This window comes from Electrona antarctica, assembly GCF_951216825.1.
Source record: "Electrona antarctica genome assembly, chromosome: 6".
NCBI classification, from domain to species: Eukaryota; Metazoa; Chordata; class Actinopteri; order Myctophiformes; family Myctophidae; genus Electrona; species Electrona antarctica.
Window position 1 is genome coordinate 40,875,826 of NC_136811.1, and position 72,089 is coordinate 40,947,914.

Sequence of the window (72,089 nt, forward strand, 5' to 3'; positions counted from 1 at the left end):
CAGCCATTAGAGACAGACAGAAAGGCCTCTATCTTTGCGCTTTCCACACCTCCTTTGCTCTCTCGGCTGTGTCGGCTCAGCCGCCGACTCCACCACCCGACCCGCCACCAAAAATAATTGCGTTAATGGGTGAGACAGGCGTTTGGTGTGTGTGGGTGGGTGGGGGGGGGTGCTGGGGCACTTAAGTGTGGGGGTGTGTGAGGGATTGTCACACAGATACTTTCACCCCCCGTAATATCGTCAGTAAAACAGCCACTCCGTGGAGTCTTAAATACAGCTCTATGAAGAGATGGAAATTAAAACAATGGGAAGTCCCAGAAGTGGTAATGCCAGGGAAGCATGACTATAGATATCACATGATTAAATTAGTCTACCGTATCTGTTTATTCGGTATTTTAGCTATTCAAACCAAACCGAAACGTTCTGAACAAATATCAACTGTAGTTTAAATCACTTTTAGAAAATCAGTTTCAAATATAGTATTTGTCAAAGGCAGCAGCAGTCACACAGAGTGTGATCAACACCATCTGCCGGGTGCTATCAACAATGGAGGCCCCGCTATAAGGTGCAAAAGGTATAGGCTACACAAGATGAAATTATGGCAGAGAAAATAACACACACACACACACACACACACACACACACACACACACACACACACACACACACACACACACACACACACACACACACACACACACACACACACACACACACACACACACACACACACACACACACACACACACACACACCACACCAGTGTTTCGCCCAGGTGGACAGGGTTTTGAGGTTGAGGTTAGGTGTTATAATATTGTGAGATTATAGGGTTAGGTTTAGGCATAGCTTTTGTGACGTTTTTGTTTTGGTGGTAGGGTTTAGCCGTAACCTTGGCGACATACCAATGAAAGAGGGTCCCTATCTTCCAGATGATGGGGTAACATCACGGTAACGTCATTGTTCTGACCTCCCGTTAGTCCGACTGATTACTAACACTATCGCAAACCTTACCCTATAACCTCAGTCTTAACCGGCCACGTAGGTCGCAAACCAATCCTAACGTCTGTCTTAATGGGCCACAGCTTAGTCTTAACCGGCCACGTAGGTCGCAAACCAATCCTAACGTCTGTCTTAACGGGCCACAGCTTAGTCTTAACCGGCCACGTAGGTCGCAAACCAATCCTAACGTCTGTCTTAACAGGCCACAGCTTAGTCTTAACCGACCACGTAGGTCGCCGACTCTAACCTCAGTCTTAACCCTTCACGTAGGTCGGACTAACGGGAGGTCTGACTTATGACCAGTCCCCGATAAGGGTTTAGCAGCAAGTAGCAAGCTTGTGAAGGCAGGTGCCGAGAGGTGCGCCTCCACAAGCCTCAAGGCCTTGTGCGTTGACAACATGGCGTCCAAGTTGCATACCAATATATGGAATCTAAGTAATCTATTTTTTAATTGTATATAGCAATTGAATATTGATACGAAATGTAATATTGGTTTAGAAATGTCAACATTGAACATAGCAGGGCTAGTGTAGCCTAGCTTAGCTTGACAAGAGGACCCAATGTGAGCTGACGAGAATGCACACTGTATGTGATGCAGTGCGTAAGGGGTGTGTGAAACACCCAGTGTTTTGGACAAGCAACAAGTGGCAGAATGTTATTTAGTATGCCTTCAGAAAACCCAACATGAATAAAACATGGTTGCTGTGAATGGTTCGGTAGAATTAACAGTTGAGGAGACAATGGAGCGGAAAACAGCAACCTTCAACAGTTCACGGAATGGCTGCGCTCCAGCAAAGGTGAGGCATGCAACATTGTGTTTTTAGTTACACACACACACACACACACACACACACACACACACACACACACACACACACACACACACACACACACACACACACACACACACACACACACACACACACACACACACACACACACACACACACACACACACACACACACACACACACACACACACACACACACACACACACACACACACACACACACGCCCCCCAGTGGTATCCACACACCGGTGGATACCAGCATGCATGTGATCTTTTTTTTCTCTGAGAAATGAATCAAAATGCACAACATTGAAAAGACTCATTCCCATTGAATTGAGAGAGTTCACAAACGCTATTTTCTCGTTTTCTTTGTGAATAAATAAGTCTGCCTCAGTTGAATCTATATATAGGCCTAGAGAGAGATTTTCACCTCGGGCATTCGTCATTGCCCGAGGTTGGATAATGAAGGCAACAATGAATTCTGGGCGATGATTTGTTGATCAAATACTCTTTGCCTCATTCACAAGGATATTGAGAAAGTACTAGTAGCATTTGATCACTTCAATTAAATATGCACTGTATACAGACTTCTGGTCAGTCCATCACATTGACTATATATATAGTCTTTAACTGAGGGGATGAAAAAAACGAGAGAGAGATACAGCAAGAAACGTATGGATGAGACAGACTGTTAAAGTCCACTAACAAGAGAATGAAACCTGGTGTGCCCTTGAGAGGCAGAGAGCACCAAAAAGTCAACAAAGGTAGAGGCCTGTAGACATTCACACAGTCCTAATCTGGATGGAATGAGCCATGAGAGCACAGAGGAACTAAAGAACAACCCACTAACAGGTCTCCCCTGACCCGTCTCTCCGAAGTCCCTCTCTCCCACCTCCACTTTCCCTCCCTCGTTTCCTCTCTTCCTCGCCGCATGCCTCACCCCATCTCTCTCGCTCTGTCACCACCTCCATCTGCTAAACAAAGTTGCCTGCCGCCGACTGGACCCTAGAGGCTGTTGTCAGCAGGAAGGTGGCTATAGCCGCCCGGCCCGGAAAGAGAGAGAGAGAGAGAGAAGTGAATGAGGGATAGAAAGAGGTGTATGTGAGTGAGGGTTGGTTGGGGGCGCACGCGTGGAGGGGGTGCAGTGTGGGACGAGGAGATTGAAGCGTTTCTAATTTAAATAAACCCTTCGGCAGACTGAAACTGGCAGTGAGTTTCCCTTCCGTTCACCAGGAAAGGAGAAGAGAGAGAGGAAAGAGAAGGAAGAGAGTGCAGGGGTGGGGGTGAGGGCAAAAAAAGAATGGAGCGATAGATAGATAAATAGATAGATGGATGGATGGATGGATTGTTATAGAGACATCTCCATTGTTGGTATATATATGGTTATCCGACTGGGAGAGTCAGAGGGCCAGAGGATGGGGAACAGCTAGGGGGAATGGGACTGAAATGGTTTAAGATGTAGAGGAGCTTGATGGAGGAGGAGAAGGAGGAGGAGGAGGAGGAGAGCTTGATGGAGGAGGAGAAGGGACCAAAATAATGGGGGGAGAAAAACACTGACAAGACGGGGGAGAGAATAGGAAAGAGTAAAAGTTAGGTAATGGAGAAGTGTGTGCGTGTGTGTGTGTGGGGGAGGGGGTTACTCACTTGGAAACCCTCATCCGTCTCTTGAACACGCGTGCTTGTGCGCACGCACGCACGCACACACACACACGCGCACACACACACGATAAAGAAAAGCAGAATTTCTGCAAAAAAGAAAGAAAGAAAGAAAGAAAGAAAAAAAGAAAGAAAGAAAGAAAGAAAGACAGAGAAAGTCAGACTTTGATGTTCTTTGGGTGGTGGGTCTGATCAGTCACATCTCATCAAAAACTTGGCCCAAGTTTTATTTTTTTTAATGACTCCCAGCTTCCAGTCACACTGCCATGGTCTCTTCTCCGTCACACTGTCTCCCCCTGTCTGTCCCTTTGGCTCGTCACACCGATGGCCTGCTAACTGCATGCCTTCCCTTCCTAATAGCGTGCCATGGAGCAAGGAGGTGCAAAGTGACATAAAAATAAATATTATTAAATTAAAAATTATAAATATTATAATTTCAATGAAATCAGTATAGTCTACAGATAGAAATAATATAGACAAACAGACAGGTAGGTGAATAAACAGTAGCACACCTGTATAGGAGTCCTGTAAAAGCTTTAAAAGGATAGGTTTAAAATAATAATAATAATAAATAACGTTAAAAAAGTGTGGATGTGGGTGGTGTGGTCCCAAATATGATGTAGGCCCATCTTTAAATAAAAGGACTGTCTACACTATAAGTGCGAATATATAGTAACCTACATATCAATTGAATAAGTCAACTGAGGGGCCAGGGCTTGACAAGCATGCAGACAAAAATGACAAAATGCGATTACACAGTCTCTGGATTAAAGGCGTGTGTGCGTAAAGGCGCGACACGCGCGTGTTTGTATATAGGCCCACAGGTAGGCAACGTTAAAGTCTATATAGGATGGAGAGAGGGAGAGAGAGAGAGAGAGAGAGAGAGAGAGAGCGTTTCAACCCCCCTCCTTCAAACATACACACCGAGAACTAGCTCCAGCGGCGCTGGAGTGGAGCGGCGACGCGGGGAGAACCATAAATCTTCATATAGCGGCTGTTTTGATTAATGCAGCCGAGTCGAGCTAGGGGGCTGGACCTATCCCATTACGGACTAATGGAAGATGGAGCGGCGCTGTCTCCACCACTAGGCCCCTGTCATTTGTTCCACTTTGCAGTCCATTTGGCCGAGAGACTACAAGCCACTCCATCAAAAATATTTTCAGAGTTAATTTCCGCCCGCTTAATTCGCCTTGATTCGGATTGCGTATCGAATGGCAGGATCGATTTTCGCCTGGCGTCTAAATTAAATAAAAGAGGGGGGTATACTTTAAGTCTGCGTTTTCTTTCTTTTCTCTTTTCCATTCCATTCTTCCACCTCTTTTCCAGCCATCCTTTACTGTGGCCCCCCTCATTCTTTTTTTCGATGCATCTCATTTCCTCCTTTCTCTCAGATTTTGATAGGCCCATGTTTGGAGAAGAGGAAGGGGGGGGGGGGGGGATCACAGAGCCAGGGTGTAGTTACAGATGAAGGAAGACCTATTGAAAGATAAGCTGCTAAGGTGGATGGATTTATGGATTTGTAATAAATTATAAACAGACACAAATATAGACATTTGAGTTGGACATGGTGGGAGTGCAAGAAAGAAACAAAGAAACAAAGAAAAAAAGAAAGAAAGAAAGAAAGAAAGAAAGAAAGAAAGAAAGAAAGAGGAAGAAAGCAGACCATATAAAAAACAACGATGTGCTTCCAATTCCAAACAATATGATCCTGTAGGCTAAAGAGAATGGATAGAAAAGAAAGATTGGAAAGTGAAGAAGAATTGAGCAAGCCTACATGAGAAAAGTGGGGTAAATTAGGGGCATCGGGGTATTGAAAGGGTGAAAAATAATAGGGGGAAAAGTACCAAAAAGAAATGAAAAGAGGCACACAGAAAAAAATGTGCAGTGACAAATTGGTCGAGTGTGTCGCGAATTCCCTTTTAGATTTAAAGCCGCGTGTAGCCTATCGTCATATCTTTCCAGTGTAATTTATTTTCTCATTTCTCTCGGCCCCTCAGTCCCTCTCTCTCCATCTCTCTTTCTCTCTCTCTCTCTGTGAATTTATCTGTTAGCCCCCGCTCAGTCACGTGCGATAGAGGAGGGGAAAAAAAGTCAATAAAAGTCTCCAGCGACAACTGTTTCCCCCGTCGGCCTCTTGTCTCAGTGGCATTATCTTCCCTCACTGCTCTGCTTTTCTATTTGTTTATTCGCCAAAGTTGCTTTGCTCCTCCTCGTTTCCTTCTCTTTCAGTTGTATTTCCTGTTTCTGAGCCCCCCTCTCTCATATCATAGGTTTTACAGGCCCGAGCTTCTCCCCAGAGAGCCCTATTGATTTTATTCTCCCACTAACAGTGAGCCTATGCTTTGAAATTACAAAATCAGGAAGCTGTAAAATCCATCTACTTGTAGCTGCTCCAGAAATATTTCTATAGCCATCGGAAAGAAAGTTTTCGATATTAGTGCTGCTCTAAAGTTCACAAGTTCACACATAGACAGTTAGCAGTCTATGTGTGAAGCAGTTTTCGGTCTTGGCACATGAACACACTTATGGATTTCAATCCATGTTACATGTTACATCAAAGATTGAGTTTTTACTTTTGTGCCATGTCACAAAGTGGCCAATCCCTTTATAAAATGCTGTTGAAATTCATACATGAGTAACTGTATTGCGACAGACACGTCAAGTGCACAGTGTTAATAGACATGGATTGGGGATTAAAACAGTCATATTCCAATTACAGGGTGGTCTCCAACCTCCAGGCACTACCATGACAATTAAGATTTTATGACACATCACGGTGCAGACATGATTGGGCACTGGATGAAGCCTAATTTATACTTTGTGGCATGACAATGTTGCTTGCCTAAAATAACTGTTTGAAAGAAAGGAGGAAAGAAAGAAAGAAAGGACACATTGCATCGTTGTTGGTGAGCGACACTATCGTATGACACAGTATGAATTAGGCTTAAAGACTTGGCAGTAGTAGTCGTGAGTTTGGAGAGGTCCTCCTTCCATCTTACAGTACTCATTTGCACCAATACTTAATCGGGATTCTAAATCTATAACGACAATGCCACGTACTCTCATCCACTCTGCACAATATTGGTGGTGGTGGGGGGGGGGGGGGGGGGTGCATAAAATTGATAGAGCCCTGTACCTCGGGCACCCTTGAGGGGTATATACCACCGTGGCAAGCAGGAGTGATGACCAAGTCCACCCAGCAATATGACTTGTTCAGTCAGCCCCCACCAATACCAGTGTCTCTATTTCAGTCACCACATCTGTTATTGTCTGATTCTTAAGAAAAAAGTGGCTGAGCGCGGAGAATAATGAAACCAAAGGCCAACACACACACAGTCAACAAGCCCCTGGTAAGAAACACACTGTGTCAATATTAATCTCCCTGACAGAAAGTCGAAATATGGCATCTGTCACACATCATCTTCCCTCTCTCCTGTCTTTCTCTTGAGTGGAGATGGAGAGAGACAAAGAGGGAGAAGAGTGAAGAGAAGAGTAAAAAAAAAGGGAAGTTGTTGGAAATTGAGGATATGGTTGGGAAAGTGCAAAGGACTTGTATATACACAATATACGTATACCATAGGCACATCTGAAAGACTTTGTTCTATAATAAAGCCTGTATGCCAAGTGAATGTATTACTTTGTGGTAACTGATGAGGACTCGAAGTCATTCCAAAACATGTCAAAGTCAAGAAAAATGTAAGTACTGCATAAAGTACTTGTCACTTTCTTTTTTTAACAACTCATAGTATATAAAGGCAAGTGCTTGCATTGGTGTACACTACAGCATATACTGTGAGTGTACTGTGTGTGTGTGTGTGTGTGTGTGTGTGTGTGTGTGTTCAATGTGTGTTCTTATCTACATGGACAGACATACATTATGTGAATGAGAGCACAACAGCCCACAATATATGACAGCTCTTACAACATGAAGTAGTGATGAAGAAGAGGAACACAGGCCAGCTCCCCTTTGACCAAATCCTTCCTTAGGCCTTGGGACGATAAGACTAGATCAGTACTTGGACTCTGATATTCATGAAAAGCTACATCTTTTGTTGCAACGATGCTATAGGCTGACCTTCCCAACATCAGTGCCGACGTCCTGCCGGAATTGTATATTTTCAAGGTCAACAATCCATCCCAAGCGCAACAAGTCAAAGAGCGAGGTCCAGGCTTGCTGACTGTAAGGCAACTATCAACAGGATTGCGCTCATAAACAGTGATGCTCAAAGACGCCAGCAATCATGGCAGAACATCTATAATATGAGATAACAAAGGACAAAAGACGGTGATGAAAAATAAAAATGTCTTCCTATATATTTCATCAGCTTTCCCTGAATGCTGGGGCATTTTCTCGCGCCCCCTTATACCTATCCACCATCCTTTATTTATCCTTCAATCATCTCCGTCTCTCTCCACCTCCTCAGCCTGTTATCCCTTTCTCCCACCCATTTCACCCAGAACACTTTCCTCTCTTTCATCCTCTCCCCATCCGCTTCCTCTTTGTCCCACCTCTCCTCTTTCTCCTCCTCCCTCTGTCCTTCTGGACCTTTTCTGCTCTTCGTCTTCTCTATCTCTCTCTCTTTCTTTTTCTCTCCCTTTTACCCTCCCACCCTGCCTCTTTTTCCTCCCTCTATCTCTTGCCCTCCCTGGCGCTTCCCCCTCTTTCCCCTGTGATGAATGAGTCTGTCGGCTGGGTGCAGTTCATATTTACTGAGCAAGGGAGCGCACACTGTCACTCTCCCTCGCCCTCCACATCTCTATCCCTCTGCTAAACAGACAGAGAGAGCAAAAGGTTACACTGGGATGAGAGCGAGGGGAGGGTGGCCACGGTCAACAACAGATCCACAACAGCAGTTACCCACTGCCATACTAGTGTGGCTTGTAGGCAGCGGTACACCACTCTCATACACTACATGGACTGAAGCACAGCTTCAGCGCAATGGTATAGTACCAGTTAGAGGCATCAGCAGAGGCAAGGTACAGAGCTCATCGGAGCCGGCTGTCAATGCAGTGACGCTAATAGGGAATAAACAGGGTCTTATTCATCCCACTACTACATGCAGCTCGGCTCACCTTCCACCTGCGCTCACCGGCCTACTCTCTGCACTCAACACAATTTAATTGTTGCTTTCTCTTCGTCCTTCCTTTGAGCAAGCCATGCTTTTAGGCACGTTTGTGGACTTGCAAGAGAAAGAGAGGGGAGCCGTTGCCAGCTGTGTCTTACCAAAGGGTCCACAAAGTACCCGGTTTCATCTACGCCCACACGCGACTGTGTTACAGGGAGGAGGGGGAGTCAAACGGGGTGTTTTGACCTGTGCGTTGACCCCTTCATGAATGAGAGGAGTGGATGCGGGGCCCTGCCGGAGCCCAGAGGGATGGGCAGAGAGCCCCGCAGAGCCACCATCTCTTCCCACACACTGACCTCAGAGGCCAAGCCAAACGCCAAAACCACCGCAGTGTGACGACACCGGTGACACCACAGCGCCAACGCACTCGGTGTGTTCCTCTGCCAAATTGACAAAAATATAGACAGTAAATACGAGGAAAATTGGATAGCTCGAATTACTTCAACCCCCCACCCACCGCACACACAGACCCACACACACGACACAGGGCACAACTGGACTTTTATAAGATCCAATATAGGGGGTAATTCAATTTTTTTCCCAGACTATATCCTAAAAGACTACCAACTGCCTGTCAGCGACGGGGACAGATTGAAAATGCCTTCGCCATTTGGCAATGGGATGAGGAGAAGGCTAAATAAATGTTAGGTTTTATGTTTCGATTTGTTGATGATTTGCAGTACTCACAGACATCTTAGTCCAACAATATCTGCACCGATGAAACATAATGTTATATTGTAGACATGCATAGAGTGTAGTAGAGCCTTACAAATACATCTCATATGTGTACACATGTACACACACACTCTGCGCGCGCGCACGCACACGCACAGACGCACGCACACACACGCACACGCACACACACACACACACACACACACACACACACACACACACGCACACACACGAATAGGAGGAAAATAGAAGAACAGAAGAGGGGAGATACTGAGTGCAGGGAAGTAAAGCATCACACCATAATGATCTGAATATTATGGACAATTGGACACAGAAAGAGGGAAAATTGGACATGTTGAAAGTCTTTTGGGGAGCTGAGAAAGGTCTGAATGTGTCATAATGTGAATACAATGACCAATATCATAAACAGGTCTGTGTGGACGAGACATGCTGCTGTTGTAAATATCCTCTAGAGGTTCTAAAAGCTCCCTTCACCACAACAAATGATAGGGTCAGGGGGTGATATACAGGGATCATTATGAGCTGGAGAAACACTGGACATTTCTGATGGAAATGTATGATGTTCCAATAGGGTGAAAATAAAAGGCAGTCCTGTGATATCAGTCTCTACGGGTCACACACACAAGGTTCCTTATTCCGTATCAGAAGAATCAGAGTAACTATTTGACAACTAGCCTATAGTAGCTGCACAGGAGTTTGCCTCTGTGACATGGTGACACATTACATATACAAAACAGGTAAAGTTCTACTTCTTGAATTAAAGGTCATGCTTTCAACAGCTATTGGTTTCCCCCTGGTGCCTTGAGAGAGGAACTGCCACTGCTTCATTTACTGGCCTTTCAGGGCCAATTCAGCAGCCAACTCATCTGCATTATGGCTTATCTGAGCCTCAAACAGTGGCATATCCGGCTGTCACCCCAATAAACAATAGAAGAAATACAAAGACTCAACAATAATACCTTTATCTCTTAGGATGCTTTCGGTGCTGAAGTCGTGTGTGTGTATCACTGGACCCCCCCCCCAACAACACACACATGGGTCCTACATCATATTTGTCCATCTGCCTGCCAAGCCGATGGAACATTCCAAAAACGTCTGCCGCACAATCCATCTCAATTTTCTAAATCTATTAACTTTCTTTGTGTGGCCTGCCTCTCCAGAAGCCCCGATCTTTAAAAAACGTGGTTGTTCAACAATTATGATAACTGCAACAGAGGGGGGGAATTAGAAGATCCACCCCATTCATCTCTCTGCCCCTCCTTTGCAACAGACATGACGCGGCTAAATGAAAAATGGACACGCTTTAAGAAGTATTGATTCCCACTTTAAACAAAAGGTACACTCAATATTATTTGGCCCTAAATACATCTTTGTTATCTGTGCCCGAGTTGCTGTTACTGCGGTGTCCTCGTAATCGCGGACATAAAAATAATAGGCCAATTCCCTCTGAATTGACCCAGACAGGTCTGTTGTCCTAGTGATGCATACCTAGGGTGTAAATGAATGTGAGCAGGAGTTTCTTAAGACTACACCTTACGATCAGGGGGAAATATGCCCTTGTGGTGTGAAAGCACAAAGTAATATAACACAAGTGGTGAGAACTTGTTTGTTTTAGAAGGCAATCTGAAAATTGTGAAATGACATTTATCAACATAGGTGTCACTAAGGCAGGGACACTACAGGGCAGAAAAAAGCCGATGCGTTAGGCTTTGGTGCCATGAAGTCAGACAGGCATCTAGTAGTACAGATTGTGTTACAGCATTTATTTTAATTAAAACTCCTCAATAGTCTGATGCATTTCAATATGCAGTTTGTTATTACATAGGTACAAATGAGGTGGAGGAAACGGGTACATCAAGGAAAGTAACAAGGTTTTCAATGGAGAGATTAATAGTAGCTGTAAGAGCCATTATGACCTAATGTTTTGCTGATTGACAGTGTCACTGCAGCTTGGTCAGTGTCTGGGCCAGCCCAGGTATTTAACCAGGCTGCTAATCAGGCACAGGTGTTGCCAGTGGCAGACGGCAGAGGCTAACAGTTTTCTACTGTGTTCAGGAGGGCTGGTCCCCTGTGTTTGTTACTGTTTCTTTCTTATTATTTTATCTGTATGTTGTATAGGAAAATGACTGCAGAGAATAAAGTAAAGTTAAACTCAACGGACATGTTTTGGAGATCAGTTTGTACTGGCACACGTAAGAACTTCCACCTGGCCGCCGGCAACCAGTAGTGCCATTAAGTATAGGACTTTAGGCACTACAGTAGCCATGGTTTAACATTTTTTAAACGTTATCTATTAAAAGCAATAAACATGCTTACTTTCCCATACTGATTATAGGCCTACTAATAATACTAACACATATTTTGATTCTCTCCATTTTAAACTTTGGTTTTAGTTTAAAATGGAGAGAATCAAAATACGTATAGTAACTTAAAGGACCTATAACATAAAATTCTACTTCTTCAATTTCTTTTGTTTTTGGGGCTCCCATATGTTTTTTCTATCCCCACAAATAACCAATTTTGAACAATCAGGCTTTCATATCATATGGGTGCATTAATGGAAATTGCTCTCAGGAACAGCTCAACTGATTTTGTCCTCATCGTGATGTCATCCTACTTTGTATAATTCCTCCTCTTCTTCAGTCTTCAGTTCCAAATTTGCATTTCCACTTTGTTTACAATGTCCACCATTGTTGATTTTCCAAGCTGGCATGGAATGGAAACAAGCCTGGTTTTATCTAGCATCAGTATTATAATGACTCAAATATTAAATAATCTGCATATCAGCACCCCACCACCTCAGGACATTGTGGTACTGCAGCTAAAACTGCTTTCAAAGTCCAGAAAGAAATGACAAGGGCTGGTTATATCAGAGTGGTGATTGAGGCTCAAACCATTAGAAATATGTTTGAGGGACATATAGACAATATGATATTAAATATTAAATGCATGTTATTTGCGCTTTAAGCATAATAAAAAAGACCTATAGAAAAAAGTTCAACCAAATCACCTTGCTGTACATTTTAAATCATGCCTTATCATTAAAACTTAAGTCTGACAGTTGAGTACACACAACTTACACAATTACAATTCTGAGTGAAACTGTAAACCACACACTTTACTGATGCTGACTGAGGTTTATATGGTATATTATGGTAATTTATACTTGTGTCTTCACCGTCTTTCCAACAAAGTGACCAAATACAATAAAGTCTCAGCTTTTCCACATTTTAAACAATACAATACTGAGGTCTGTTAAAAACAATAAATATTGGCATTCCAAAAACAAAAATGCAAGACCTGTGGCTCGGTTTAATATTCAAAGTTTGGGCCACAGCAGGCTAATGGATTTTGAGATGATAGTCAAGAGCACTATAAAAATAATAATAATGGCATTTTTTTTTATTCCCTCAGAGTCTGATCATCCCCATCTGTGTAGTGGAAAGTACACAAACATGTTCATAAACATAATACAAGGACAAATATCAGCATAGAAAAATAAAAAGCAAATCCATCTCTAATGCTACTGCATTAGTGTTACAAATGCCAGCATGTTTCATGAAAGAAAAAAATACATTTGACTAGTAGTGTTCATGAAGTTATTACGATAAATTCAGTCCTTGTGGCTGCATGCTTGTTAGCTTGAGTACAACTTGGAGGGGCTGTCTTCTCTAGCAGCGGTCAATTAAACCAAATAAAATAACAGTGAGTGGTTGGCTTTGTCTTTATGCCATTTGTTTAGCAGTCAAACAAATGAGACTCAATTAAATTCACACATATTAGTGTCAATTTGGAATATAGTACCTACATTTTTTCTAAATGCATAATACCCCTTTTGTATGGCACCGGCACCTAACAGAGAGGTCAACAATCCCACCCATTCTTACGACAACCAGGTCAATGCCCAAAGACTCTCCCTTCTGGCTCCAAAACTGTGGAATGGACTCCATTACATCAGTTGGGACAGAATAGAAAAACGTAGGTATGAAAACAGCGACTCCCTTCATTCACTCAGGTTTTCTGACATTTTCCTTTTAACACATCTGCCATGATGAGTCTTCAGATGATCGGGGCGTTTGAACCAACTGTCACAATAAAGGCACTGAAACGGCCTCTTACACATATGGACCTGCTTCTTGTGCGACCTCAGCCCGTTTTTCCAGCGAAAGGCTTGCTCGCACTCATCGCATTCATACGGACGTTCATCCGAGTGAAATGCGCCGTGTAGGACCAGTGACGCTTTGACAGCGAACCCTTTATTACAAATGGTACACACATAGGGCTTTTCCCCTGTGTGTCTTCTTTTATGTTTGGCAAGGTCTCCTGACTGAGAGAAGCCTGACTCGCACTGGTCGCATTTATAGGGCTTCTCACCCGTGTGGGTCCGATGGTGGTTCAACAAGTGGCATTTGCGTTTGAAGTTCTTGCCACAGTCCTTACATTGGTAGGGACGTTCTCCTGTGTGTTTGCGCATGTGGACCTTCAGAACCGCCAAACTGACTACTTTTAGTCCACAATCTCCGCACTGAAGCGTCTTAAAATGGATCCTCATGTGACTTTTCAAATTATCTTTGCTACTGCAGACTTTTTCACACTCTGGACATTTAAATGATTCCTCTGACGGGAAATGTATCTTCTGTCTGTGTTTGGTTAGATCACTCCTGTAGCCGAAGGACTTTCCACATTCGGCGCAGGAAAACGCCTTCTCACCTGTGTGCACGACCATGTGAATACGTAGAAGTGACGCCTGCGAAAACCTTTTCTTGCACACTTCACATTCATAATTTTTGATCCCTGTGTGTACAAACATGTGCTTACGGAGCGAACCGGCATCTCTGAAGGCCTTGCCGCACTCTTTGCAGTCATAAGGCTTCTCGTTGGTGTGCAGGAGCATGTGTTTTTTAAGATTGGTGAGGTTTGACGTAATTTTGCCACACACTTTACAATTCACGCCTACAACAAGGGATAATGGTTTTGTATAATCAGGATGAGCGAATATTATTTTGGTTTTCCTACCTACACAATGGTGAGGGCCCTGGCCCCAGGACTTCTTGAAACTCCTCCTGCAGTTGGAGCAACGGAGATGTCCCCTGTGCGTGTGGACAGCCATGTCATGCCAGCTCCGGCAGTGATTCCTCAGGTTCCTCAGGTAATCAAAACTGCGAGCACAGACTGGACACGTGTGTTTTTTCTTAGGAGGAGCGGTGAGATGTGCCTTGTTTTTATGAAGACTTAGCTGCCCTGGAGTGATGAAGGTACGATCACACTTAAGACAATTGTACCTGGCTTTCTTTTTGATCTGGAGCTTTGAAGACAGTTGTCTGACAGCGTCAATGTACTCATCAGGGTGTTGGTACTTTATATGATGCCGTAGGAAGGTGGGGTCTGAGAAGCCAAAGGTGCAGTATGGACACGGGTATGAATCTGACGTCATTTGCACAGGCACAGCTAGAGGGGGAAGAGCAGACAATCAATTATGGAATGTATAATCCAGTAATAATAAGTGAAATTTAAAAAAACAATCACACCTGTGTGAAGTGAGGGGCGCTCATATCATCGTACATCATCATGAATTAACATGGCTATTTGTTCAGACACACTTTGTGTAGGACAAAAATAGACATTAAGGTGATTTGCTCAGACACTGATGTAACATTTTCCATTCATTGTCAATGGGAATTTAATCTGTGTAGGACAAAAATATAAACTAAACCGATTTGCTCGTCCACATATGACGTCAATTCTCCATTCATTGTCAATGGGAATTTAATGTTTGTGTAGGACGATAATAGCCGATTTGCTCGTCCACATACAGCGTCAAAATTCTCCATTCATTGTCAATGGGAATTTAATACAAGTTTGTGTAATACAAGTTTGTGTAAGTTTGCCTTATATTGGTTGATAATGGTACCCCAACTTTCAGCAGCTGTCACAAAGTTTCCCAAGGGAGTTGGGTTGGAACAAATTTATATGTGATTGTAGACACCTTTATGAAGACATCTGTGAAGAAAGCTAGTGGTAAGCAACTTAAGCTAACTTTACCTAACTACTAGCATTGTTAATTATGAGAGGGACAATCGGCTGTAACCTTTTATAAAATAACTTACTAGAGATGCTCTGATCAGGTGTTTGGGGACCGATCCCGATCACTGACTGTTTTTTCTCACGATTGGCCGATACCGATCTTGTGCCTAAGGAGAAAAATGTAATATTTCCAAAATGATATGTCAAAACTGTTCCTGTGTATGTGGGGAGGAAGGGGAGAATGTTTAGGCCTGTCACAAAGATGCAAAACGATATTATACTAGCCATTTTGAGTGAAAATCGTCCGATAACGGATCGGTGGCCGATTGATCGAAGCACCTCTATAACTTACAAACACCTTTAAAGTAAAATCAGGACTTGAACGAATACTAAATATGAAATGGAAAAATCACTCGTGAGGTGAGGGGCGCTCTTATCAAATTCATCATACATCCTCACACATCACATACCGTGCTCAGCCAATCAAATAATTTCCATGGAACACACAAAAGCTGACAGACAAAGCTGGGCATAGGAGGGGCTAGCGCCCCTCAAAAAATATATAATGAAAAGGTTGATTGGGCCCACCCTAGTTTGAAACATAATGTCAACCTCTTCTTCAATCCCCTAGAGGCTAGGGCCTAGCCTACTACAATCCTAAAACTACTACGTCAATTTCTGTTTTGAGTGAACTCACTCAGTAGAAACATTCATAACCTAGTGAATTTCACTAATGGACATTTATTTAGCATTTCATGGATACAAGCGGACAAAATTAGTTTGGCTGGCATCTTTCTTAGAGATAGGGTGAGAAGTTCAGTTCTGCTTTTTTGCTTGGAAAGGAGCCAGCTTAGGTGGTACGGGCATCTAGTAAGGATTCCTCCCGATGTACGTCCCACTGGAAAAAGACCCCCGGGCAGACCAAGGATAAGATGGACAGATTGTATCTCCAAACTGGGCTTGGATCGCCTTGGGATGCCCCAGAATGAAGTTACTAATTTTGCTCTGGAGAGAGAAGTCTGGAGCTCTCTGCTGGAGCCGACTACGGACAAGCGGTTAATTGAAGATGGACGGATGGATGGATTTAGTTATACTTTGCTTCAAATAAACTATCTATAGTGTCATGTCATGACCCGGGCCGGTGGTGTGGTGGTCCGGGCACCCTAGGCTACAATTCCAGCCTGTCAGCGTGCTGCGGGTTCGAATCCCGACGACCTTTGCTGTGTGCCACTCCCCAATCCCCATCTCTCTCCCCATTTCCTGTCAGTCTACGGTCATATCAATAAAGGCATAAAAGCCAGTCAGCCAATCAGTGTCATGTCATGTGTCATATCAGTGACAACAATCAAATAAACCACTTAGTGGAGATGACTAAAACACCTTCCTCAACAATTACCGGTAATAGTGAGGTGTCTTACGTTCATTGTTCATTGGTGCCTCCTCTTCTTCATAGTCTTCATTTAAACATGGCTCACTTTCTCTCTTAAATGTCGTGGCATGCCTTGAAGACTTTCGTCTGACTGTGTCATTGTGCTCCTCACGGTGATGGTACTTGAAATGCTGCTGTAGGAAGGCGAGGTCTTTGAAGGAGACGGCGCAGTACGGACACAGGTGGGAACCTGGAGTAATTTGCACAGGCACAGCTAGAGGGGGGAGATCAGACAATTAAAGAGGGAATGTAAAAGAGTCATAAAAGAGGGAATTAAATTTGTATGTGTGGTGTCTTACTTTCATCATTTGTTGATGCCTCCTCTTCCCTGTGGTCCTCATTTAAAATTTTCTCACTTTCTCTCTTAAATTCCAATTTACTATTCTGTATTACAGGAAATAATTCACATAACTCATGGTCTATTGCCTCCTCTTTGACTTGCTTGAAATTCATCTCATTCTGTATTACAGGAAATAATTCACATAACTCATGGTCTACTGGCTCCTCTTTGACTTGCTTGAAATTCATCTCATTCTCCTGATTATTGCTCAGCATAACCCCACTGGGTTGCAGAGCAGTCTTTTTAGGGCGCCCAGGTCCTCTCTTTGTAGATTTGATCATCGTCCCATAATCATTATCCTGATTAATGCCCAGTTCAACCACACTTTGTTGTACAATATACTTTTTAGGTCTGCCGGGTCCTTTCTTTGTAGATTTGATCGTTGGCCCGTTCCCATCCTCCTGATTATTGCTCAGTTCAACCCCATGTTGTGCTATAGTCTTTTTAGGACGGCCAGGTCCTCTCTTAGTAGATGTGATCGTCAGCCCATTCTCATTATCGCCCAGTTCAACCCCCTTATGTAGAACAGTCTTTTTTGGGCAGCCAGGTCCTCTCTTTGTAGATGTGACCGTCAGCCCATTCCCATTATCGCCCAGTTCAACCCCCTCATGTAGAACAGTCTTTTTAGGGCACCCAGGTCCTCTCTTTGTAGATGTGACCGTCAGCCCATTCCCATTATCGCCCAGTTCAACCCCCTCATGTAGAACTGTCTTTTTTGGGGGGCGGCCAGGTCCTCTCTTTGGAGATTTAATCACCAGACCATTCCCATCATCCTGATTGTCGTTCAATTCAACTCCCTTAAGTTGTACAATAGTCTTTTTAGGGCGGCCCGGTCCTCTCTTTGTAGACGTGATCATCAACCTATCCCCAGCATCCTGATTGTCGCTCAATTCAACCGCCTTAAGTTGGACAATAGTTTTTTTAGGGCGCCCTGGTCCTCTCTTAGTAGATTGTATGACCAGCCTATTCCCATCCTCCTGGTTATTGCTTGGTTCCACCCCACTATGTAGAACAGTCTTTGTAGGAGGGCCAGGTCCTCTCTTTGTAGAGTTGACCATCTTGTTGTGGGATGTCATGTCATGTCAGGATCTCCTCCTGACCTCTGTCATTAGCGTGTGTTTTTAACCAGTCCTTTATGTTTGCACTGACTGCAGGTGTCTTCTTTGGGCTGACTGATTCTTCAAATGTAGCCTACATTATCTCATGGTTCTGCAGACAAGACAAGAAATCATTAGTGGGTTAAAGTTTGCCAACACTCACCCTATGTGTCTGATTGTGGAACTTCCTGATAATAAGATTGTTAACTAGTTCCATATACGACTGTTTAATTGTTTAACTTATGCTGTGAGGAAAAATATTTTGTTGTTTTGGATTAATGAGAAACCACCCACAAAGAAAGATTGGCACAAAAATAATCATGCAGTGCATGTCGTTGGAATATATAACCTGCCTGCTACGCACAACTGATGCCTTCTATAAAATATGGGATCCATAGGCTATTCGCATTTTATTTTATAACGGGCATCAGTTGTAGAAGAGTGTAGAAGGCAGAGTGTAGAAGGCAGGTTAAAAATTCCAACAGCATGATACAATGTGTGTGTGTGTGTGTGTGTGTGTTCAACTGTTTTTATTATATTGGGATACTTGCTTTGGCAATGTAAACGTATGTTTTCTCATGCCAATAAAGCTCCTTTGAATTGAATTGAGTCGACACGTTATCGTGCTTATGTGGTATTTACGTTCAGCAATTTGCATACAAACAGGCTACATAGCTTAGCTTTCCGCTATTCAGTGAATGTGCACCCTGTGCATTGCAGTACTGGATGATAACTTTACCTGACCAGTGTCAGCCGGCCTGCCCGGATAGTTTTTGTGTCGACCTGTGTGCAGTGTCTTATTTAGTACCAACCATTATTTCATCATGCATACCTTTCATGAATAAAGTCAAAGCAGTGTTGCTTACCGTACGATAGGGTGGACAAACCTCGCGCCTGTGAGGTTTGAAAGCCCGCCCACTGTATATCCGGTCATTTGCACATGCACGCAGCGTTTCCGTATCCGCTCTAGACCGGATCAGCTTTGATTGATTAACAGTTTGCAAAAAATAAAGCAGAGCAGGTAGTTTCATACTAAATAATGCTCAAAGAAAGCAATTCATATTATTAATAGTCTATACAATGATGGAGAGGAGGGTGTAAAAACTAATTGTTCGAAACATGTTGGTATTTTAACCTGTTTGTAATAAAGTACCTCGATTTTACACCATCATCTCCATCATTTTTAGAGTGCTCGGATCGGTCCTCTCTTTACAAGTTTCCTGTTGATCCTAGACCTAGAAGCACCACTTCTAGGATTTCACAACTTTACTGTAGCCTACATATTTATTTTGATTTCTAACTGTTTATATGATGTTCGTTTTTGCATATATTTGTATGTCATTACTCATTAAATGTTCAGATGAATCGAATATGATTCATAAAGGACCCCATCTGAGCTCCAGACTTCCCTCTCCTCTCCTCTTCCCTTCTTCCTCCTGGGGGAAGAACCAGACCAGAACCATGGTCTCCCCCGGGGTCTCCTCCCAATGGGACGTTCATCGAGGACCTCCCTAGGGAGACGCTCGAAAGGCATCCTAACCAGATGCGGGCATCTGGTTAAGCCACCTAAGCTGGCTCCTTTCCGAGTCTCTCTCGCGTGACTGAACTTCTCACCCCATCTGTAAGGGAGATGCCAGCCACCCGTCGGAGAAAACAAATTTTGGCCGCTTCACCCGCTTGTATTCGCAACCTTATTCTTTTGGTCATGACCCACACTTCATGACCATAGTGTGTCCTATCCTTTACATGGAAAAAGTTTGAGAACCACTGGTGTTGTGTTGTGTAGTTAAGTTGAAAAACAAGTCCCCATCTGTCCACTCTTTTGGGGTGCAATTGGCTATACTATCAGACAATTATTTTCTGTATAACTAAACAAATCTAACTTGATGGATTTTAAATGTTCAATGAATAGTAAGGCATGTAATCTCATCCCTAAACTGTAGACATTGCTACATTATCTTGTTATTATAATACAAAATAGTAGAACAAATTCATCAATATCAATCAAAATATATCCTTCATACATTTTTATTTATTTACTTGGGGACAAATAAAACACTGCTCATTGAATACATGCCTGCCTTAAGTACTATTTCACTTTCTTCATAAGACAAATTGGACATTTAAGATTCATCTGCAGTGAAATTGAAACGGCAATCCCTGTTAATACCATTTCTTACCATTCATCATTGATACAGGTAATGTAGAATTGCTGTTAATTATAATGCACAAATTCAAAACATTTTGCATCTATAGTGATGACTTTAACAAGTGGAATAATTTCACACATAATAACAGCACACAGTGCATTCAGTTCCATGCATTAATCAAATAATTATGTTACACAAGGTTACATATAAAAAACAACATACGATATAGTGTTGAAATGTGAGGATCTACTCTGGGCCGCCGTCAGCCCACCAAATATATTTGGCATTTACCTACAGTGTACCATCTCCTCAAGTCTCAATCATATTCTGCCTCATGTCATGAGGCCCTCACCACTGCCCTGAATACAAATACTGTAAAGGCCATGGGATAATGGGTGACACAAATGGCCATGCATAAATAAGAGGTAATTCAATTATTATTTCCATTAATTCCGTAGAGTATTACAGCTTAAGAAAGTCTTTGTTGTCATGTGAACCATTATTTCCAGCGCTAAGCAGTGAGCACAACTTACACCAACTCATGTCTGTCAGTAAAACATGGGAAAGTCATTGACTAATGTGTACTAATGTACATGAGCTCCTACATACATCATGTAGAACTCAGGCCTGACTCTATAGTCCAGCAATAACTCAGCGACATCTGGCCATGTGACCAGAGAGGTGGTGGGAACGAGCAAACCTGCGAAGGCATATGGGACAGGAGTATGGCTTCTCTCCCGTGTGAGTTAACATATGGGTCTTTAAATGTCCGGACAAACGGAAGCTCTTTCCACATTCCTCACAGGTATACGGGCGCAGGTTTGTGTGACTCCTCATGTGTTTTCCGAGGTCCCCGGAAGAAATGTAACGCCGGTGGCAATCTGGGCATTCGAACGGCTTCTCGCCAGAGTGAATCCGTTTGTGCTTCGCCAGGTCTCCAGACTGAGTGAAGCTCTTGCTACATTCAGTGCATTTGTAGGGTTTCTCGCCGGTATGAGTGCGCTGGTGGTTTTTCAGGTGTGAGAGGCGAATGAACTTGCTATCACACACAGTACAATGGTATGGCCTCTCGCCTGTGTGAGTCCGCAGGTGGGTTTTCAGAGCCCCGGGGTCTCCGATTTGCAGCCCACAGTCCCCGCACTGGTGGGCTTTCTCAGTTGAGTGGATTTTTTTGTGAACCCTCAGGTTCCTCCACATCTTGAAGTTTTTACCGCACACAGCACAATGAAACGGCTTCTCACTAGAGTGGCTCCCAATGTGGAGGTTCAGGCTGGACTTGAGCCCAAACTGTTTGCCGCATTCAGGGCAGGAGTACTCCTTCTTACCGGAGTGAGTTGTCATGTGGCTCTTCAGGTGGCATGAACGTAAAAATGCCTTGTTGCATACCTCACATTTGAAATGCTTTTCTCCCTTGTGTATTTTCATATGAATCCTACAACTGCTGCGATCCACAAACCTCTTGCCACAATCCTGGCAGGCATACGGCTTGTCCCCCGTGTGGATACGCATGTGCTGCTCCAAGCTTTGAGGGGTGCTGACCTTCTTGCCGCATATCAAACACTCCACGGTGGTGTCCATACAAATAGGCGTGTCCTGAGGTTTTGTGTCCTCGGGCTCGTGACACAAGTGAGGCCCTTGGCCCCATGTTGCCTCAAAATTCTTCCCACAGCTGGCACAGCTGAGGTGCCCACCCCTGGTGGTCACAGACATAAGGTGCCAACGCTGGCAGTGATTCTTCACGTTCTTCAGGTACTGGAAACTGCGGGGGCAGACGGGACATGGATGGAGCCTCCGGGCAGGTGGAGAGGGATGGGCTTCACGTACATGGTCCCGAAGCAGTGCTGGAGAGCTGAAGGTGGAGCTGCAGACGCTACAGGGGTGTACGGTGCCGATGCCCGGTTTGGGACTTGAGTAGCATTTGTCCAGCATGGCTCGATACTGCTTCTGGTGGACCCATTTGACATGCTTCTCCAGGAAATCCCAGCTGGTGAAGGAGACAGTGCAGTGTGGACAAGGAAAGAACTCTTCCGATGAGTCTTCAAAAAGACAGAGACAAAGAAACAAAGAAACATCAGATAGAGCATTAGAATTGGCAAAGGACTTCCAGACAGGCCCAGGTCATTGCACACCAATAATGTTACTGTAGAACTGCCATGATATTTAACAGACATAGAAAGGTTCAGACTGTTTCAGTCTCACTCTCCAATAATAATTATTCTATGAATAAAGAAGTGAATACCAAATTAATGTTTGTGATAATGGAATGTAAATTCCATTATCTAGAACACTTGTTCTCAACATGGGGTCCGGGACCACAGAGGTTCTTAAGGGTGTTCCAAGGGGTCCCCAGCTTTGTTACTGTAGGAAGACCAAACGGACCCTTATGGGGTCTGAAACTCTGAGTTACAATGTAACACTCTTCTTACAGTGACCAGATTTTTTTGTTTCTGAAAGTCCTAGAAAGATTGTAATTATAATTATATAAAATATATATACGGTGTATATGTAATGTAATTATACCTGTATGTTTTACAAGACCAAGGACCACAATGGAAATAAGTCTCTGACTTTGTGTGTTTTTTATTTATCCTTGATGTGTTATTTTGTATTAACTTTTTTTTACCCCCCGCAGTTAGGTGACACATTACCTTTCTCCTCTCCTCCCTGTTCAGTAGCATCCCTCCAGCTGGCCTCCTCCTCTTGACCTTCCTCGACATCGCTCTCCTCCTTAACATCCATCTCCAGCTCATCTTTAACATCTGCATTGTCAAAGTCATACTCTGACGCTGGCGCAGAATCAAGCTCATCCTTAATGTTTATGTTTCCTTGTCCACTGTCAACGTGGCTAGATTCGGATTTGCACTCAACAGTTCCAGAGTCACTGTCAGCCTCCAAGTAGTCGGACACCTCTCCATTTTGTTGGGGAACATCTGGTTCCTCCTTGATTTGAATGTTGAGACATTCCAGTCCATTGTCATGAGCTTCATTGGTGAAGTCCTCTTCTTCGGCATGAGAGTGACTTATGACCGGTTCACATTCTTCAGATCTCTTGGTTCTGTTGAGTGAAGCCTTCTTTTCCGCGGGTTTGATCTTCATGATGTCAACATTTCCTCCTGTTTGTATGCTGTGAAGTAGAGTTAATGAATAGATGAGTCACTCATCTATTGGGATACATAATGCTTCCCTGTGGGACACATTTCACAGGGAGGAACAATGACAGGCTTAGGACCTTTTTGAAACTAGCTCCTCGCCACTCACCCTACACACTTCCACTCGGTTTGAGCATAGAGAGACGGCACCGGAATTCCCCTCCCATCCGGTGCTGTCTCTATTATTTATATATCTATGCTCAAACCGAGTGGAAGTGTGTAGGGTGAGTGGCGAGGAGCTGGTTTCAAAAAGGGGGTTAGATTCACATAAACCACCTGTTCTCTTCCCTCGAGGTAGGATTTCACTCAGTTTGCAGATGTGCTGCTATCAAACCCAATTACCCTCAGCTTATTATTCACCAGGACAGAATGATTAACAGTGTTGAATGCCTTTTGCAAGTACAATTATGCCACAGTACTATTTTCCCATGTCTACCTCGCGTTTGACGTAGTCGGTCAAATACAGTACAGAGTACAGACAGGTATGAATGGAATGAATCCGTAATGACTAATGACTTAAATCAAATCTATGAAAAGACTATTACATTTAGCCTCCCTCAGAAGGTGTTAGATAGCTTTTATATTCCAATTGATTTGAGGATTATTATATTGGTTATCATTTTCTCCTTTTTGTTTTTGACTTCATTCTTTTGTTTTATTATTTGTGTGTGTGTATATATTCTTTATTATCATTGTTTATGAGTGTGGTTCCATGTATGCATGTGATGTACATGTTTCTGTATAGTGTTTACATCACTAACCATTTGACTTAAAGAAAATGAAGTTCTTACATTCTTGGAACCATTCATATTTTTCATGGGGTATAACCTCTCTGGGCATTGAAAATCTGACAAAAAGGGGGCATTACATATTCCTGCACACACATCTGTGTCCCAGCATGCATCTACTACGTGGCACAGTATGCCCCCAAAAGGGGGATTGGTTCCTTTTCTACACCAGAAAGATGAGATGCACATAACAGTTAGATCTATAATAATTACATAACATGACCACAATAACGTTAAAGCAAATTATACAAACAGGCTGTTATGTGAGTGACCCGCATTCAATTGGTATTGTGATTGTATCTGGAAATCGTCCTTTAATTAAATCATGTTAGCTATACACACCTACTAATAACAAGGATAATATTAACTACGAAAACTATACGTAGCATATACCAACGTGCAAAGATAATATGGGCAACGAGTATTCATAATTTCCTTTATAATTAACTAGGTAGTAACGTAAATTCGTAGTAGGCTACTACAGTGCAGTGGGCTAGCTATGGCTAGCACTGTGCTGTTGTGTTGTATCATCATGGTGGATTTTATTTCTTGCAAACAGTTGTCATTGTCGCTCATTCAAACTAGGCCAGCTTGTGAGTGATCGTGAGGAAAAGACCTACCTTTGTATGTATTTGAAGCGATTACTGCGCTAAAGTGGCTATTTGGTTGTAGCTGGAAGCTAGCTAACTAATTAGGTTGTTTCGACAATAATAATACTGGCGCTACACCAACGTATGTAACCTATCGAATCTTGCGACTCCAGAGGTCGCTGTTTTGCATTTTTGTCATTTACAAATAAAAATGTACTGTATATATTTTAGGGGAACATGGCCTATATCTGCAGCTTCTCAGACACACACACACAAAATGAAATGATTACTATATTTACCCAGGGTATCTGGGCTAAGCTCAATAACTTGTTTCCAGCCAGGCCCTGCTCATAGAACACATTTCATCGTAGTGGTTCAATGCCTTGTTCAAGGGCACTTCAGCGGTGGTAATTTTAACGTGTCGGACCGCTGATTCGAACTGGCGATCTTCCGGTATCAAGACCGCTCTGCAATCCGTTCGGCCACCGCTGCCACACACACTGTTACTATTCTTAATATAGCCTACCGTTTACGTTAAGATACTTCCTCTTCTACCACTTCCTCTCTTGTTCAAGCTTAGGCAAAGGCAGGGTTAGCAACTGTTTTGGCACAGCTTGTATTAAACAGATTCTGAAGCTCACTCTCTCTCCCTTTGCCAGTTGTTCTCTGGCTTCTTGGGGTTATCAGTGGATACTCTTACAGCAGCTTGTTGGCTGTTTTTGATATACATGTGCTGCCGGGGCCCCGCCGCCCGGGGCCAGTGGATGAGAGGTCAGTGACTTCGGCAGTATATTCCAGTACTACCATCATATCAGCCAGTGGTTAAATGTCCTCTTGATGGATTTCTTCCAGTGCTGTGTCGGTCTCCTCTTTGAGACTGTCTTCTGTAATCTGGCACCTCTACCCAGCAAGCACCACCACCAGCCCATTTTCGAGTGTTTCCTGGATCTCTTCCAGCTTGGCCATCACACAGTCACTTCTTACGGTACTTCTTGCACTAATATAATGATCAGTGGATTTCAGACCACAAGTAGCAGTCAACTACTTTCTTTTGGGACACTCTTTTATTTGTAATTCCAAACACCACCAAACCAACAACTCCACAGAGCACAGAAGGGAGGGGTTGCTCCCTATCATGGTACCAAAAACTCATAACTCAATGAGCATCATTCATAACGCATAAACTCCCCCCCAAATTCCCATAGTGAATAATACAATGACAAACATAGGCACACTCTGAGGAATGCTACCACAGGCTGGTCGCTGCAGTTAGTTGTTTTGATGCTAAGGTTTGGTGACATACTATCCTAGAAGTGTTGGAAGAAGTAGCCTACTCAGATATTTTACATAAGTCAAAGTAGCAATAACACAATATAAAAATAGTCAAAGTACAAAAGGTATTAGCATCAAAATATACTTTACTTAAAATAGCAAAAGTGAAATTAGTCATCATGCAGAATGCCCTTTTCAGAATAATATACACTATACAGCATATTGTTATTGGACTATAATAATTGTACAGCCCTATCATACCTCATATATTTTAAAATAAAAGGTCACAATGGATCACAATGCAACACATTGGTAGATGTGTTCTTTTGGAAAAAAGAGTTTCTATTAATCTAAAGCTGTAAATAACTAATAACTAAAGAAAAGCTGTCAAATAATTTTAGTGGAGTAAAAAGTACAATATTGAAGTAGGCCTACTACGTAAGTACAGTACTTTAAATATATTTACTTATTTTACACCACTGTATCCTAGTTACACTGTAGCAATTAATTTGTTTATTTTAATCTACATATTTATGCATTTATTTATTTATATAATCTCTCTCTGCTCTCTGCAGCCCTCATTGTGAAAGTAGAACAACACTGCCCCTTGCAGACCAGTGCTTGCCATTAGTTCTTATTGTTCAGCTATCAGTTGAAAATATCTATAGGTCTACATTACAAACTGACAAATTCGTGTTTTGATATTATGTCAAATTAAACATGATTAAGGTATTTAAAATCTAATTAAACATTTAACAAGACTTCCTTGTTCAGGCTATTTATCTCTTTGCTTTTTTAGCAAAGAGAAAAAGTGTACAGCATTTGTGATTTGATGGGATTTGTGGACAGCCTCTATGTTTGACCAAAATTCTCTGTGATTCACAGTGTAGGCTACTGTTCCAGAACTCTTCAGTATAGCTTTAACAAAATGTTTTATGGAAATAAATGCCATATCTGTTATCCAGGGTGTTGTTAATTAATGCAGCCTACGTGTCAATGTCTGTGATAATTTACTTTTAAATTATCAAACAAAAATAAGAAAACTGTGAAAATAGCTCAATGTTAGAAATATGACTACAGTAAAGTAACTCCCAGTTCACCAGTTTCCTAACTAGAATACTGGAAGGCTGTAACGTGGCTGTCCGCATGTGATTGGAATCCAGAGTACAGTTTGAAGGTATCTTTGATCAGTCCGATTTCTGGTCTGAAACTACCCATTGTAGAGTAGATGTAGTGTTGTGGCGAATGCAACCCCCATTGCCCCAATATTACCAAAGTCAGGAATAGTGGTCAGAAAAACCTCAACAGTCTTTGCTGCCACCATGGCGGTTGTATGCAGCATTTTGGCCACCACTTTCTCATTGACCCCCTCAGCGAAACGGGACTTCAGCACTGACCTGAACTCAACTTCTGGTTTGTTCACCCTCTCTGAGAGTCTTCTGAGAGATCTCTCGTCTAGCCCAAAGGAAATGAGGGACTGGTGCAAAAAGCCTTGCATGATCCCAATCTCACATCCCACAGACAAGCCTGCAGTGGTACTGGCAGCAGCGGCAGCGGCTACAGCAGTTTTGTTTAAGTCCTTCCTTTTCTTTTCTATCATGGTCAAGGAGCAGACAGGAAGAGAGCGAATCAGAGCTAACTGCTTGTCTGACAGGTTTGTCTCCAATGAGTCAATTAGGTTTTGGAAATCATACTTCCCCAGGTCAAAGGTGGAAATGAGGAAGACTTTGGGGTTCCCAAGAGCCCTCAGGTTTCTTCACAACTCTGTCTGATCTTGAAGAGAACCTGTTCCTCATTGAAGTTCTTCTTTCGAGTTTCGGCACGGATGTCATTGTCAATCTTTGTTCGAACAAAATAAAACATTTTCTTCATCTTCATGATCTCTTTCCCTAGCTTGATGTCATTCTCCTTGAATCTGATGCCAATAATGATAAAGAAATCATAGGTGTCAAACGGGACCTCTTTGAGATAGTTCTTAGCTTTGAAGTTGGGTTTACCAATTCCTGGTAAGTCCCAGATGTAAACGTTGGGCATGGTGGGGTGACTGTATCGAATGGCTTTCATAGTGTTCTCAGTCACTCCAGTCTCTGCTGATCCATCATCTCCTTCTCTAAGACCTTGTATGGCGTTGACAAAGGTGGACTTTCCCACCAGTAATGGCAATGTTCAGAGTAATGTAACAAAACCAAGGTAAGGTTACGAGTGCTGGTGCTACATAAGGTGTCATCCACTACATCCACTGTGTGCAATATGTACTATGTACAGTAACTAAAACTACACATTCAACATGAAATGATTTGTGATTTTGTTGCTCATTGTTGCTCATCAACTGTAATAAATGAATGATTCAATAAATGACTAAATGTAAAATAAATTTAAATATATTTCAGATTTGTATTGAAGGGACAGCCCCTTGAGATGCACCATCTCATTTTCAAGAGGGACCCATAATATATATATATCCTCAAACTCATAATTAGGGTCTAGAGTGAAAAGGGTTTGTCCACTTACCATAAATATTATGGAATAAAGTTGAAGCGGCAAATATCAACAATGCCTGATTGTTTTCTCCTGAATTGATACACAATCTTTAGGCCTATTCTTTACACCTCAAGGACTACAATGCATTGTGCATAGATCATAACAGTAACAGAATTAACTGCCTGACTTCACCAGTTTGCTATTTGCAACTGTAAATCCTGCCTGAACATTTTTCATAGAAGCTATGAAAACACAAATATTTGGTCTTATCAGGGTCATCATGGCATCATGCCCGATCATTAATCACTCATTATGTCTCTCAAGTTTCCTCATTCCAGTGTTCCATTGGCATTTTATCCTTGACATTTCCGTGAGAAGCATTTAACAAATAAAGTGTACTAGTGTAGCTTGTAGTGTGTCTTTTACCCATTGTTAAATTTGCATGCCTTGGACTCTCTCATCAACAGAGAATACTCAACACCTTAATGGAAAACACAATGACGGAAGCTACTTTGCCAAACCAAACAAATGGTTTAGCTGCAGCCTGGTAGAACTTGATCCTCCAAAAGCGGCCTTGGTGATGACCCCTGGGAGACCCGTTTTCCGAGGAGCACTTTTTCTAGTTTATGTTGTTGAGCAGACCTTTTGTGCAAGGTTTCCCCAGAATACGGATGCTGGGGTAAGTGGTTAAGTACTGAATCAGAAGCTACTGTAGGTAGGCCTATGTTATTTCAATAGATGGTAAAGTATGGCATTTTTTTTATGTCCAGATACCCCGTCCAGGACAGGCTTCAGACACGCCTCCTCAGGAGACTTGGCTCAGATCTGAATCCATTTGAATTGGCGTTAGGAACCGAAATCAAACCCGAATTAAAAAAAGAATATCATCTGATGAATTGAATACATAGGACCACAATGGAAACCCCAGGACTTTGTTTTATCCTTTTAGCCCAAATGTCTGACTGTACCTGCTGTTTACATTTGCTGGTTGTCCCTCAGACAAAAATAATAACCAAAGGCGATCGAGCCTTTGCAGGTTTTGCCCCTAGGCTATGGAATGAGCTCCCACTCCACCTAAGAACTGTGGATTCTGGACATTTTCAAAGGACTGTTGAAAACTCACCTTTTTAAACAGGCCTTTCCATAGCCGGCCTGGTTAAATGTTGATTGCTTTATTTTTACTCTACTTTTTCTATTTTGTCTTACTTTATTAGTGATTTAGTCCTCGACTTGTTTTAATTTTATTGTTGTTAAAGCACTGTAATTGTCTGTGAAAGGTGCTCTATAAATAAACTTTACTTACTTACTTATACTTACATTTCTATCTAATAAGTCAATCAATATTCGTTTTGTTTTACTAGGCTCAGCAACCCTTAGTAGAATAACAATTATTTGAAAACACAAGATATACAATCTTTCACAGACTTTATTGTCGCCGACTCATCACCAGGACAGAGAATCTTCAGGCATACACAACCACTTGTCTGTATAGCACTGTTCCCTTCTTTGAAAACAAAAACAAATGACAAACAGAACATTATGTACAAAAATAATAGTGTCAAAAACAAAACAAAAGACAATCATACAGGACAAAACAGTATTAATGCTTAATGGTGGAGAACTGGTATAAATAGTGTGAGTTACAGTATCGATTTGAGCTTTCATAATGCTTGACAACAAAGCTGTGGCTGAACATATCGGTTCAAGAGAACATTTGTCATGATAAGGAATCCAGTAGCACCTCTCTGTGTTTCTCGGTGACATTGTATCATGCCATCCATCTACTGAGGGGAGGCCTCTCCTAGTGTTTCACATGAATTAATGGAGTCCATTAACTCCATGCAGTGCAAAAAGAAAAGGAAAACACTATCTACATAACACGCAACAGATAAAGTAACAGTCGCCTTGAAAATGATACAAAACAAAGAAATACTGATAAGTCTTGTGAAATGTAATTTTTCTTTCATACATCTCTCACCAGGAGAATGTGACTCTTCCACTTCAACTGTCCCTTTCCATTATGATTCTCGTCACAATATAATTTTCTATATTGTTTCCTTGTCCCATTTACTTTTGCTATGTCATGACCGATTAAAAATATATACTTTTCTTTTAATCAAACTCTAGCTCCGATTGGCTGATACAATCATCCAAGCAGGGGAGTTGCCTACAATAAAAACTTAACAGACCAGCAACATTTGCACAACATACATTTCATATCAAAATGTAATTAAATACTCCTTAATTACATATTAGTCCTTCATTCCGATGATGGGTTCCACGGGAAAGCAGTTAGCCAGTCATGTCGTCAACTCATAATAGTAGCAGGAACTGAAGACTGGTAAAGCATGATTTACACTTTGTCCAAAAACGGTGTTGTATGCTGAAAATAGCCGAGCTACAAGCACACGTGTCACATCACAACATGCTGTGAGTTCGGAGATCTGCTATTTTTGGCGTATTTCACCACTGTACAAGTATACATTATGCATACCAAAGAAGTAATCCTTCGATTGTTACAAAAAAGGCCTAATAAGTGTTAAGTCCCTCTCTAAGCTGCACTGCACAATACAAAACACAAGTTTTAAGTGTAAGCATGTTGACTCACAGACAAGGCAAGAAGTGAAGGCAGATGGGCAGAAGAAACAAATGTAACATCAAACATATAACACGGCATGTGGAGGAATATGCAAAAATATACTCAGGCCTTTGAGCCAGCATAACAGACACGTAGCCTAGAAGCCTGCCATATATTAAGTTACAGTTAGAATCACTCATGTCTACAATATAAAAACCACCTGACAAACAAGTTTGAATTTTCTTTTCTTCTACACAATCAAATGTTGCACAAGAGGCAGAACCGATCTTGTTCTCAATGGCAATTTTGATTGTCACTTCTGGGGGGTATAAAGCACAAGTTGGTTCCAAAGTAAGCAGGTTTTTCCTCACCACCTCCATTGGTCATTGCAAAAGAAATACAAATATTGACAGTCCAGCAAATGTCTTTCTGTGTGGCCGGCTGTCGAGTGCGCTTATACCTCTTAGTGAACACAGACAGGTTGCAATGTTGATACGTATAGCCGTTGTAGTGCATTCTAGTGATTAGCTGGCTTGGTCATGTGAAGCGTTGAAACGATAGCAATACATAATACAATAAAGGACACTCAGCAATTAATTATACAGTGTATGTACAGGTATGTTCAGGATGCTGACCGTAACTGGCTCTTAAATTACTTTATTCTTTTGGCCTTTTTTTTTTCCTGTGACGTGCACCAGTGCTTCTTTCAAACTTGTTCTGTGATTCCTTTACCACTGATTATTTTTGTCATGTCCCTCCTTTGTCCCCCTACATGGCCATAGTGGTGAGGTGTTGGTGGCCCAGCAGGCCCTTACGCCCGGCGCCTGCCCCTGGATGCCCTCCTCCGTTCCCGTGACCGCAGTATTCCTGCAGATTCTGTCGCAAGGTGACCAGCGCAGAGCCCAGACAGGCCCGGTTTGGTGCCAGAATGCCTCCGGGTAGCTGGATGAGGACGGTAGCTACCCCGGCCATGCCGTCATCTGTGGGCTCAAGAGTGATGGGTCCCACCTTGAAGGAGGAGTAGGAGAAGCCCATGAGCTGAGAGAGGAAAGGGTCGGAGCGGCAGAAGTGCTGGTAGCCGCTGTGTGTGGACGGGTGGTGGTGGTGTGAGGCTGGGGCTCCGGTGGCAGTGCTGGCGTAGTGGTGGGTGTTCAGGTAGTGCAGAGGAAGGTGCTGCCCGCTGTTGACCCCTCCGCCCAGGGTGAGGTGGTGGAGGTGGTGGCCGGCATTGGGGCCGGAGCCCTGGTCATGTTTGTAGGAGACCTGACCCGCCCTGCCCCTCTGGCCCACCACCATGCCCCCCAGCTTGCCGGTGCGGGCGTGGGCGAGTGACACAGTGCTGCCCCCTACCCCTCCGCCCGTTGAGGGCAGGTAGATGAGCTGCAGCTCCTCGGGCTCCAAGTAGACCGTGAGCTTGGCGAAGGGCCTGGAAGCCATCTTGGTCATCTCCTGGATGTGACGCCGCTGCTCCCGGCGGAAGTCCAGGAACTGCTTGACCTTCCAGAGGAGGACGCAGACCGAGAGGAAGAGAAAGAAACAGGAGAAAAAGACAGAGAAGAAGACAAAGAGGTCGATGTGGGCCTGGTCCTGGCGCAGGAACAGTAGACCCTGGGACTCTCCCTGTGCCTCGTCGGTGCCCACTCCTCTCAAGGCGATGTAGAAGCGACTGGACTTCAGTGAGTGGACCTCATGGGGAAAGGTGATGACCACGCGGTCCATGACACCACGGACAATCAGCACCGTCTGGGGTTTCCACACCGTGATGTAGGAGATGAGACCCTCGGCTCGCTCCTCCCGCACCTTCCTCTCCACTCCCGGAGGCTTGGCCTGCAGCAGCATGGAGTTGCTGGCGAGCATGGGACTCCCGAGGTTGGAGGTTGAGGCGTTGGCGTACACCTTCATGGGGGAGGGAGGCGTTTCCTTGTCCGCCCCGCCCGCCGCTCCACGGGCCGCGGACTCGTCTTCGATCTTGATGGTGTGAACGCCCGACTGGCGGTCGACTTCCACGATGAAGGTGTCGTGAGAGTTGGACACGTACACCTCCACTTCCCCGAAAGTCACATCGATGGTGACACGGATGTCCACGTTGGTGAACTTGGGCTGGGCAGAGAAGAAGACGGTGCGTCCCCTGGGCAGGTTGCGGATGGTCGGGTCATGGAAGCAGTTGGTCTGGGACGTCGGGTCGAAGCAGCACTCGTTGTCCACGTTGAACTGGCGGTAGCACTGGCGCCCGTTAACCGGTGTGCCGTTGAAGGAGTCTTTGCACTTGGCGCACTAGATTTGCAAATGAGATGGAGCAAAGTATTTATATGACTGTAGTTGGTAAAAAAAAAAAAAATACGGTTTTGAAAGACTACTTTCATGCAAGGAACCAATAAAATATGAATAAGGAATAAGAACTAAGGAATACAGTCAAAATGACGATGGCCAATACCTTTATATAACATTTAAATGTAATTATGAGGACATGAAGAGTGCACTGATGTTTGTTGTAAGTGGATGACAGGAAGTGCCTACCTGTTGTCTGTAGCAGTCTTTCCTGTCACTCTGAGGGCTACTGAGGCAGGAGGAGGTCTCTGTGTTGTTCTGGCAGGGACAGCCAGTACCGTCATGTTCATTACATGTGTCTGCATGGCCGTTACACTGACACCTGGAGGCAGGGGGACCAAAGAAACATTCAACTGAATCACTTTCATATTTGATTGACAAAAATGCACAATACATGACCATATATTTGTGCATAATATCTGTCAAAACGATACATCATCATCATAACCTTTATTTAACCTCAGAGTACAATTGAGGGGCAGGCCCTCATTTTCAATGTAGTCGAAATACAAAACCCAAAATCAACAATATACATTTAAATACAACAATACCAAATATATGAATCGGAAGACAGAAAGTACTCAAAACTAAAAGAACTATAACAGATAGACCGAGAATTAATTAAAACAGTTAAGGGGACCATTCCTGAGAAAGGACAAGCCTGCGTTCCCATAGTGTACAATGATGGGTACACAATATCTCAAGAGCGCATTTATAAAAGTGGATAAATGTGGATATTCTAGCTAGAAATTTTCCTCAGAGACAGTTTTCTCTTACTTCACTGAAATGTAATAAAACTGTAAGTGATCCAATATTGTCCTGAAGTAAAAAGGTAAGCTTAAACCCACTTTTTAATGTGGATACAGATTTGGAATACTTGCTATATAATGATTATCAACAATAGTTTTTCTTTTAATGAAGCTACTGTTGAGACTTTCTGTACTGAGTTGGAGTAAGAGTCCTGGCAGCAGCCATTCACCTCTTTTTGTTTTTCCATAACAAAGCTATCTAATGTCTCATTCTTCCCAAGCAGAAAACAACACTCACTTGTCACATTTCCCCTGCAGCAGGAAGTAGCCGCTGAGGCAGCTCTCACACTTGTCTCCCACACTGTTGTTCTGGCAACTCACACACACAGCGTTTTCTTCCGTGGGACCCTCTGACACCCAGTTTTGGATCTTATAAACATATAGAGAAACGCACAACCATAAGCAATCAACAATCAATATTCACAAGTGGCGGTTTTCTGCATGCTGTGCATTATAGTACACCTGAGCCTATAGTACACCAACAAGTCTTTTCACTAAGAAACGGCAGCTCTACAAGCTGTGACGCACAGTGAGCTTGTAGATCTGCTATCTTTGTTGAATGTTCCCCCCCAGAATAGGAATGCTGGGGTTTAAGTGGTTAGCCGCCAAGTCTAAACGTTATTTTCAGTCTGTCCTAATGGAAACAAATATTTTCTCCAGTTTTCTTTGTGACATACTGCATCTTTGGGGGAAAGATTTACATACAAAAGGTGCTATAAAGTAACAATGCAATTCAGGGGTGCCGTGGATGAAAAGGTTATTTACAGGGGAGATCTGAGCCAAACATGTTTGAGAACCACTGTATTAGAAGCAGGAGGTTCTTGTATGTCAAACTGTGGTCCAAGAGACAGAGGGTAGACTTTAGTAACCACGAAGATGCAAGACACTCACACTTATCGGGTCCAGGGGGTAGAGGTGTAGGTTATCCAAGGCTTTCTTGTGCTCGTCCCGTGACAGACATATGCCACTGTTCCCTCTGCAAAACTCCCGACAGGGACGACATGTGCCCCCGCCCTTGGCAGAGCCCACAAATAGAGGCTTACATTTCTCACAATGTTTACCCTGGAACAGAAAGAGAAGGACAGATTCAGTCAGACTAGGGGCCAGTTAGTTAATATATTGTCTAGCTGTTTTTGTGTGTGCATATTAATCCAAGTTCATGTTTTCCTATAATGATAGACCCAGATTCAAAGTACCAGTAATAACAATATTTAAAGTAAAGGCAAGACGGACAAAAACTACATGTGGCTCAAAGACATTTCATTTCAAAACAAACAGGCAGAAAAGACGAACAAAAACAGGGCTGACATCCAAATATAACACAATAGGCAACTGACTGATAATGAGTAATGACAATACAATAAGTGAAAATAGAAGTCCACAACAAACATACTGCACTGTGTGAGATCAATAGATCCCTCTGTCTACTCACAATGGTGTTGTTGTGGCACTCCAGGCAGACGTCTGGTTTGTTGACCCCGGCACAGTTGCTGTGTTTGTTGCAGCTGCACTGAGAGGAACAGTTCTCCCCGACGAAGCCAAAGTGACACTGGCACACCCCCGGGGAGACACACGTGCCGTTCACACAGCCCTGGGCGCACACCGGCTCACACTGTCCCAGCACACTGAACGAAGGGAAGTGGGGGAAAACAAAAAGGACAAACACAAAGGTATCTAGGGTCAACATTGTCCAGGTATTGTTTCACAGGGTTAAAGGAGAATTCCATACTAAAAGGCTTTCTTACCTTTCTTTGTAGTTGTTACGTCCTCACCAAAGAGGTCCAGGTGTTATTTTGTGCTCCTTATTGGCTATTTCCCCTACCATAAGCCCTAAATGAATCTCATTGCATTGAATGGGAATTGAAGGCTATGGGGTGTCGCTTATTTCCATCGCTCAAAATTATTATTTTTTTGTATATATCCTCTCTTCATAATGTAAATAATATCCCAAGCGGCACACTTTACTACTTATTTCGATGGAAATAAGCGGATCAGCACAACACCCCATAGCCCCATTCAATTCCCATTCAATTCAATGCAATTCATTGAGGGCTTATGGTAGAGGAAATAGCCAATAAAGAGTTTTTGCACAAAAAAAACCACCTGGACCTCTTTGGTGGGGACGTAACGACTACAAAGAAAGGTAAGCAAGGTAAGAAAGCCTTCTAGCATGGAATTCTCCTTTAAGTCGATCGTCATTTCAAAATAAATCCTAACGGGAGTGATGTCAGACCCTAACGTGCATCACCTGTTAAGTTTTATTTTGCCATGATGAATGGCATATCAACCTGTTTTATACAGTATTTGATACAAAAATCACACCTGTGTGAAGTGAGGGGCGCTCTTATCATCGTACATCATCATGATGTGAAATAGACACTTTCTCAGACACTATGACGTGAAATTCTCCATTCATTATTAATGGGAATTTGTTTGTTTAAGGCGAAGTTTGTGGACGGTAACCAAAAGCTGGATGTAGGAGGAGCTAGCGCCCCTCAATAATTTGAAAGAAATATTATAATTTTTTATGAATAATTATGAATTATAGTCTCACATAGCCAGAGATCTCTGCCTACTGATGATATTTAAATGCCAACTGATGATATTACCTAGAACTGGTGTGTGAGTGCGAGTCCTTCATACTGGGACAGTATCAAGATTGATTGTCAAAGCAGTAGGCATAGGTTTGTTAGTGGTCGTTCTCGACACACCAGGCATATCGGCAGGTGGAGATCTCAGATCGTCTGGCTACAGGAGACTACTATGATAAAAACAAAATGTCTTTTTACAGTGATTTTTTTCCGTTCTCTCTCAACAATTAATGTTAGGCTAATTCCAGACATCACCACCAGACAATCTTCCGTCTCCAACTATAAAAAGGCCTAGTAAGAATAGAACCGGCAGAAAGTCATGTGAATATGGGCCAGATTTAGCATGTCAGGATTAAGAGTAAGAATGACGAGTCCCATTATAGAAGGAATGTTCACTGATTATAATGACAAGAGAGCTGGGGTTCCATCGTATTTGGTGAATAAAGCGATTGTGACATTAAGGCGTGAGCTTACCTGCTGAGTATGTAGCCCTGTTTGCAGGTGCAGTGGTAGCCCTGGGGCAGGTCATGACAGTCCTGTGTGCTGTTGCAGTGGTGGTGGCCGTTGGCACACTCGTCTTCCTCTGGACAGTGGAGGAAAGACCAGCTGCTGTTCCTCAGTGGACACACTCCATCGCTCACACCTGGAAATGAGAACAACGTCAATTACAGAGTTCCTTTCAAATCTCAAATCTCAAGAGGACTCATGGCTTATTTTACCCACCGTCAAGTCCTCCCTGCAGGCAGCGGCCGGCCCCGTTGCCTCCACGGGAGGCGCACCAGCCGCACTGGGGCCTGGCGATGCAGTGGGAGCACTGGGTGAGCTGGGAGCACTGCGGTGAGCAGGAGTCGCCGCCAGAGAGAATGCGCCCACACTGGCCTGCCTCACAGCGCAGTGGCACGAAGGACGGACTCATACACTATAACACACAGGAGAGATTCCAAACATGTCATGTAATTGAACCTAATCTTACATCGCTAAACCTTCAGTTATCACTTTGACATGTGGTTATTTTGCTGTTGCACTCATTATCAAACGGTATCAACGGCATCGACTGAAAACCCCAAATGCTCTTGACACTTGGTTAATTGCAGGACACCCGTCATCGTGTGTGGAAATACACAGTGACAAATACCAAATTATTAGTATTATTAAATAGAAAAGGAAGTGAAGAGTTGTGTACAAATTAGAAAATAGACAGTCATACCTGCTGCAAAGCCATGCTCCACACACAGTGCTGCCAGCCCCCATCAGAGCCTCGGGAGCCCAGGCAGAGGCTGCAGTTGTGGAGGCTGTGGCAGGGTGGAGGGCATGGCAGAGGTGGGGAGGATTCCACCTGCATTGGGGAAACGTTGAGCAAGGCGTAGCTGAAACACGTCCAGTCGTAGGTGGGGTTCACGCTCAGGATGCGCCTGGTCTCGCCTGGATGTATGCAAGTACAGTCGAGGAGTTAACAGTGGTGAGTCATTGTAAGCAGCTCTGGCCATAAGAAAGAGTTGATACGTTCAGGAATTTTGTGTTATGGTAACAAAGGGTACATTTGATAGGGTACTTAGCTGTAACAATTTTATTGAAATAAATTCTAGATTAGTTTTAAGTGTCTCTACAACACTTGATGTACCTGTGCGTTTGAACTGGCGAGTCCACATGCATTTGCCTGAGGCGGTGCATTTGGGGCAGTCGGAGGCTTCACAGCTGGTCTCAGTACAGTTGCTGGACAGGAAGATCTCTCTCTGGTTGATGCGACAGTCGTGCTCTGATGTACAGCTGACTGAACTGCTGATACAGGCCCCCTCTGGACAGTTGGTGCACCACTTGCACTGCAAGGCAGGCTGGAGAGCCAAGACAGAAAAAACAACCAAAACAAACAGCAACACTTTAGTCAGTTTTCAGTTTATAGCCGTCTGTCTTTACTCCTCATTGCTGTTCCAATGGATCCAATGTAGTTATTTAGTAACATGTTAAAACTTTCCATTGGTTAAATATTCATTTAAATGAAAACTTGTTTTCATTTTGAAAACAGCTGTACTACAAGCCAATGCCTGACTACCACAAACGGTGCAAAATATGACAAACCAATTTGCAAGTCAGAATTAACATTTGATCTAAAAGCATTAGCCTTCCCCTGTAACTTGTTACAAGTTAAGTTATGAATAAAAAGGCTATATATATATATAGAGAACTCTGGTCCCAGTGGCACGGTGAGACTGTGCTACCTGAGCTGGACTGGAGAAGGTCCTGGGGTGTCTGGCCAGACATTCACTGCAGGTTTTCAATCTGCGACACTGGTCTGGTTGTCGAGGTGTCGGGGAGCATGGAGAGAGACCAGTAGGACAACCCATTCTGCCAGAGAAGGAGGAGAAGATTTTAGAATAGTCTTATTCTATTTTATCTTTATTAATCAAGGCCAGCTGAAATTGACTTCATAACAGTATGACGTTAATAAATAGATTCAGTATATACTGTACACATGGATTCAGAAAAATCATAAAAAAAACTGGACAGACATCCCAATCTTATGCAAAACTGGCAAATAGTACAAGATGACCAGCAACAAATAAGTGATACTGACAGGACATTTTGTCCTGCCAACTTATCTTATTACCCACCCATCTATGTTTAAATTAATTGCATTACTAAAATCTGAAAAACAAAAAGTAATCTATAAATTGGGTGCTTTTCTGAAAAATGTTCTTCCACTGTTCAAATAGTGAAAGCCTTTCGATATGTCTATGTATATTGTGTATTGTAATGTATACTTTTTATTGTATACTTTTATGAATCTGTGCTCCATACCATGTGATCATGGTCGTGAGTTAAATAAATGATGAGTTTCTTGCAACAGACGTTTAGACTCCCACAAATTTTAAATGCTTCCAGCCAACAGTGTCAAGTGTCAAGACTTGCACTTAGCGTTCAGTTTACTTTAGCACAGGATTGCATACACAAATATGGTGCATTGCACTGCCACATACATAATTATGAGTCTAGGGAAAAACCATTCCCTGGGTTAAACCATTATCCTCAGGGTTTTACAAGTCTGAAATTAAATGAGTAGAAAACTTCCGTTTAGCCTGTGCAGTCGCGCAAATAATTCCTACAGAAAACCAAATTAGCCAAAGCCCATCTATCTCGTCCAGTCTGAAGAGCAGATGACAGCTTTCTGTTCTACATTTGTACAGTGCTGAATTACAGATTATGTAGCTGTACATTTGTACAGTGCTGAATTACAGATTATGTAGCTGTAGCATTCAACAACTGTGGAAGAGATAGTGTGGCTTGAGAGACTACACTATACACACTATGTGCCCCCTCTGTGATAGCGCCACAAATGTTTGATTGTGGAAAATGTGAAGGTGAAAGAAAAAGAACTTGGCATATTTTTGTAGCAGCCGTCTTCCCTAGACATTTCAACATAATTAATGTTGAAATGTTTTGTGCCGCCACTTTTGAAAATTAGTGGCAGCAACATTGGCTTGGCTTGCTATGCTTTAACTTCACACTATTGAAAATCAAATTCAGGCCAATCCGTCCAGCTGAAAAGAGCCACCAATTAAAAGCATGGCAACTAGTTTGGAGCACAGCTGGGCTGTGTGAGCTGCTTTGTTTCCTAGAACAAGAAAATGAAAGATAGAAAGGCTCTGTTTAGACTCTGTGCACACTGAGGACAGAAAGCATTGTTGAGCTTTATCAGTGAGATGTAAATTAATTCTCTGTCTCCTCCTGTTTGTTAGGAGCATTATGCTATGCTTACACTGGCAGGGACTTGATCAGAACTCATTGGAAATAAAAGACTCCAGACACTTTGTCTAGTTATTGCTGCTGGTGTGTATGCACATCATTCGAACAAAGATGTTCATTTGGCCCCACTGTGAGTGGAATAATGTAAGACCTCTAACTCAGGGCAATACTACTACGCAGGTATTCAGATTGTTTCGAATGTCATACCTTTCAGCAGTATCTGATGAGGCACACACACCCCTACACCAGATACAGCTGCCTGTGGTGGCGTTACAGGCCTCTGGCGTGGGCAGCAGGGAACAGGGATCAGAGGGCACGGTCAGTGTCAGCAGGCGTCCCAGCGTGACGCCGTTGAAACCTCCCGACAGGAAGAGGCGGCCGTCCCAGCTTGTCATGGCCAGAGACACTGAACGGTTGATTGGCTCGCCCACCGCTGAAGCTGATAGAGGGAGAGAGGGAAGAAGATACAGTGGAAGATACAGTGGTTTGGAAGTAAGAGTGGTTTGATTAAAAAAAAGCAGCCACAGAGAATGAAATAATTAAGATGGCCATAGCATGTTTAGAACATTTATTAGAAATCTTTAAAAAGACCTGCCCTGGCTATAATGAAGGCCAAGGAATAGCACTTAGCCAATAGTTTACGGAGATGTTTTTATAAGTCTATACGTTTTCTTATCTGATCTGGACCAAATTAGTTACTATTTTACAATGATTTCAAATAGTTTTACTCACTTTGTTCATAATTTATAATAATAAGTAAACAAAGTCAAGTTAATTACCTGGCTGTATCCAGGTGTTACAGTTGATTTGGTAGAGAGACACAGAGTTACTATAGTCCTCTGCTTCTGTCCTCCCTCCAACAATAACCATGGTGTCTTTGATCAGGTCTGCCGCATGGAAGAAACGAGACAGGGGCTGTATGGGGAAGAACATATCACATTTAAGACTCTTCTCTGTATATCGTCTCATAAAATACAACACATGCTCACATTAAAATGTAAAGGATAGAGCCTGACCAATGGCATATTCTTGATTTTTCATCGATAGCAGCTAAGCTACTCTTCCTGGGGTCCACAACAAACATAACAATACAACACACAATAAAAACATGTACAATCTTGAAAAAATAGATTCAAAATACGTGTACCATACTGCCTAGTGCCTACACTACACTACCTTGTTTCCCTGTGAGGGGACCAGCAGAGACCAGGTGAGGTTGGGGTAGTACAGGCTGTAGAGTTCTCCGGAAGGCTCCACGGTCTCCACGTGGAAGCGGAAGCCTCCGAACACATAGACGGCATCAGTCTGCTCATGGTACACTGCTGAATGGCCATACAGACCTGAAGGAAGATGCAAAGACAATCCAGTGGTCAGTCAAGAGTGAAGCATAATCTCTGAACGAGACTTTATCATACAAAACGCTGTCATGTATAGTGGAAGTGATTATATGCCAGTTAATTATAAGCTATGTAAACACTAGACTATATAACACTATATTACAGCTTTCAACACACAAAGGCCCCTTTTCCACCAGGGATTGAACCAGTTCAGAGTGTTTCTGCTGAAACACCCTAAAAGTTGGTTCAGAACTGGAACAAAAAAAATGGCCACCGGTTCAGGAACCAAAGTTATTTGGGTGGAAAAGGGGCCAAAGAGTCATGCAGTTGCACAAGAGTGCTGTAAAACACAACGCCCATTTGGTTTATATAAAAGTCACAGGATAGGGCAATTCAGTTCAACAATTATTAAAAAGCACCAGTCTATTAGAGCTCCTCCAGACCTGTGGGAGGTGTCCCGGTATGAGCGGCGATGGTCCAGTTCCCAGAAAGGAGACTAAACTCCAGCAGGTGGTGGTTGAAGCCATTCTCAGGCGAGTAACCTCCGATCAGTAGCGCAGAGGTATCTCGGCGCACCGTTAGAGTGTGGCCTGCCAACGGGGGCAGCAATGAGCTCTAAGGGTGGGAGAGGAGATCGCGGTCAGTCCACAGGCATTTATTCCCATGGGCCATGATCCAGAAACCGTTTCATTTCAAAATGCTCTATATCCATTTTAGCCATAATGTAGTATAAGACATGTATATGTGTATCCCATTCCAGAATGAAACTCAATTTTGTATCACCATCTCACCTTGTACTCTCTCCAGACTAAACTACTGAGGTTGAGACTCCAGGTGTCCATGGCAACACCCTTCTCGGTGACGCCGCCCACCACCATCATAAAGGTGTGACTGGCTCCCTTGCCACCAGGGAGAGGCTCATGATTGGTCAGCAGGACAGAGGCGTGGTGGTAGCGAGGGATGGGGGTGGAGCCTTCTTCTGCTGAGCTCGTCAACATTTGTGTCCAACGGTGCTCTGACACTGAATATCTGAACCGGGCAGCAAGCATGTATGTCACTCATTCATTCAGTGATGGACATACAACGTATTTACAGCCTCAAATTGTAGCTTTAACCCAGTTAGACCTGAGGCCGACTCTAAAAATGTGTTCTAAATCAGTTTTCTGAAAAACTCAGTGTTCAAAAGCCACCAAACCCCATGTCCAAATATCTTGTTCCGGGGACCCCCAGAAGCAAAGATTTGAGTTAAAATGTTCGCTTATATTCGCAATATATATTCAAAGATTTGCACAAATGTTCCACGATGTTTTTAAATAGAAAAAAAAAGAAAAGATAAATAGAAAATCTGCAAGTTCATAGCACGACATGACAGACTATGAGCTTGTATATTTGCTATTTTTGAATAGCCACAGTAGAAAACAATGGTTAAAAACCTAACTGACACAGATGCGGTTAATATGGCAAATCAATAATAAAAAAAGGATCTTCATGATATAAGATGCCATTGTTCACCTGTAGACATTCCCCAGGATTCCCTCTGAGAGAGAGAGTCCCCCATACATCCAGAGGTTGCCCTGGGGCCCAGAGAGCAGAGAGTGGCCCATCCTCTGGAGGAACCTGTGAGCTTGGTTCTGTGGGCCAGGAGACAAACACACAACTGGAATGTTAATGTTAATAATGGTTCTGTTTAATACATAGTTGTGTTTAGTGACTGTGATTACATTGTGCTTGCTATGTATTTTAGATTATATAATAAGTTGGAGAACACCGAGGCCATTTTAATTTACTGGTGGTATCAGTTATGTGTTTTTAATCATTACTCCAAATAAAGATTTCCCCTCTGAAATAAATACTATAATTATTTATTTATTTACATGGTAACCCACAATTGCCCCTGGAAATAATTATGTTGTATTGTATTATACTGTAGATGTGATAACATGTTTCAATATAGCTGTTATGCCATTATAAGGAAAATTAAAATAAAGGGATTAATTTACTATGTGACCCTGTCTTGTGCCTACCGTACAGAAAGGCTAATAGGAAAAGAGAGCAAGGGAGACTAAGGTTTGAGTGCACGTGCAACCATATTAAGTCGCTTACCACTGTGAATTGTGTGTTCAATAGTGTTTCCCACACCAAGCTACTGGAGTCCACGGGAACAGAGCAATCGGAGCCACCCCAGCCATCGGCGCACACACACACTCCCAGCGACTGAGACGAGCAAAGATATCAATCAGCAATCAATTAGCTCTTCACAAGTACACATTGGTAGACTGAATATAACTCAGCAGTCTCAAAAAGCATCACAGCGCTTACTATATTACAAGATCCTCTTCCCTCTGTGAGTCCACATTCCTGGGGACAGATTGGCTGGTCACAGTGAGGCCCGCCTTGGCCCTGGGGACACTGGCAGAGGCCTCCTTGGCACTGGGCGTCTCCCTGGCACACCGGTGACGCGTCCTCACCGCCGTCGGCACTCTGGCCACAGCGTCGCACCCAGTAGGAAGCGTTGAAGCCCTGGGGTTTGTCTGAGGACACGTTGGCCTCAAAGTAGACCGAGATCACACCTGGTGGTAAAACAAAAGATTAGAAGTGTTTATTCTGTTCTGTGCTATCCAACCATTCGATTTTCCAATTAAAACTATAAAATGAACAAATCTGTGCAATAAATACAAGGAGAAGGTTGCAGTTATTACCCGAGGTGGCCTCCACTGTGATTGGCTGTGTCCTGGTGGTCCCACAAAACGCCCCAATCAGATTGTGGTCTGAGTGCACCACTCCGTTGCCCAGGAAGCGAGGAAGGCCATCAAAAACATAGATGTAGGAGCTCTGAGAGACAAACGGGGAACGTGTCATGAGGATTATCATACATTATATTACTTGTGTCCTACAAGCATTTGTGTGCGTGCATGCATGAAATTCTCTACTGTCAACAATTCAAAAGCAACATACAGTAGCAGTTTGTTTTAAAGAAGAGGTCTTAGATGATATGGCTCAATGAGTCAATGACTCATCCATAATGTGCAATTATTTTGTAGAAGTTGATATCAATATTAATGATTGAGTGAAATTGCCCACGTGGTCCAGTCATTACTCACAGCACACTGCGTGTGGGAGTCTGGGTGCAGCGTGAGAGCCACAGGCGGACACAGCTGGCCGGGGAGACATGGAGCCAGGTTCTCGGTCACAGACAGAACCCACAAGCAGTGAGACAAGCCTCCCTTTCCCCCGATGCCTCCTCGCCACCCCAGAGAAGAGGAGAGAGGCAGGGGGGAGGTAGAGGTGGTGGAGAGCAGTATGGACCGTCCTTGACACTGGCGGAAGCATGTGCCGTTGTTGCTGAGGGAGAGAGAGAGAGACTTATTATTTAAGCAAAACAAAAGTCAGCATTGATGGGGAGAAATGTATGCTCAGACTCGTGTTTTGCCATGAGGTTGTTACTTTTTTTTACTACGATAAAGCACAGGGCCCGGGGCATTATGAGACAGTAATAAAACTTGGAAAACACAGAAAGACTTCTCATTTGTACAGCCTTTATTATCGTGTTGCTTCAAAACTAAGAATAATACAATAAAAATAATATATTCACACTGACGATCAACAACAGAATTGATGTAGGAGCCTGTGAGGTGTTTTCTCACCTGGGGTCTCCGTAGTATCCAGGAAGGCAGGACTCGCAGTGTGTTCCCTGGGTGTTGTGTGTGCAGTAGCACTGGCCCGTCTGGTTGTGGCAGTAGCCCTGCAGTGGGTCACCATGGCCGTTACACTCACATGGCACACAGCCGCCACCACCAGCCAGAGCCGAACCAAAACCACCTGGACGACAGTGCTCACAGTGGGGGCCCATGGTCCAGTCTAAACGCAGGGGCCAGAGAAGACAGGATATGAGAGACAGAAAGAGAAAAGAAAGAGAGCGAAGAAAAGAAAGCAAAAGACAGCAAAAATGTGAAAGAAATAAAGAAATAAATATAGATGTAAACAGAAATTCCAAGGCAAAGAAAGATAGGATGAAATGTACACACACAGGACAGACACCAGAAAGAGCCTCACCCTGACACTGGTCGCAGATCCCTGGGGCAGTGATGCAAGTGGAGTGGAAGTTGCAGCCACAGTCGACGTCACACTCTACCCCGCTTAGCACCAGGGTAGCAGGGTCGGATGTCCAGCCAAGGGAGCATTCACACTCGAACCGTGGGCTGCCGCTGCACTGGCCCTTGCGACACTCATTATAACAACTGGGGGAGAGAATAATATGTCAGAACTCAGAATTGAGATGCATTTTATTTGCCAAGTCCAGTGGCTGGCAATAGGGTTCAGAAGTATCAATATTGATAAACATGACAATGTATACATTGATTGAATACAATGGAACCATAAGCACTACAGTAGACAAAATAAACACCATTATACACATGAACAGTGATATGAATCAGTGATAAAATAAAGGAGTGAAAAGTGTAAATCATGCCAGTTCAAAATGTCATGTCACATTAAACACAAGAGTGTAAATTGATCCAAATGGACCCTTATGGGTTCCTTAAACTTAATTAATTTACAAGAACTTACAAAGTCTGGTGGGGGAGATAACTCAATGTTAACATATGTGAGATGGTGGGTCTTTGGTTGCCAGAGACCGTGATAGGTGGAGAAACATTATCGATGCCTTCATGCGATCGAAGAGCATAAGTAAGTAAAATGGTTTCTCCTTACGTCTGGTTGCAGTGCAGAGTGCCATCCCCCGTGTATCCCCTCTCACAGTGGCACTCGTAGGACGTGGGGGTGTTGACGCATGTGGCGAAGGGGTGGCAATTGTGGAGCCCCAGCCTGCACTCCTCCACGTCGGGACAGGAGGGATAGGACCAGACGGCGTCCCACTCGCCCTCGTCCAGGAGCTCCAGCCGTTCCAGTTCGATGTCCATGTCCATTTCAATGGGCCGCGGTGGGGCCAGCGTCTGGGGCTCCGGGCTGAAGGATGAGACATGGGAAATGTGAGAGATCACACAGGAAGGCAGCACATGATAACCTGTTTAGATTACGCCTGGATATTAACCATCTGAATACGTAGTAAAAAAAAGAAAGAAAGGAAAAAAAAAGAATAGGGATGGTGGGGTTCAAGAGGTTACTGAAACTGTAATTGCTGACTCTGAATGATTGCTATTCTGGTCATCAATGTCCCTTTGATGTTACCGTTCAAGAAAATTACATCACAATGAAAAGAGCAAATGAGATATCACAAGTAAATCTACAGTATTGTTCTTATTTCTACTCAGCAGGCAATCACAGCTACACTTTTGGTGTGTTTCCATTGAATGGTCATTTATTTCCTTTCTATTACTACCTCGTACTAGATAATTGGAGGTACTTCTTTTTGTGCCTGGGACAGACACCCAAGTTCCAAGCAGGCTGAGCACATTGACATTAGACTCATTTTGCATGGTACCAGAAAGTCCAATTACCTGACTTAGTAATGGTTTAGTAATGTTAATTTAGAAGACAAAATTGTGTATCATGATTAACAATATTTAAAAAGTTAAATATTATCAATATATATAATATTGATAATAGAGCTCAGTATGTACAGTATATATAGCAAGCTATATTCCACCGACTGCTGAAAAATGTAAACTGACATTAATTGCCAACACACTGTGACACTAGTAGGAAATCTGGCGCACAATGGTTCAGGTTTCTTACTTGGCAGCCCTGGCTTCATCCACAGCCACACTGCAGTTGTAGACAGAGGAGTCATCCATCCCTGCCCAATCTCCTCTCAGACATCTGTGTAAATGGGTGGAATACAGGTAAGGACTGGCAAAAACACAGCATCACTCAAGAGCTTCCGTACAATCATTAAGTCCTCTTTGTGAAAGAATGGAAGATAGGCGGCAGTGGCTCAGGGGTAGAGTGACCGGATGGCAACCGCAAGGTTCCCAGTTCGAACCCGGGACCCCCCAGAGTTAGTGTCGAAGTGTCCTTGAGAAAGACCCTGAACCCCAAATGCTCCCGATGTGCAGGTTGGCCTTGCATGGTTTCCTCCAGCATCGGTGTGTGAATGTGTGTGTGAATGTAATGCATAATCTCTGTAAAGCGCCTTGGATAAAGGCACCATTGACCATTTACAGGTGCCAACAATGCTGAATAATAACAATAAAACTAATGGCACAGTAGAGCACACATTGGTACAGAAGACAACATTGCGTGGGAAAGGGGAGAAGAAAACAATACACCTTGCTGGTATTCAGCCACTGATGTATACAATATCACATGACGCGTGGTCAAAATAGCCAATCTACAAGCTGACAATGCAAGCTCACAATGTGAGTCTGCGACGTGTTGTGAGTTTGTAGATTGGCAATTTTCGCCGATCTACACCATGTATTACATAGTAAATTAAGCATATAAGACTAAGCTATTTTTGAGAATGTCTGCCCATTTATTCACATTTCTTACTTTCCAATCGTAGGGTTGTTGAAGTCACCACACCAGCCACACTGGAACGTCCGCAGGCAGTCTGTGCAAGTATTCAAAGCCGAGCACTGCTTACACTGGGGCACTGAGTGGACACTGGGCAGTAGATGGAATACAAAAGGTGAATTATACACCACTGACCGACTGACTAATATTTACATAGAATGCGGTTTTCTACACAATTAGGACATAGCTATAACAATATTTTTTGTTTACTGTTGCCATGAAGGTAAGGAGAGTTAGAAAGAAAACTCAAACATGGACCTCATTGCAGTGCTTACCTGTCATACCAGTCTCTGCATTCTCCATACGGATACTTAGTGAGGTAGGCAGCAAAGTAGAAGCAGGCCTGGGCAGACTCACACCACGCACACTGGCTAGAGTTAGACAGACACTCCCCGCACGTCTTCCGCCTAGGATAGACAGTCATTTAATCTCCTGTTTTTATGTGTTAATATTGCGAAAACATACAAGTCACTAAGTATAATTTCCACTTTCAATGTTTGTTTGCTTTTGTAGCTCGCACCTGTAATGATTGAGTGAGCATTTTAAGTGAAAGTGTGTAACATTCCACCGAGAGGTCAACTCAGATTGCTGAGGTGAGATTCTCTGTGGTAGCATGGCTGCTTGCCAACTTTTCACTTGAGGCAAAATGTCATTGTTATGCGAGTTTGAGGGCAAAAAGTAGGTGGGTGGAAGCCAACTGGGTCAGAGGATTCAGAGATATTACTCACTGATTGCAGACTTTAGGACACCCCCCTGGGTCACGGATGGAACCCTCTAGCCTTCCCCGCCGGCTGCACTGGTAGTCGCCTTTCTTGCTGAAGTTGATTTGCCACTCGCAGTATGGGTCCTGCAGGTTAGACTTTTTCAATCATTGTACTCAATGTACTCATTCAGTCTGTCGACATTCAGTCAAAACGTCTATTTTCAACTTGAGTTCTGATGCCTTGAAAATAAGTAACATAACATTGTAAGTTTAACTCATCGCATAAACATTCATTTTGTCTTACATTTAGGCCGATATGTCCTTTAACACCGGAACCCATCACACAAAGGCAACGTCAGCAGCACAGAGACAAACAAACAGCCATCATATATCTCCCATAGCAACCTGGTTACCTGAGTGCATGCTGAGCAGTCCCTGTATTCCTCGCACAGCGTGCAGTGCTGTGGAGCCAACAGCAGATGGCGCTGGGTGGCTCCTTGCTCCTCGGGGCAGGGCTCTTCTTCTTGGTTGGCCCGCAGGAGGCAGCGAGCCAGGGACGGACACCAGCCACAAGACTGGTCCGACAGGCAGGCCAGGCAGGACGTGTACCCCGAGCAGAACCCCGAACGGTACGGCTCCAAGAACAGGAAGGAGATCTCCTAGAAAGAAATTAACCAGACTAAGTGACTAGGGAAGCAGGACAATATCAGATTCTACACATTTCATGGGCACCTAACAAGGACACTTCAATTCAATCAATTTAATTCTGTGTTAATCAATCAAATAATATGTCTGTTGCATGTCTGGTGAAATTCGTTTTTTTGTGCCCAAGACATGCCCAAAATAGGAACGCCTGGTTGAAATCGGTTGATATTAATGTAACTGAGAAAACTGCATCCGTTTTTCTTCACTAAGACAACCTCCTGTGCAACTGCCCCATGTGATTCGGACTTGGCACTCACACTTCCTCCCGGCAGTGCCGTCCTGTTCCAGATGAGGGCCATCTCGCTGGTTTGTCCCGAGCCAGAGTTGTTGAGGTAGCCCTCGGCCTGGACCAGGTAGCGGTTCCCCCGGGTGAGGTTGGGGAAAAGACGACTCCCGTCTGGACGGGTCAGCAGCTTCAGCTCCTTCTCCTGCTGAGCTGCCCAGCGACCGACCACCTCCTTCTCACCGCAACGCAGGGAGAGGAGGAGAAGGGAGGGCAGGCAGGTAGGACAGAAGGAAGAGTGGAGAAGGACTTAATAAAATAGCAATGTAAAAAATAAATAGAAATGCATCTCTGTTACCGTATGTGTCATTATTTCCAGCCATCCATTAACAATCTCATTTAAAAAAATAGATAAATAAAACATATCAAAAGCCAGGTTCTAAGTCTTTTGTCGATTTGTCCAAACAGGAGAAAAAGCTGTAATCCATAACTTCCATGATTGTTCTACTGGGATTGGAGTCCAGGTCCCCCCATATGAGAGACCAACTTTATACCACTCTGCCAATAAGGCATCAGGAGCTTCACCGAGTACCACTTCAACCACTAGGTGTCGTACCGACACCAGATCTACATTTCTCAATGGTAAGAGTAGGGAGAGATACTAAATGAAAAAATAATATATATATATATATATATATAATAGCCGCACACTCATAGCTGCCAAAGCCACACGTTTATTGGGGACACAGAGGAGAAACCAAAGTTTCCGACAGATATACTGCCTTTTTCAGGGTATGTATACGAGTGTATCTTCTTCAGGGAGAGCACCTGCAACCACTGCAGATGTACTAGTCATACCATAAAGATTAAAATAAACTTGTATTCATTCAAATAAGTTCCAGATTGCGAATAAGTGTCATTTCGAAACAGACGTCTCTTACCAGTTGGTTGGAGTTGGACCCCGGTGCCATGCGGGCCTCAAAGTGGAGCCTCTGGATGCGAGCCCACATGGCGACGGTCTCGATAGGAGGGGGAGCGGGCGGAGGAGCTCCCCACAGAGGGTGGATGAAGCCGCGGAACTGCAGAGCGACATCCATCTCCGTGGTGGGGCTTAGGATAATGTTGGTGCTTCGGAGGATGGATACCTGGGGGAAGTGGGGTGAGAATGGATGGAGGGAGGTGGAGGATGGATAGATAGATAGATGGAGGTGTACACCCATCAACAGAAGCACTACTCTCTACCGGCTGCTGCACACTGTCTACTTATGACAAAGTAAGCCTCTCTATGAGGATGTGGTAAAAAGCAGCAGGGGAGAATGGAAATAAAAGAGTATTAGAACTGAGCAATGAAAGAAAGTCACTTGAAATACACATGGCAGAAAATAAACAGTAAAAAGTGTGATTTGTGACATATATCAAATAACAAAAAAAGGCATTTAACAAGCTTTTGCCTGGATTACGATTAACAAACAAACGACTAAGCTTGTAGATCTGCTATTTTCGCTAAATGTTCACCTATTTTCGCTGAATGTTCACCTATTTTTGCTGAATGTTCACCTATGACATGCCCAGATGAGGGATGCTAAAGGTTCATGTGGTAAAATTAAGGGATTACAGTGTCAAAGCAGAAGACTTGGAGGGTTGAGTGGAAGCAGAGGAAGGAGGATGAGTGGGTGGGTGGGTGGGGGGGGGGGGGGGGGTAGTGCTGTAGTTACAACAGGATTTAGGATTTTGGGACTCCGTACCTTGTCAGGCTGGGAGTCGTTGCGGGGGTGCTGGAAGGTGAGCAGGTGCAGTCCCGGGACATAGTTCTCGGTGCGACAGGAGTGGAGGGAGGTTAAGAAACGGGTACGCTCCCCCCACCAGCCGTACGCCCCAGAGATCTGGTCCACGCGGCACGCACTTCGCTCTGCGAGACCGAGAGGGAGAGGTCAGCACACAACAGAAGACACACTTGACCTCTTATGAGATTATATAATGTATTTTGTTTGAAAAGAAAAACAAAGACATACAATGCATTTACTGGTCAATGGACTGAAACCAGTGCTGTCAATGCATCTTATTTGGGTGGTGCGTTCTCAAAAAAAAGAAAGGGTGAGAAAAGAGGTGACCTGACTGTACCCAAGCACTTTTTCAGCAGGAGAGGCAACTTGGATTGCAGTTAGACATGCCCATTGCTGGTCAATCGAGCGCAGTCGGGTCATCTCGCTTCATCTATTGACGCATGCCCCCCAAAAAGGAGTCTCTCCTATGTCACCTCCCAACTTTCTTTTTCGTCAAAGCACAATAAACCCCTCCCTCTTTCCTTTTCAGCCCTCCTTCCTCCCTCTCTGCATCTCACCTGACACCGGTAGGCAAGACTCGTTCTGGACACACCAGCCGAAGTCTCCAGGAGCGTGAGCCAGGGAGGGCGGGGTGCCACTGAACACCAGGCAGGACTGGCAGTCGGACAGGAAGCGTGCTAGACCCAGGCAACCGGTGCTGCCGCACTGTGGACACACGAGTGGTGGTTACGCATGACAAAGACTGCTAAAATCATGATACAAATGTTAGCTTATCATATCTGGGATTAATTGCGAAATAGCAGCGCCAAACGATTTTATAAGAGTTCCGAGATTCTGTCTATAGTCAACGCAATGCATTGATTTACAGCTTGCACATCAGTATTAGAAGAAAAAGAAACACAGAAAAAATTGAAGTTCATTCCACATTAAAGATGGGGTGCAATGGGGGGGGGGGGTCTTACTGGGTTGGACGGCTGGTACTCCCGACAGCGACCTTCACACCAGCTGCATTCAGGATTCTTCAAACACATGCTCTCGTCGGGTGCCTCAGCACATACAGCATCCTGAATGCACAAGGCACAGCATCACAGAGTGCACTACCAAATACCGACCTACATCTGAATTATTTGTCATCACTACCAGTCTACCACACCCCCTTCTGCCATGACTCCTTATACAGTGCCAACCAGTTCACCAATCTCCTCATGACCTCAACTCCCAGTGCGTTCACTCCCTGGTGCTTCCTGCACTCACCCTGCGTCGTGGATCACTGCTGATGAACAGCGGAACTTTGTAAGCCACAAGGTCTCCGCGGGCGACGCCGCTGTAACCCCCGGCAACCAGCAGTACCTGGCCCTCCATCACCGCAGCGACGTGAGAGTACCGCCCTCTCACGGCCTCCCCTCCTATGAGAAACACGCGATTATACTGTGTGTAGTGTTGACCATTTAAGCCATTATTGATACTTTTCGTATGAGTAGTGAAAATAGCAGATTTATTTTAAGATGATAATGACAGGTTGAAAGTGGTTAAAACCACTGTATAAGATGTGCAGTGTTTGTGATTGTACATGTTCATGTGTGCAGGTGAGAGAGTGTACAGTACATTGAAACATGGTCTACTGGGACTCACTGTTCAGCAGACTCTCCCCAGCAGAAACCCACTGGTGACATCCTAGGTGGTAAAAGAAGATTTCCTCATCGTAGCACTTCTCCTCTTGGTAATGAATATGCACATTCCCCCCTGAGAATTACAGGTTGCATGGAAAGAAATGGATAAAGAGAGAACGATTAAGCTTGATCAGTAGAAGAACCCTACTGTGTGATCTACTCACTTGGGTGTAGATGTATACTATACATGTGCTAAGAACTTTGGTTGATAGATTGAATACTTTATTAGCAGGATTGTTAACAGTGCAGGTAGTACGGTCAAAGTATGCTAAAAGGATAATACAATAAGCCCCAGGGTGCTGTGAAGTTTAAAATGTTCCATTTCTAGGTTGTTTGCAGCTTCATTACGTAACACCTGCCTCAATGCATCCGATTTGGGAAAGAAAAGTACTTTCCCAGATGAGAATGTAAAAAAAAGAAAAAAGAAAAAAACATTTACCTGCCAGTATTAATGGGTCACAATTCTTATTGCTGAGTAATGGTTAAACGGTCAATTACCAGCAATCACTAAAACAGAGCGATGCATTTAATTATCCACCGGCCATTGGTGGATGCTGTGTACATGCAACCCTGCAGCACCCACCCGGCAGTTAAAACAGGGAAATACTGTCCTGTCGTCGACACACTGGATCCAACCACAAGATATTAGATATCAGTCTGTCCTCCAACCGCCAGCGTGCCTGCACGGTGCCCCTGAGTCTCTGTACACCACACACTCACCGTAGACCACCATGTAGTTGCCGATGACGGTGGCCGAGTGGAAGGCCCTCTCTCTGGGACCTGTGGCCGGGAAACGTGAACGAAATGCCGTCCAGAAGCGCTGGTCGACGTGGAACGCGTCAGTGTTGTTCACCCTCACGCTGAACCTTGGATAGGGCACAGGGAGAACAGGGGGTTTTCCTACTTCACTGTACCTGCAGTCTCAGTCAAGCAGTGGTAAGGCAACTTTAACCCACTAAGATCAGAGGCTGATTCAACAAATACCTTCAAAATCAAATCAGTAGTTCAACAAATACCTTCAAAATTAAATCAGTAGTTCAAATTGAAGATTATTCAAAGTCTTTCAAACACATCAATATTTTTTTTACTTTACTTTACTCTACTTTCAAAAATAGCAGATGTACAAGCTCGCAGCATGGCACAACGTGATGCGCTGTTAGCTTGTATATCTGCTATTTTTGAATAACCAACTAAAAAATCGTAATGACACAGGTGCTTTCCTGGGTTTAATGTGTTAATTATGTTAGAAACTATGACAATGATAAATATTTAAGTATCAGTGACTAGAGGAGCTTACTAATTTTATTGCACTTTTTAATCTTATGTGAACATTGACTAAGGACAACGTTGACTATTTTCAACTACAATGGGAAGGAAAATGAAATTTCCCAAATTACCAATATGCCAACTCATTATGGAAAGCAAACTGTGATATACCCTCGTTCGTAATTACTTTCATCCATAGCTATACATACACATTGACAGTGGTACACTCCAACAGCGCATGTTCCACGCACGCACACACACACACACACACACACACACACACACACACACACACACACACACACACACACACACACACACACACACACACACACACACACACACACACACACACACACACACACACACGTTGTCTAGACTTTAACTAACTACACGCCTGTGCACCACCTGTGTGTATGTGTACCTGGCAGTGGTGGGCCTGTGGCCACCGTAGACCAGCAGAGTTCTGGAGGGGCTGTGGAACACCATGGAGTGTCCGGCGGTGGCGGGCGGCTTCCCCCCTGTGGACTGAACAGTCTCCCACAGCCCCGAGCCCAACAGATTGAAGCGGCAGAGAGAGGACGAGAACATGTCCTCCTCAGTGCGCCCTGCGAAATGTACAAATTCTAAGTAAATGTTTTACTCTCCCAAGTGATCTCTCGCACGCACGCACGCACAGTCACACACACGTGACAATACCTCCAAAAACATAGAGATGGTAGTCCACCACAGCTGCCGCATGATTGGCCAGCTTAGGAGCTCCAGGCGAATTTGACAGGCCGAGCTGCTGCCAGTCATCCTGGGCAGGGCGGTACATCCAGACATCGCTGGCTAGAGTGCCGTCGGCTAGCTCACCCCCGAAGATGACCATATTACCCTTCCACTCCACTGCCGTGTGGGAGTGACGAGCAGCCTGAAGCAGAGGAGGGGCGGGCAGAAAGCCAGGAGGAGAATGAGAAGTACATTATGGTGATCATGATGAATGAGTGCAATTGTGTTCAATTGAGTGCAGTGCACTGCAGGGATTAAAGCAAAACAAGTCTCACAACTGAAAGGTTTTGTTAGGCCAAGTCGCAAACTGCAAATTGTGAAAACAGCGTGAAAGGAGCCTGTCACACTAGTGCTCTGTTTCCTAAACAATTAGCACAGTATGTTAAATTATGATGTTTTGGCATTATCATTCTAAACTTCTGTTCCTGCTATTCTACATAGTTGAAGAGGCGTATTTATTTTCAGTATACGACTGTACTTACAGGGGAGTGACCGTAGGACCTGTTCTCCCACTGGTTGGAGGTGAAGTTGTATTTGACCAGGTCGCCTAGAGCTCTGTTCAGGTCAAAGCCTGAAACATATCACATAAGCAAGATTATTATTAAAACAGAATACATGTTTTATTCAAAAGGAAAACAAATAAAATAAAAAACTTGACCTTGAATATAATACACCACACTCTTATGCTGAACAAATTATGTTATGCGAATACATTGGAGCCGAGTCTGTAAAAAGACAGGTCTCTTGTTCACCACCAAATTATAAATGAAACAAAGTCAATAAAAAATAGATATACTGTTTTCCTCGAGTAAGCACTGTAGGTTTCTCACCTCCAAACATATACATTGCTCCAGTAGAGGACAGGTAGACTCCAGCAGACCCTGTCCTAGGGGGCATGTAGGGGTCACCTTCACTAACGCTCCACCACTGCCCCCCTCCGCTGTCGTCGCGGAGGCCAAGTTGGCAGCTCTGACCCAGGAAGCCTGAGCTACACAAACAGCGCTCTCCTTTCTGAAAGACAAAGAGAGCATGAGTAACAGCTGAGTGGCAAAACCCAAGCCCATGTCAAAAGCAGTTTTACAGAACCAGAAGATGCAGGGTTTCAAACAAAACTCAAACAAGGCCTCATTCAGGTATATCTCCCAGACTGTGGTGTCGTTTATGTTCACATGCAACAGTTGGAAATGAAATATGTCGAAAACAGTATTTCTGTCCATTTAGGCAATTCTTCCAAGAGTCCATTTCATAAAGGCATTACTTTAATAAACATAAACAACACAAGTAAGTCAGTATTTACAACCAAAATAAGCCTATTACATTATGCATCACAAAATAACATTAAACACATTATGTACTTGATGTACATTTCTGTACAATTATCTCCTCTGCTCTGACCTTGTCACACTGGCCGTGCTGGGTGCAAGCCTGGGAGGAACAGAGAGGGCTGGTACAGTCCACACCTCCCCAGCCCTGGTGGCACTGGCACAGAGAAGTGGCTGAATCACAACGACCATGGCCCCCACAGGCTCCGGGACACAAAGAGAAGGTGTAGGTGGCATTGAAGCCCAAGAGGTTGTAATTAGCATCACTGAAGAGGTGGAGCAGCATCTGATAAGGAGAGAGAAAGGGAATAGCGTTATTCAACATTAATTCATGACAAAATGAACTTTATTTACACATGTTCTTAATTTACTCAAAGAATCAAACAACTACTAGTAACTAGGCTATGCTCATTGCTCAGAATGCCCAATGCTGACAGAATAAGGCAAAGTCCAAAGAATAGAAATGCAAGCCTGTTAACTCATTTCATCAATGACGCTGTATGCCTTCTGACATAAAGAAAGATCTGTTCTGAACCATTTTTTTCCTCCTTTAGATATAGACCTATCTTTCTTTATAAATAAAATAACTTTCATAAGCCAAAATGGTACAACTATTAAATGTGGGTTGTGGGATAAGATTTAGTCTGACTACCAATATAAAGAGGTGAGGAGCAATTACATGTGGCCGTACATAATGCAATCTGCTGAGATTCATCTGCTGGTCAGAGAGAAAATGTGAAATACTATAGGAAAACATTGTTGCAAATCGTATTCTAAATCACATCCAAGTGGTCTATAACATTATTAGAGTCTGTGGTCTAAACCATTAGAAGACAGGGAAAATACAAAAACCGAGAGATTTAAATGGTTGTTATCACCTTGCCAGACTTGGCTTCCATGGTCTGCGGCAGAGTGTTGCCACTCAGACTGGCCAGAAGAGGGCTTTGGTATGAGTCTCCATCATACACAAATAGGTAGTCATAGGTACACTCTGTGTCCATGAAGGTGAAGTTCAGGACGATGCGGTGATTGTTGGTTGGAGCTAGCAATACAAAGAATAGGTGTGAGTCTTAAACGAACTAATTATATTACAAACAAACTAATTATATTACATGTCTATAAATCTATAAAGTGTATTCCATGTGAATTAAAGGAATACTTTGTGGATTAAAATGAGATCAATCTGCAATTTTTGAATAGCCAAAGCTTCAAATAGGGTTAAACAGATTTTGATATTATAGATAGATACCAACACCCTGGGGGTCTCGCTATATATGACTCTATATGAAATGTGTTGCTAATTAATTTACCTTTGATGAGCCACTCGCAGTTCCCATTGACAGAGTAGTTCCCTGGCCCATCTGTGACATAGCCTGGGGGTCCCCTCAGCACCTGCCTGTGGCCCTTACAGTCCCCTGCCCAGCATCCAGGGCCCCCGGCTAGCAGCAGCAACAGTGGCAGCAGGGACACAGGAAGGAGGGAGGCCATCCTCACCACCACCTTTTGGAAGCAAGCAATAACTACAATTTAGGCATTTAGCAGGCGCTCTTAACCAGAGCAACTTACAATAAGCACGGTAAACACATACATCCCAAATGCAGAGACAGTGTAGTGCCTCAGTAAACTAGGATCACGAGTAAGCCAAGAAACAATTACTATCAACTAGATGAGTTTGCAGTTGTTATGACGTGACGTTATGCAGTTTATTATTCGGCAGCCGAATAATAAAAGTTCTGAGAATTCAAATCAAACATTCTGTTCAGCAACTAAAAGGCAGTAATAACATGCAGCAAAAAATATATAATATAGACACGGTAAACTAAATTGTTTACAGGTCGAAAGATGGGGCCTGGTGTGTGCAAAGCCATCAGAGGGTATGGCAGGTAATGAAATGAAATGAAATGAAATCTATATTTACCCAGGGTATCTGGGCTAAGCTCAAGAACTTGTTTCCAGCCAGGCCCTGCTCATAGAACACATTTCATCGTAGTGGTTGATGCCTTGTTCAAGGGCATTTCAGCGGTGGTAATTTTAACGTGTCGGACGGCTGATTCGAACTGGGAACCTTCCGGTATCTAGACCGCGCCGCTATCCGTTCGGCCACCGCTGCCACAGGTCCGATTAGGTCTAGTTATGTTATCAGCACCAGTAGAGTGGGATCTGTTTCTGGGATAACATTGTTTTGGACCTGTGACAGTGAATCTCATGTTTCATACTGATCCAAGAGCCAATGTGATGCGACCAGCAGGGTCGCCGCAACAGGGAACAGCAGGGTTTTCACTACAGGCCTGGCTGCCAGGAAGGCTGATGCCAGCTTTATGGAACTAAATGGAACATTCTGACATTTTCAGGTTAACAGTCCTCAGTCTCATTAATACCGTTAGCAAGTACACCTGGGACAACAAAACATACATGCAGGGATGCTTGCTTCTGCAGGCACGTTCAATTTCATTTACTAATACATGATGTGTATAATAACGTTGGAAGAAAAATGTATGCCTGCAAGCTGCAATGCTGCTGTCTCTTCTTGCATTGATGAAAGCTAGGATGGTGATAACAAGCTATTCTGTTGCTACAGAGATACGTGCTGCAGTGCAACATACTAGCATCAACAGAAAACAAATGCCACAACCCCCTTGACTGTTTATTCACCTAGTTAATAGTAGCAAGTAACCTCATCCACTGCCAATGCATATGCATATCGACTTGGACATCGATTATCTTGCATGGGTACATTGGGTAGCTTTCTAGCCAACGGTCCATGTAGCCTACTGTGCAAACAACGACATACGCATACTGCATACATACATAGAAATAGGGGTTGTAAGATATTGCAATCTGCACGTCGCTGCTACAGCGAAGCGAGGGGGCTAAAAACACCTAGCAGCAGATAGATAGCCGCAGGATATCACAACAGACCAGGGAGACTCGGAGAGAGGCTATAGCTAACGGTAATAACGGCCACATTACTCACCAGTCCCCGTCTCTTCGGGCTCATTGCAGATTTACATTTTCGACGAAGAGCTTCACCACAGAAGCCAACAATTCGTTCGCTGGTTAGCAGCTTATGCTGCCTGGCGACGGTGTTGGGAGTCAACTGGGTTCACAAACACTGACTACACAGCAGCCTGTTATTGCTAGCCAGTTAGCCACCGTCGTTAGCCAGCTTGGCTAGATCCAGATGCGCAGTACCAACGTTAAACAGGCAGCAGCAAACGCCATAATGTGATAACTTATAAGTCTTCTTATTGATTAATTGTTAATAATGTAACGATTCAATCGTGTGCCACTGCATTATGCGCTATGCGGCCAGTACAGTAGCACCACAACCCCTGCGGTCCATCTCGGGGATATTATTATAGATGCCTCTTGTTTTGGTGATGCAGTCCAGTCGTTGCCAACACAAAAGGCAGACCTTTAACTGTTGTGGTTCTACACTGCCATCTACCGGACATATCTGACCTTGTTTTCCACATCTGGTCGCAATCCTGACCTGTGTACTACACAGTGTGTAGCATAGATATATGGTGTGTAGTACACTGTTTACACACACAAGTGGTACAGACAGTATAACGTTAAGTCTGGTGATGCGACTCACTATACACTCATGTTTGCTGAATTAGACGTGGACCTTTAACTGTATTACATAAGGGAAAGTGTTTGCCACATTATTATTATTATTATTATTATTATTATTATTATTGTTATTATTATTATTATCCATTATTTCCTCATGTGAACGGAACCTTACTACTGCATTCCTCAATGATGACAGCTAAATATCAACATCCCAAATATGCTGGTGAGCCATGTTTAAGTTGTCATAGTGTCTATAATCTGGATACAAGCATGCTTCTGTTCTGACTTCAATATTTTTTTGTACGTACTAATTTTATGTTGGTGCAAAAACCTACATCCGATATGAAACACTCCTGTACCTCAAACACAGCAGTATTATTTGAAGGTATACTGTACATCTAATGTAGATAATTACTGTACTTCTACTTTGGATGCTATATGTGCACATTTCCATTATCAACGTTGTAGGTGCTCTTTGGATGATTCAGGACATTTTATTTCAATGTTAAATTTTTTGCTGTGCTTCTGCCATTTATTTTTCTCACCTTGAATTCCCCTAGCTATCAGAACTTGTAAACCTGAAGTTGAAAATGGATTTGGATTATTTTCTGATGGAAATGTAAAACTGTTCTACACCTGCAACACAAACTATAAGCATTAGGCTTGGCTCAGGGAAGAGGACGCCCCTGCCATGCATAGTCCACCATGGGCACCGTTGGAGGTGCGACAAAGAAAGCAGGAAGACCATCCTTCTGTATGAAATAATTTCTACAAAGGCTGTAACGCAACATTCAATAACGGTGCATGGAATGAAACTCCACAATGACTTTCTTAATTGAAGTCCATGTAATTCAATCAACGAAAGCTGATTTCTGTTTTGTGGCGTGGCGAGTGGGGCTGTGATCGCACTGAAACCTTGTCTAATTTTGGAGTCATACGTCATAGACATGTTACTGATCATCATAGATGACTGATGTTACACAGCCTGGCCTAGTCTGAGATCCACAATGCATCCACACCACCATTCCTATATGTGTTTCACGAAATCCACATAATTCTATTTTCATGGTATTACTAGTTTAGTTTACTCTATTTTTATATAATCTTATTTGGGTCTTAGTTAGGCTATCACACATAGTACTTTCTGTTCATCTTTCTGATATGGCTAATGGGGACCATAATTAGAAAACAGAGCAACTGGAGTATTTCTCTACAGAAGCAGATTTCAAACTTGGTCCATTTTTGGGAAAAAAAAATCTGAATACTTTCAAACTATTTAGTTTTGATTATATTTGTTAATATTGAGCTTTTTCACCATGACATATCAACTTAATCGTATGTATTTTTTTCTAGGTAAGAATAAATGTGGTGCATTACCTCAAATTCCTCATGCAGAAATTAAGAAACCTCAAAATGATGAATATACAGAAGGCCAACGCATTTGTTTGTGAGGCGGGATACGAGTCAAACAACAGTTTAAGTGAAATAACTTGTAAGAATGGAAAATGGGACTTGATCACAATCTGTAAACGTAAGACATCTCCATTCAAATTTAAAAGTTCTAATAATATTTTAAATTATGCTGTTGCGTAAGTGTGATCTTAAAATGTATTTTCATCTCTTGCAGCCATTGAAAAATGTTGCAGGCCACAGGTTAAAGATGCAATTTCCATGTATGATTGTCAGAAGGAAAACTTTTCTGAAATGGAGGTACAGTATAAATGCTGTCATGAATATAAAATGGAAGAGGAGGACAAGGCAAAATAACCTTAATTGTATAGGTATGTGAGTTTTGGCTATTTCAAACAGCATTTAATATTAGGCTTTTTAGAGCAAATGATGCAATAAACATGCTGCTACTGGTGTGTGTCATGATGATGAATATCTAGAAACAGAATGATTCTTGCAGGACACTGCCAAAGACACCAGGAGCTCCCAGCCAGCAAACTGGTGCTGTGGGAACCAACATATGGGCATCGGTCACAAGGACGTCCCATACTAACATAATGTGGATGTACCGTACTCAAGAAAGATGCAGGAGCGCAAAGCACCAACGAGCTGGCCAGATGTATGGAGAACCGGGATGACTGGAAGCGACGATGGAAGGCTCGTCTGAGGACGACCTAGAGAGGAACCACAAGGTTCCCATCAATCCCGGGCTCCCCCAGAGTTAGTGTTGAAGACAAGTGTCCTTGAGCAAGATGTTGAACCCCTAATTGCTCCCGATGTGCAGGTTGGTGCCTTGCATGGTTTCCTCTTCCATGAATGTGAATGAGTTAGTTTAACTTTTATATAGCCCAAGCTCAAACCAGCATAGACCAGGCCAGCAAAACCTATACCAGCATAAACTGGTGACCATCAAAACCAACCTTCATGAATACCAGCTACCAGCATAGTCAGACCAGCAAAACGTATCTGGTCGGCCACCAAGACCAGCAAAAAGCCCAAAACACACTTTTAAGCTATGGCTACCAGCTAAAAGTAAAACCAGCATACACTGGTGAACAGCAAAACCATCCTAAATACCAGCATAGACCAGCATAAACTGGTGACCAGCAAAACCAGCATAAACACCAGCTTAACCCAGCATAGACCAGCAAAACCTAGCTGGTCACCACCGCAGCTAAGACCAGCAAGATGGCATCCAAAACACACTAAAGCTGGTCACTAGATAAGACCTTAGACTTAGAGTATAAATACTCTAAATAAGGATAAGACCAGCAAAAAAGTTCCCAAAACACATTTTAAGCTGGTCACCAGCTAAGACCAGCAAGAAGTTGCTGGTTCAGCTTATGCTGGTCTGTGCTGTTTTTTTTTTCAGCAGGGAATTTACTGTTGATCATTTATTACTGTTGATATGGTGCTGAAATGTTGAAACAAGATGCTGAAACAAGTCATGAGTGAATCATTCGTTGTGAAATCGTACCACTGTGTTTATTAGCAATTTGTAAATAATGTACGGTATACGGGAGGGGGGGGGGTCAAGCACCCTTGACAGTTATAAGTCTACTCTCCGCCAGTCATCACTAACCTCTGCCAGTCATCACCAATCAATACTTCTGTAAAGCATTCAAATAAGTTGTGTAACTGGGAAAACGCAATAAGTCCCAAAAGTGATTTCATGGGGTTAGGGTTTTGAACTTTTTAAACTCTAGAATTATTATTTTATCACAAAGAAAAGAAAGCAAGGTATATAAGGTTCATATTCTGAGTGGTGCTATTGACATGAACCCATATGAACTATTTGTTCATGGGATTCTTGTGGGATTCTTCAAATTAAGGTGCATGCTAGGTTCTAAGTGTGAACGTAAGTTACCACCAATTAATTCTACTATTTAGAAAAATGAATTAGCTCTGGTCATCCATAGCGTTAAAAGGTTAAAAAAAAAACGCTAGAGCTACAAATAAAAACGGTCGGTGCCACGGGAGGTCGGGCGGTAGGTCGGGCGGTAGGTAGGTCGGGATTTTTCTTTTTCCCCAAATTATATCAAGGTCTTTTGGAGAGAAATCAGACCAGGAAAGGTGACCAAGCCCGAAGGGACTTCTTGGTCCCTTATTGTATTGTTTTTTTCTTCTTACGCCAAAAATAGCATTTCTGCTTTTGCTTTCTTTTCTTCGCTCTCTTTCTGTCTCTCATATCCTGTCTTCTCTGGCCCCCGCGTTTAGACCTGACCGGCGGCTGTGTGCCATGTGAGTGTAACGGCCATGGTGATCCACTGCAGGGCTACTGCAACAACCAGACAGGCCAGTGCTACTGCACACACAACACCCAGGGAACACACTGCGAGTCCTGCCTGCCTGGATACTACGGAGACCCCAGGTGAGAAAACTCCTACGTCAGTAATGATTTTGATTATCAGTGTGGATATAAATCTCTCTCTCTCTCCCTCAGCAACAACGGCACATGCTTCCGCCAGTGTCAAGGACGGTCCATGCTGCTCTCCACCACCTCTACCTCCCCCCTGCCTCTCTCCTCTTCTCTGGGGTGGCGAGGAGGCATCGGGGGAAAGGGAGGCCTGTATCACTGCTTGTGGGTTCTGTCTGTGACCGAGAACCTGGCTCCATGTCTCCCCGGCCAGCTGTGTCCGCCTGTGGCTCTCACGCTGCACCCAGACTCCCACACGCAGTGTGCTGTGAGTAATGACTGGACCACGTGGGCAATTTCACTCAATCATTAATATTGATATCAACTTCTACAAAATGATTGCACATTATGGACAAGTCATTGAGCCATATCAACTAAGACCTCTTCTTTAAAAAACAATACTGCTTTTGAATTAGTGAAAAAGCAGATTTACAAGCACACAACGCGATGCTTTGTGCCGCGTTGCAAGCTTGTAGATGAGCTATTTTCACTACTTATTACTTATTATAATTGTTAATTGTTATTAAAGTTTGTTTTAGAACGTATAGGCCTAGAATAATTTTACATGTTTTTATTAAAACAAATCTTTTTTAAATTGGTCTGTTTGGGAAACAGTGATATAATGTATCAAAATTCCCTGTTTGTCTCTCAGAGCTCCTACATCTATGTTTTTGATGGCCTTCCTCGCTTCCTGGGCAACGGAGTGGTGCACTCAGACCACAATCTGATTGGGGTGTTTTGTGGGACCACCAGGACACAGCCAATCACAGTGGAGGCCACCTCGGGTAATAACTGCAACCTTCTCCTTGTATTTATTGCACAGATTTGTTCATTTTATAGTTTTAATTGGAAAATCGAATGGTTAGATAGCACATAACAGAATAAACACTTCTAATCTTTTGTTTTACCACCAGGTGTGATCTCTGTCTTTGAGGCCAACGTGTCCTTAGACAAACCCCAGGGCTTCAACGCTTCCTACTGGGTGTGGCGCTGTGGCCAGAGTTTTTTGATTGATTGATTGAAGAATTTATTAACAGTTTGCAGAATTACAGTACATTTCAAGCACAAACTCAATACAAAGGCTGTTAACTGTGAGTGGACGACCCAATTAAGCAATTTACAATTTACAATTTACAATTTAGGCATTTAGCAGACGCTCTTAATCCAGAGCGACTTACAATAAGCAAGAACAAAAGCATGGGAATACATCACATATGTAAAAAGCATTTATCGCGAAACATGCGTAAGCTAAGAACGTGACTAGAACATATCTATATAATGACACTATACATATAAACTATAACTAGAACATATCTATATAATGACACTATACATATAAACTACACATATATGCTATACTATGCTGTACATATATACTATGAAGTGCTATGACTACTATACACTATATACTATGAAGTGCTATGACTACATACAATGCACTTATTGTGCTGTCTACATGACATGCTATAAGTCTGTTTCAAATGCTATATAAGTCTAAGAAGTGCTGTCTAAGGGGGGTAGGGTAAGTGCTATGGGCCATGATGGAGTCTGAAAAGGTGGGTTTTCAGACTACGGCGGAAGATCGGGAGTGATGCTGCAGTTCTGATTGCAACGGGAAGTGCATTCCACAGTTTTGGGGCCAGAAGGGAGAAGAGTTTGGGACGTGTGGAGCGTTGTCCCGGCGTTTTTAGTGAGGGTACTTCCAGCTTCCCTGCGTTGGCTGATCTGAGTGCGCGGGAGGGTTTGTAGGGTTCAATCATGCTGGCAAGATATGGGGGAGCCATACCTTTGGTTGCTTTAAATGCCAACATCAGAGTTTTGTATTCTGTGCGGGCAGCGACCGGGAGCCAGTGCAGGGAGCGGAGCAGGGGGGAGACATGTGAGAATTTTGGCTGGTTGAAGACCAAGCGAGCTGCGGCATTTTGGATCAGTTGGAGAGGCTTCAGTGCACATGCCGGTAGGCCAGTAAGGAGAGAGTTACAATAGTCAAGCTTTGACAGCATTACACTTGTTTCCAATAGGGTCCACCATGTTCAAATCATCAAAACATTTAGAGACGTACAAATAGACACTTCTACAGAACAGGAATTCATCATAAAGGAGGTAAAAAGGGAAAAGAAACATATACAGTGAGGGAAAAAAAGGGGTGGGCGGTGGGGGGGATTCACGTTCAGCTCCGTTAATTTGTTTGTTTTCCTTGGAGGAGCTGCATTGGGTCCCCAAGTCGGCTCCGTGGCCGTACCTTGAGTTGGCTGTGTGGCCGTGACCGTCTCTTGTGTTGTCCTTGTGTTGGGTCCCCAAGTCGGCTCCGTGGCCGTACCTTGAGTTGGCTGTGTGGCCGTGACCGTCTCTTGTGTTGTCCTTGCGTTAGGTCCCCAAGTCGGCTCAGTGGCCATACCTTGAGTTGGCTGTGTGGCCGCGACCGTCTCTTGTGTTGTCCTTGCGTTCGTGTTTGAGGGATTCCGATTTTACAGGGGCCAGTTTCGAATTGCAGCCGTCCGTAGGTGCCCTTTGAGAGCGGTTTTGAAGGAGTCAAGGGATTCGCATGTCTTAATGACAGTTGGTAGGGCGTTCCACATTTTGGTGGCATAGGAGCGAAAAGAATTTAGTCCCTTGTTTGTGCCGAATCTGGGTTGTGCCGACGGCGGTGAGGACTGGTGTGCCAGGGAGACGCCCAGTGCCAAGGAGGCCTCTGCCAGTGTCCCCAGGGCCACTGCGGGCCTCACTGTGACCAGCCAGTCTGTCCCCAGGAATGTGGACTCGCAGAGGGAAGAGGATCTTGTAATACAGTAAGCGCTGTGATGCTTTTTGAGACTGCTGAGTTATATTCAGTCTACCTATGTGTAGCCAAGTTCCTTGTGAAGAGCTAATTGATTGCTGATTGATATCTTTGCTCGTCTCAGTCGCTGGGAGTGTGTGTGTGCGCCGATGGCTGGGGTGGCTCTGATTGCTCTGTTCCCGTGGACTCCAGTAGCTAGCACAGTGGTAAGCGACTTAATATGGTGATGTGCACTCAAACTACACAATTAATTGAAGCGTCTCTCTATTGCATTCACCTCTCTAGTCTAGTTTTCTATTCTTAATCTCCCTTGCTCTCTCCCTATTAGCCTTTCTGTACGGTAGATACACTATTTCAAAACATGTTATCACATCTACAGTATAATACAATACAACATTATTATTTCCAGGGGCAATTGTGTCTTACGAATAATTATAGTATTTATTTCAGTGGGGAAAGCTTGATTTGAGGTAATGATAAGAACAAATAACTGATACTGCCAGTAAATTAAAATGGCCTAAATATTAGTTTAATTCAAAAAATGTGTTCGCCAACATATTATATCATCTGCAGCAAGCACAATGTAATTACAGTCACTAAACACAGCTACGTATTAAACTCAATTGTGTGTTTGTTTCCTGGCCCACAGAACCATTATTGATATTAACATTAACATTCCAGTTGTGAGTTTGTCTCCTGGCCCACAGAACCATTATTAACATTAACATTCCAGTTGTGTGTTTGTCTCCTGGCCCACAGAACCATTATTAACATTAACATTCCAGTTGTGTGTTTGTCTCCTGGCCCACAGAACCAAGCTCACAGGTTTCTCCAGAGGATGGGCCACTCTCTGCTCTCTGGGCCCCAGGGCAACCTCTGGAGAATTCAAGTTGAATGTTCTTTTCATATAGGTGAATAATTATACTTAATGTATTTTTTTTATATTTTGCTTAGTAGTTGAATGCTCTCAAATCAAAACTTTAATGAAATCTCAGTTTTTCAAATTGATTTCAAGATTTAGCAGATTTTTGTACCAGTCAAAACATATTGGTAAAATTAGTGGTCTCGGACTCTCCAAAATAGAGTTGTATCGGATACAAATATCTGCCATTGGTCTGAGCATGTGTTGTACTTGTGCCCCTGTCTCGTTTCTTCCATGTGGCAGACCTGATCAAAGACACCATGGTTATTGTTGGAGGGAGGACAGAAGCAGAGGACTATAGTAACTTGGTGTCTCTCTACCAGATAAACTGTAACACCTGGATACAGACATTTTGATTTATTGTAAATTATGAACAAAGTGAGTAAAGCCATTTGAAATCATTGTAAAATAGTAACTAATTTGGTACAGGTCAGATAAGAAAACATTGGTAAACATCTCACTAAAATGTTGGCTGGAGTGCTATTCTGTGGTGTCCATTACAGCCAGGGCAGGTCTTTTTAAAGAATTCTAACAATGTTCTAAACATGGCATGCTATGGCCATCTTAATTATTTTATTCTCTGTGGCTGCTTTTTTGATTGAGCCATTCTTACTTCCAAACTACTGTATCTTCCACTGTATCTTCTTCCCTCTCTCCCTCTATCAGCTTCAGCGGTGGGCGAGCCAGTCAACCGTTCAGTGTCTCTGGCCATCCCTGTTCCCTGCTGCCCACGCCAGAGGCCTGTAACTCCACCACAGGTATCTGGTGTAGGGGTGCCTCATCAGATACTGCTGAAAGGTATGACATTCGAACAATCTGAATACCTGTGGAGTAGCATGGTCCTGGGCTAGAGAGGTCTTATATTGGCATATAAGTGGGGCTGTGAACATTGGCCAAATGAACATCTTTATTTGAATGAGCTGTGCATACACACCAGCAGCAATAACTAGACAAAGTGTCTGGAGTCATTCATTTTCTAGTGAGTAACTTCTGAGAGACAGTGGGCAAAATAACAACCATGTGCAATGATCAAGTCCCTGCCAGTGTAAGCATAGCATAATGCTCCTAACATTAACAGGAGGAGACAGAGAATTAATTTACATCTCACTGATACAGCTCAACAATGTAAACTGTAAAAACTCACTTACCTCCCGATTTGATACGATATCGATATCTAGGATGCTGATTCGTTTTATATTGCGATTGTTAAATATATTGCGATTCGATAATGCGATCTATTGCGTTTTAAAACATTTCTAATCAATATAGACCAGTCGCCATGAAAAGTTCAATCATACACTTCAATGCAGTCAGAAAACGTCAGTCAGTATTTCTGACATGAAAAAAATAATTAAAAAATAAAGAAAATAGATATGCTTTGGCAAATTTGGTTTTCTGTAGGAGTTATTTACTTGACTGAACAGGCTAAACGGAAGTTGGGGCAGGGCATCCACTTTATTTTCAACTAATTTCATTTCAGACTTGTAGAACCTGGCCTGAAGATAATGGTTTAACCCAGGCAAATGCTTTGACCTAGACTCATATGGATGACGCAGTACAATGCACCAGATTTGTGTATGCAATCCTGTGCAAAAGCAGCCTGGGTTCCAGCCTGATTCGCGGATCTGATGTCACTGCGCAGTGACATTTTCAGATCCGCAGAACACAGCGAATCAGGCTGGAACCCAGACTAGTGTTAAAGTAAACCGAACGCTAAACCCAGTACAAGTCTTGACATTCTGTTTCTATTAGGCTCTATTTTGAGTGACAGTAAGAACAGAAATATTACAAAACCAAACCAAATTGTGGGAACCTAAACATCTGTTGCAAGAAACTAGTACATAGTTGTTCAAAATGTCCTGGCAGTATCACTTATTTGTTGCTGGTCATCTTTTACTATTTGCCAGTTTTGCATGAGATGTCCATGTGTACAGTATAGTGAATCCATTTCTTAACATCATACTGTTATGAAATTAATTTCAGCTGTCCGTGATTAATAAAGACGATTAGACCCTCTATTCTAAAATCTCCTCCTCTGGCAGAATGGGTTGTTCTACTGGTCTCTCTCCATGCTCCCCGACACCTCCACAACCAGACCAGTGTCGCAGATTGAAAACCTGCAGTGAATGTCTGGCCAGACACCCCAGGACCTTCTCCAATCCAGCTCAGGTAGCACATTCACACAGTGCCACTTGTTTTAACACGAGCTTGTGACTAAATAATAACTACATTGGATACATTGGTAGAGCAATGATATTTTGGATGAGTAAAGAAAGACGGCTATAAACTTCAAACTGACTAAAGTGTTGCCGTTTGTTTTTGGTTGTTTTTTCTGTCTTGCCTCTCCCAGCCTGCCTTGCAGTGCAAGTGGTGCGCCAACTGTCCAGAGGGGGCCTGTATCAGCAGTTCAGTCAGCTGTACATCAGAACACGATTGTCGCATCAACCAGAGAGAGATGTTCCTGTCCAGCAACTGTACTGAGACCAGATGTGAAGCCTCCAACTGCCCCAAATGCACCGCCTCAGGCAAATGCATGTGGACTTGCCAGTTCAAACGCACAGGTACATAAAGTGTTGAAGAGACACAAGTTAAAACTAATCTGGAATTCATTTCAATAGAATTTGTTACTAAGATCAAATGTACACTTTGAACCATAACAGAAAAGTCCTGAACATATCAACTCTTGCTTATGGTCAATGACTCACCACTGTTAACTTCTCGACTGTACTTTCATACTGTACATCCAGGCGAGACCAGGCGCATCCTGAGCGTGAACCCCACCTACGACTGGGCGTGTTTCAACTCAGCCTTGCTCAACGTTTCCCCAATGCAGGTGGAATCCTCCCCACCTCTGCCATGCCCTCCACCCTGCCACAGCCTCCACAACTGCAGCCTCTGCCTGGGCTCCCGAGGCTCTGATGGGGCTGGCAGCACTGTGTGTGGAGCATGGCTTTGCAGCAGGTGTGACTGGCTATTTTCTAATTTGTACACAACTCTTCATTTCCATTTCTATTTAATAATACTAATTATTTGGTATGGGTCACTGTGTATTTCCACACACGATGACAGGTGTCCTCTGCATTTAACCCATCGTAAGAGCATTTGGGGTATTCAGTCGGTGCCGTTGTAGGGCTTGATAATGAGTGCAACAGCAAAATAACCATATTGTAGAAGTGATAATTGAAGGTTTACTGATGTAAGATTAGGTTCAATTACATGACATGTCTCCTGTGTGTTGTAGTGTATGAGTCCGTCCTTCGTGCCACTGCGCTGTGAGGCAGGCCAGTGTGGGCGCCTTCTCTCTGGCGGCGACTCCTGCTCACCGCAGTGCTCCCAGCTCACCCAGTGCTCCCACTGCATCGCCAGGCCCCAGTGCGGCTGGTGCACCTCCCGCGGAGGCAACGGGGCCGGGCGCTGCCTGCAGGGAGGACTTGACGGTGGGTAAAATAAGCCACGAGTCCTCCTGAGATTTGAGTTGACTGAAGTGCAGGTTGAGGAATAGAAAAAGCTGTAATTGATGTTGTTCTCATTTCCAGGTGTGAGCGATGGAGTGTGTCCTCTGAGGAACAGCAGCAAGTAAAAGTAGCAATACTGCAATGTAGATGTACTTCGTTACAAGTAGAAGTACCACATTCAAAATGTACTTGAGTAAAAGTACAAAGTAAAGTACTCATTACGCAGAATGTCCTGTTTACAAATGTTTTATTTCCGCTATTTTCAAAAGGCCGAAGGGCTGAAGTGGTTTTGTAATAATAATCAAAATCTACAAAGTAACTAGTAAATAAAGTTGTCAAATAATTGTAGTGGAGTAAAAGTACAATATTTCCCTCTGAAATGTAGTGAAATAGAAGTAAAAGTACAGATTTTCCTTACAGTACTTAAGTAAATGTACTTGGTTACTTTCCTGTGTGTGTGTGTGTGTGTGTGTGTGGCATATGGAGAGAGAGACTCGATCAGAGAGGGCGGGGTGGAGTTTGCTGAAAGGGGGGGGGGGGGGTGTAATAGCCTACAATATCTGGGTACACATCTGTGAGAACTCAATGGCTAAGTT

The 72,089-nt window shown here is 43.4% G+C and overlaps 3 protein-coding genes across 5 annotated transcripts; all 3 read right to left on the reverse strand.

Annotated features, from left to right (window-relative positions):
• Positions 1-12,560: 12,560 nt before the first annotated feature.
• On the reverse strand, positions 12,561-19,116 carry LOC306924535 (uncharacterized protein). 2 transcript variants are annotated; one of them, XM_079503085.1, is made up of 5 exons: positions 19,025-19,116; positions 17,021-18,270; positions 16,711-16,935; positions 15,376-15,459; positions 12,561-14,716 (listed from the first exon to the last, which is right to left on the reverse strand). In XM_079503085.1, the coding sequence occupies exons 2-5, from the start codon at positions 18,135-18,137 to the stop codon at positions 13,272-13,274; spliced, it is 2,871 nt and encodes a 956-aa protein (XP_079359211.1). In that variant the 5' UTR covers positions 18,138-18,270; positions 19,025-19,116; the 3' UTR covers positions 12,561-13,271. The 2 variants fall into 2 exon arrangements, with proteins under 2 accessions (XP_079359211.1, XP_079359212.1); XM_079503086.1 differs by lacking the exon at positions 19,025-19,116 and adding an exon at positions 18,898-19,022.
• Positions 19,117-20,183: 1,067 nt separating this feature from the next.
• Positions 20,184-24,988, reverse strand: LOC306924623 (uncharacterized protein). The gene is made up of 3 exons (XM_079503197.1): positions 24,866-24,988; positions 22,957-23,432; positions 20,184-22,344 (listed from the first exon to the last, which is right to left on the reverse strand). Exons 2-3 carry the CDS (start codon positions 23,402-23,404, stop codon positions 20,960-20,962), a joined length of 1,833 nt encoding a protein of 610 aa, XP_079359323.1. The 5' UTR covers positions 23,405-23,432; positions 24,866-24,988; the 3' UTR covers positions 20,184-20,959.
• A 5,008-nt stretch (positions 24,989-29,996) lies between these two features.
• Positions 29,997-60,194, reverse strand: megf8 (multiple EGF-like-domains 8). 2 transcript variants are annotated; one of them, XM_079504169.1, is made up of 44 exons: positions 59,868-60,194; positions 58,204-58,393; positions 57,772-57,935; positions 56,967-57,179; positions 56,402-56,582; positions 56,054-56,142; positions 55,500-55,713; positions 55,225-55,408; positions 54,255-54,400; positions 53,497-53,607; positions 53,119-53,270; positions 52,827-52,928; positions 52,422-52,569; positions 51,826-51,989; positions 51,022-51,225; positions 50,115-50,315; positions 49,566-49,808; positions 49,178-49,296; positions 48,725-48,856; positions 48,426-48,539; positions 47,670-47,753; positions 46,686-46,940; positions 46,026-46,210; positions 45,617-45,830; positions 45,074-45,314; positions 44,672-44,804; positions 44,292-44,542; positions 44,076-44,186; positions 43,485-43,603; positions 42,764-43,001; positions 42,416-42,587; positions 41,812-41,975; positions 41,415-41,550; positions 40,843-41,074; positions 39,111-39,237; positions 38,516-38,726; positions 38,102-38,316; positions 37,618-37,813; positions 37,369-37,537; positions 35,736-35,928; positions 35,195-35,365; positions 34,542-34,672; positions 33,684-33,816; positions 29,997-33,440 (listed from the first exon to the last, which is right to left on the reverse strand). In XM_079504169.1, the coding sequence occupies exons 1-44, from the start codon at positions 59,889-59,891 to the stop codon at positions 31,935-31,937; spliced, it is 8,682 nt and encodes a 2,893-aa protein (XP_079360295.1). In that variant the 5' UTR covers positions 59,892-60,194; the 3' UTR covers positions 29,997-31,934. The 2 variants fall into 2 exon arrangements, with proteins under 2 accessions (XP_079360295.1, XP_079360294.1); XM_079504168.1 differs by having other exon boundaries at positions 49,566-49,811.
• Between the last annotated feature and the right edge of the window lie 11,895 nt (positions 60,195-72,089).

What these genes read in the sequence shown, in the direction of transcription:
- LOC306924535 (XM_079503085.1), bottom strand. Translation starts at nt 18,137, where the DNA reads ATGACATCCCACAACAAGATGGTCAACTCTACAAAGAGAGGACCTGGC. An exon ending in GGCATCAACAAATGATGAAA is followed by an intron (nt 16,936 to 17,020) that starts GTAAGACACCAC and finishes TCCCCCCTCTAG; the next exon opens with CTGTGCCTGTGCAAATTACT. An exon ending in GGCACCAATGAACAATGAAC is followed by an intron (nt 15,460 to 16,710) that starts GTAAGACACCTC and finishes TTTTCTCCTTAG; the next exon opens with GCACAAGATCGGTATCGGCC.
- LOC306924623 (XM_079503197.1), bottom strand. Translation starts at nt 23,404, where the DNA reads ATGAAGATCAAACCCGCGGAAAAGAAGGCTTCACTCAACAGAACCAAG. An exon ending in ACAGGGAGGAGAGGAGAAAG is followed by an intron (nt 22,345 to 22,956) that starts GTAATGTGTCAC and finishes GTCTTTTTGAAG; the next exon opens with ACTCATCGGAAGAGTTCTTT.
- megf8 (XM_079504168.1), bottom strand. Translation starts at nt 59,891, where the DNA reads ATGAGCCCGAAGAGACGGGGACTG. An exon ending in CACAGTGGAGGCCACCTCGG is followed by an intron (nt 44,543 to 44,671) that starts GTAATAACTGCA and finishes TTTTACCACCAG; the next exon opens with GTGTGATCTCGGTCTACTTT. An exon ending in GGAGCATGGCTTTGCAGCAG is followed by an intron (nt 37,814 to 38,101) that starts GTATGACTGTCT and finishes TGTGTGTTATAG; the next exon opens with TGTATGAGTCCGTCCTTCGT.